General features: G+C 41.8%; 1 protein-coding gene and 1 long non-coding RNA gene across 7 annotated transcripts in view; one reads left to right on the top strand and one right to left on the bottom strand.

Annotated features, from left to right (window-relative positions):
* Positions 1-3387, bottom strand: part of PDGFD (platelet derived growth factor D) — a 221306-nt gene extending 217919 nt beyond the window's left edge. For both annotated transcript variants that reach the window (XM_023239055.2, XM_023239054.2), the window contains exon 1: positions 3179-3387. In XM_023239055.2, the coding sequence (XP_023094823.1) occupies positions 3179-3302 (124 nt within the window). In that variant the 5' untranslated portion in view covers positions 3303-3387. The remainder of the gene's footprint in view (positions 1-3178) is intronic.
* A 16724-nt stretch (positions 3388-20111) lies between these two features.
* Positions 20112-55330, top strand: LOC109492315. 5 transcript variants are annotated; one of them, XR_006585869.1, is made up of 7 exons: positions 20112-20235; positions 32759-32975; positions 33596-33778; positions 34322-34421; positions 48078-48279; positions 51362-51526; positions 54693-55330. It is a non-coding gene; the product is annotated as an uncharacterized LOC109492315 (long non-coding RNA). The 5 variants fall into 5 exon arrangements; XR_006585868.1 differs by having other exon boundaries at positions 20149-20324; positions 48078-48284; XR_006585867.1 differs by having other exon boundaries at positions 20149-20324.
* The last annotated feature ends 16759 nt before the right edge of the window (positions 55331-72089 follow it).

Here is a 72089-nt window from a genome sequence, read left to right on the forward strand (position 1 = left end):
AGGAAGTAACACCGTCGGTTAACTGCTACCTTTACGCTTCTGATCAACACTGAGCAAGCAACGCTGGTTGTGACCAGTTATCCCCAAAACACCAACTGCGCAGGCACGGAAATAAGAAGAGGTAGGAATGGGCGTCAAAGGCAAACCAGCGAAAGAAGAACAAATATGATACCAGGAGAAGAATAAATATGCAATGGAGTTTGGCAAACTGTTATACTGGAATCCTTCCTAGCCAGACGATCTACTCTCCCTCAGAGGCAGGGACCAAACTCCACCACCACTGGGTCACCTTCACCCAATTCTGCAGCTACAGCGAACGGGTCTGCCGATAAGCCTTTTACAACAAGAACACGTTGCGACGGAGAGTTCCGGAAGGCCGGGAGACCGCGGCAGACCAGCCTCCCACACTGGGTACAAGGACATCATCCCGTATCCATTCTAACACTTCCCTGTCGTTTCTAGCAATGCCGGCTATCTGGAGCTATCAGCTACACACAGAATGAAAACAAGGTCTGTGGGCGCATCAGGCTGGACAGAACCCCCACCCCCACCCCCGCGTTCGTGCCCATGACAGGATGCCCTCCCTGTTTGCTCCCATCTTGGCTGCAGCACTAGGGAGCAGCTAATCGGGTCAGTGGGAAGAAATTGATGGCACTCAAGTGTGAATGAAGATGCTTCCATCACCAGATACAGGTTTCTAAAACCCCTGGCCAGGAGTCACGGCTAATTTTTGGCTGTGATTTCCTACCACTTGTAATCCGAGAGCCAGCTCGTCCAAGGACGCCAAATTAACGTTTGAAAACTTTGACCTTCTGTGTTTCCCCCCGTCCTCCCCAAGCTTACACCCTGTCTTAATCTGACAGTGCAAAGGGCAAGACTATCTATCGTCTCCCTTCACCAAGGAACTCTGGGGGAATAAGTTAAAAAAGTCTGGAATCAGAGGTTTTAATTTAATAAGTGATTATTTTCCCTCATCACCTTAACTGTTGTGATGAAAACTTTCCAGACAACGTCTAGACTTTTTCAAAGACCCCTTATTCTCACACCCTCACCAGAACCCTGTGGCACCGTTTCTCAACTGAGTTTTGGCTTTTTTTTTTTTTCCATTATCATCATTTGCCCTTCAGAAGCTTGTTTAGACTTTTTTTTTTTTCTTTTTTTTACTAATCACATCCCTTCCTATGACATGCTCACACTGCAGATATACTGTCTACCTCTATACACATACGGGCCCTTCAGAGGACCACAAACCATCATACTAGTCAAGATTTTTTCGCCCTCCAAGATCTGATTTTGCTGCTTTGGGGGCAATTAAATATGCTGCCTTTTAAAAATTCCCCAAATTAAAAACCCATTATGAGTATGAACTTTGCTTTACTCTGTATATAACAATTTTTTTAATCTAACCTTCTCCACCTCCCCCCTCCTATATTGTTTGTAAAATGAGACCAACATTGAGGAAAAGTGCTGAGCAACCCAAATTAATCAAAGTGTGTGTGTGTGTATATATACTGTTAGTAAATTGCAAAACAGCTTGAACTAAAATATGAATAAATCGATCCAGGCTAGCTTTTGAAATTTTGATGAAACAAAGCATGTATCATATAGACTAGAGAGATGAACAGTGTTTTAACAATGAAAACTAAAAGGCAAGCATGCTTTAAAAAAAAATATTACAAGCTGCAGGACTGGGTTTTAGTTGGAATCTGGGGTTAATGGGCAATGGTTACACACTTTTCATTTTCTGTCCTTGACGTCTTGTAAGTGATACTTGGGAGGCTAAGGATTGCAAAATTATGGCTATGAAGTCATGCAAATTATACATGGCATTTTATTCGACACAGCCTAGAGGGCATATAAAGTGCAAACGTCAACAAATGTAAAATCTCAAACTAGGAGAAAAGATCGTCCCCGGTGGAAACATAAAGGAGTGAAGCAAAATTATAAAAGTTTGGTCTTGAGCCCACACCTTTTTTTTTTAAGTGCTAGTAAGAAAATTCTGTGCTTTCACTAAAATGGAGGGTATTCAAATAGGCACTGGTGGGGTGTTGTACGTAAAAACATCGCGGTAAAGTAACGCTGGGAGTAGGGGGCATCTTCTGGCCAGGAGGTGACTCTTGAGGCTTCCCTGGGCCCCCTGCACACGCCTACGTCACTTCCTGTGACTTGCACACACTGAAATCCATAGTGTATCTGTCACCAGAAAATACAGTAAAGTCTTTTCAAAGTTCAAAAGCCTTTCAGCAAAGTCCACATTCAGGGCACACCAAGAGAGAAACTGATAAGGGAACAAGATGGCCAATATAAATTCACCGAGAACACACACTGCCAAGTCAAACAGTGAAGCCAGCCCGGGGAGTTCCTTGGGGATGTGTTAGAACTTCACGCGGACGGACAGACAGAAAGATACTATTACTGAAGGAAAAAAACCCAAAAACCTAGGGGTCAGTTCGGGTGAGGTGGGAGAAACAGCTTCAGATTCCTGGGAACACGAGTTGCAGGTGAGAATAAAGGGATACATCAAGTTCAGACCTGGGGGGGTAGCCCACCGAGAAGCTGACCTAGGTGTCCCCCAGATAAGGGACACAAACAGGCCGGCCTGGGGCCCACGGGGCTTGCTGTACAAACCCTGGTGCTTGTGCCAACACAGGGAGACCTTCTGCGCCTGGAAAGTCACCCTACGTTGCGGTGAAAGCCCAGTGTCCCCCGGACCCTGAGCTTCGGAGCCAGCGCTGCGCCCCCAGAGGAGGGTCACTGTGGGGACAAACAGCACACATGCTGCACACGGGCACCTCCCCCACATAATCAGTACAGCTGTCACCCTGGTCCAGGCTGACTGCGGGACACAAGGGCATCATTCCCTGTCCTCCCGTGGCTACAAGACACATAAGTCGCCCGGACAAAGCCCCTCCCGAGCCCCCATCTACCCGAGTCTCAAGTGCACAGAGCCTGACCCGGGGCGGCGCCGGGACGTGGGGACCTGCCCCCTCGGGGGCCCTGAGCCACCTGACCCCCCCCTCCGCCACCACCCACCCCCCTCCCCCGGAACAGGGACAGCACCCGCCGCCGCGGAGCCTTACCGCGCGTCCCAGGAAAGTTTCCCTGTCCCTACAGAAGCGGACGACGGCGACACGTCGGTGACCCGGCGCACGACCCGGCAAACGCGCGAGCCCCTTACCATCTCTCCGGAGGCCGGCGGCGCGCAGGGCCCGCAGGGACGCGCTCTGCGGGGCCGCGGGGGCGTCCCGACAGCCGCACAGGTTGGCGCACACCAGGGTGTAGACGAGACCGAGCGGGCGCATTGGGCCGGCGACCCGAGACGCCGGGCCTGGGCGCTCCCTGCACCGCCCGCTGGAGCGCGTGTGGCCGCCGGCAAAGCCGAGCGGGACGCACAACAGGTTGGCGCGGGCCCGCCCCCTCCGGCGCCCCGCCCCGCCCCGGCGCTCGGGACCCGGCCGGCCCCACCTGCCCTGGCCCCGGGGTCGGGGAGAAACGGCCAGCGCCACCTACCCCTCCCCGCGGGGGTGGGGAGCCCAGCCGGCACCACCTGCCCTGGCCCCTGTAGGGGGCAGCTCCAGGCCCAGGGCCTCCCCACCAGGGGTCCGCTGCTGCTTGCACACAGGGAGGGACTCACCGCTTGGGGGGGGGGGGTGCTTGGGGATGGGGGCCTAGGCGGGGGGGGGGGGGGGGGGGGCGGGCGAGGGGGGGTGCTTGGGGATGGGGGCCTTGGCGGTGGGGGGATGGGGGGTGTTTGGGGATGGGGCATTGGCTGTGGGGGGTGGGGGGAGAGCTTGGGGATGGGGGCCTTGGCATTGGGGGTGTAGGGCTTGTGGATGGGACCTTGGGGGGGGGAAGTTCTTGGTGATAGGGCCTTGGCGATGTGGGTGGGGGCTTGGGGATGAGGCCGTGGGGGTGGGGGGTTTGGGGGGCTTGGGGATGGGGCCTTGGCGATGGGGGGAGGTATTGGGATGGGGCCTTGGCGGGGTGAGGGGAGGAATGGGGAGGGGGCCTTGGCGGGGTGAGGGGGGGCATGGGGAGGGGGCCTTGGTGGTGGGGATTGGGGGGATGCTTGGGGATGGGGCCTTGGCAGTGGGGGTGGGGATGGGGCCTCACATGGCTGGGGGTTTGGGGATGGAGCCTTGGCGGGGGGGGGGGGGGGGGGCATGTGGATGAGGCCTGCAGTTGTCAGCGTTCAGTTTGCAGTGGCTCAGATCAGATCCCGCTTAGTGAGGATGTGACCGGGTGAGGCAGCAAGAGGGTGCAAGGTTAAGGAGCTCCAGTGAGTGTGACCTTAGCAGGGTCCAGGTCATTTCTCAGGGTGGGTGGGGAGTGGGCAGGTCTTTCTTATCTTACAGGGCTCTACCCATGGGGTGTAGTGTACAAGACATGGTCAAGGGCCTTTTATATGCCCACCCACAGCCCCTGCGCATACAAGGGGTTAGAGGTCAGGGGGGCCTCAGCAGGGGCACACTGGCAAGGTGGAGTTGGGAGAGCATCACATTCTGTTCCTTCGTGGTCCTCAGCAGGAGGCAGGGACATCAGGCCTTAGGGCCTCCCTCCTCTCAGTATATGGTCAGAGGTCCAGACAACTCACTCTAGATTCTAGAAACTTCTGTGTTCACATTTGCTTCCCCGGGCTAACCAACTGTATTTGGAACAGGAATGGGTCTCACCTCTGCTGCTTCCTAGCTTTGTCGTCTTGAGTAAAACACTTGACCTCTGGAGCCTCAGTGTCTTTACTTAGAAAAGGAAGGTAGCAATTTTTAGTTTGTATGGTTTCGGTGAGAATTATATGAAATGATTTTAGTAGATAGCTCTGTAAGTGATTCAAATCCAAATTCACATAACTTCTCAGCGGTTCACTGGTGAGCCCTAGAAGAGACATTTTCTAGTCTCGTGTGGGCCCCCCAGTCCCTGGCAGTCTGGGGTGTGAGAAGTAAGTGATCTCCACAGGAAGAGAGCCAGAAGCAGCTGAGGAGGGTAGAAAGTTCCGGAGAAGAGACCCTTGGCCATGACACCATCCAACACTGACCAGGGTACCTGAGTTCTTTCCATAAGATTCATGTGGTTCGTCTCTTGGCGTTGTGTCTGAGACACTGTTTTACAAACGGCAGGTTTGTGGGTTGTGAGGTCAATTTCCAGAGCCGCATTATTGTTTTTTTCTATTAAGACTTTATTTTTCCAGATAATTTTTAAGTTCACAGCAGAACTGAGTGGAAATTACAAAGATTCCCCGTACGCGCTCTGCCCCAATGCAAGGGTAGCCTCTGCTCTCATCACAGGGCCCATGAGAGTGGTATATTTGTTAAAACTGATGAACGTGCGTTGACGCTTCATGATCGCCCTAAGCTTACATTACGATACACATAATGCTTACATATGGTACACCTGATGGCTACATTATGGCTCATTCTCGGTGTTTGGACCAAACAATATGGGTTTGGACCAATAATAATGACACATATTCATTGGTCGCTATAATACAGACTACGTTCACTGTTCTAAAAATCCTCTATTCTCCAGCATTATTTTTTCCATAAATACAATCACTCTCAGACTTAATTATCAGAGCTATTATGGCAGATAATAACGTTGTTTTATGAATATTGTGTTTCAAATACTCATAGGGATATAAAAGGTATTTCTATGGGGCATGATCAAAAAGTTTGAAAATCACTAGAAATAAGGCTGATCACATTGTCTCAAAATATAATCAATCCCTTTAAGAGGCACCCAGCGGAGGCATAAGATTTGGGTTTGCATTCAATCATTGACTCATCCAACAGGTGTTAATTAAGCAATAGATTTGCCCTTTGCCGTGCTCTAGTCTAAAAACCCTAGGGATAAAATACCGAACATGAGAGAGAAAGTCTGAAGCCCTCGGAGCTTCCTTTAATGAAAGAGAGAGCATAAACAAATATATAATAGAGATTTTATATTTTAATAAAAAAAAAACGAGTCAAAGACTAATAAGATAGGTGTAGGGCTAATTAAAATGTATTATACCATTTTTAAAAAGTAGTTGAAAATGCTTCTTACATTTCAGGCCCATCTCCTGAAATGAGACTACAGGAAAAACTGAAAAAGTGTGCAAGAGGCTTAAGTTATGACAAGCATCAAAATGCTAAAGAGGATTATTTATCTCGATATCTTTCATAAAATACTGAATTTAAAGTATCCAAAGTAGTGTTGCCTGAGATACTAATACTGTGTGCTGTGTAAAGGCATTGTAAATTCATATTGTCAAGTATTTTAGCTGGGAACAGTAAAGGACGTCACATGGAGTCTGCACTTTCTTGATCTTTAATGTCAGTAAATATCCAAAATCAATAATAAAACCAAAACAACTAGGCATAGGCACTCAATAAAGATATAGTGAGAGGCTGAGGAAGGTCAGGTATGAAAATAAAAGATAAAACAATTCAACGTACTTTTTACCTGTATCTTAAACTAACAGCAAAACATTGAATTTGACACCTCATTGTTTTAAATGCTCAGTTAGAAGAGCTTGAACCAACACGATTAAATTGGATTTATAAATATTTATTACTATTCATAATAACAGAAATCCACTAATCTATATCCATTGTTCAATGACATTCATATAACTGTAAAAGTACTCTACTGTTCAGAAACAATTTTTAAATACGAGAGTAATTTATAATAGGCGTGCAAAGTGCCATTTATCCCAAACACATGTTCTAGCGGTAACAATTTGCTAAAAGGGTAGGTCAGGATGTGACACTACTTTTTATCATATACTCTTTTCCTTAAAGTAAAACACAAGAGTGGTGTTTTCCACTACATTTTCAAATTTGCTTGGCTTTTTCACTAACTCATAAAAGCCACAGTGGAAAACAAATGAAATGGGGCTTGTGTCCTTTTCGCAGGTGGCTCATACCAGTATTTTTTTTTTAAACTTGTACAGCCTTTAAGTTACAACTGGGTGCAGGACCTTTGTCTTGACTATGGCAACCATGGAACGAAGCCTACCATCTTCAAAGAGGACATCTAGGCATCATCCTCCACTCACCCATCTCAGAGAAAGCCAGGCACTCTGACCTAAAACTCCCGATTTCTGCTCTGCCGGTGAACACCGAGCTTTGGCAGTATTGAACTTGCATGGGACATAGATCCGTTCCTCCAAAATGAGGGTGTTATACTAGATGACCTTCAAGATTTCTTTTGGAAATCTATTTTGTTTCCTTTGTTAAGCTTTTCTATCTCTCTCTCTCTCTCTCCCTCCTCTTCTCTGTCTCTTTCCTGCCCCCCCCCCCTTTTACCACGGTCTATATATGTGGCTTTATCAAGCTCAAATGCATTTTGAATAGTTGTTGGAAAAAGCACGTGCAAGAATAACAGTATTCTGCAAACTTGAACGGGCGGATACTTGAAATATCATTCACTCATGTGTGTGTCAGCCCCCCTTATCTGCGGTTTCCCTTTCCAGAGGTCAGCCGAGGTCCAGACCCCACGAAACCGCCTCCTGCCGAATCTTTGGAAAGTCAGCAGTAGCCTAGCTCTGTGTCACCGTGCCTGCGACCGTCCTCACCTCCTACCATCTCATCTGGCAGGCATTCGCTCACATCAACTCCTCATAAGAAGCATGAGTCCAGCAAGATATTTGAGAGACAGACCACATCCCCATAACTTGTAGTACCATATAATAAAATTGTTATAATTGTTCACTAGTTACTGTTGTCAATCTCTCAACGTGCCTGGTTCATAAATTAAACTTTATCATACACTCAAAGGTTCATTTATCATCCAATCCTAATAGTTACTTTTGCTTTCAAAATTCTGTTTTCTCTATGAAACCGGTGGTTCTAAGGCATAACAATACAGACAAGGAGAATATGTTTTAGTGGTGGAAGTAATGGAGGAGATGAAATATAACTGATTAAAATCACGACAGACTTAGAACAGAGACAAGATAAACTGTCTGCTTTAAGACAGTTAGCAAAACGATTTCGACCTATGGTTTGGCTCAGAAAAACAGGATTAAACTCAGTTTATTTTTGTAATTGAATAAAAGATAATGTTTAAATCGTTGGTGCCAAAAAATTAAATTGAATATTCATAAGATGACAAACCATGGTAAATTTTCTTAGTTCCGAACGATTTGAGGGACCTAGAATACCAGCATGGTTACAGAATATTTTATATCAAGTCTGTGCAAAATATGCCATTAAATTATGACTACTCATCAACAAGAAGCACATAATTTTTTGACCCATTCAATGCCTGTCTTTTAACAATTAAGTTTTCCTCTTGTTAAACTCTGTCACATCTTTAACTGACTCGTTTGCTACATGTATCGTATTTATTCTTTTATTCCCATTATTATTAATAGTAAAATAATGTGCAAAGACTTTGAAAGCACCTTTTCTTAAAAGTATCACATTATCTGTGTTTAAAGAGGGAGGAAGTGACTCTGAAAATATGTCTCTTAGGAGAACTGAAACTTAATGATTTATTTACTCTCTTCCAAAACAGCATTAATGTCTTCCTCTTCCCAATTATTAGTGAGGGAGCCCAACCTCTGAGCATTGTTCTTTCTCAATAGGCCATAGTACTGAGTTCCTTCTGGTTAAGTACTTTTAAAATTGTAACTGTGGGGTGCCTGGGGGGCTCAGTGGGTTAAATATCTGACTTCAGCTCAGGTCATGATCTCACAGTTTGTGGGTTCAAATCCCCATGTCAGGCTCTGTGCTGACAGCTCGGAGCCTGGAGCCTGCTTCCGATTCTGTGTCTCTCTGCCCCCGCCCCCACCACTTTTGCTCTTTCTCTCTCTCTCTCTCTCTCTCTCTCTCTCAAATAAATAAACAAAAAAATTTTTTTCAATGAAGAATAAAATTATAATTGCAATGGCACATACTAAATGTATAGCATAAAGTTATAAGACAACTCTTCTCTACTTGGTACCCTCAAATCGAAGCCCATTTCTATTTCCTGGGTCCTAACTTGAAGACAATTATAGTACGTGGCACTACAATCATAAGCCCAGGGGTGTTCAATGTATACAACACTCTTCTACTCTGTGTGTAATGTATACATACAATCACCGCACAGTGTCTAGATTCCCAGGTAGCGATGTCACATACAATTCATCCAGCTGACACACCCTGAGCGTTAACCTCCAGATTTGATCTTTAAGACCTGGGTTTGTTGCGACGACCAGCTTGACTTTTTGACAGCTCACAGAGCCAGTCAGCCGGTCGGGTAGTCTGTCGCGTCAAGCGTCCATTTTCTTTTATTTCATTGAATTAACCAGTGATTCCGCGTCATAGAATGAGTCGCTGAGTCATGCGTCCGCCATGGAGAAGAATCGCTACATCTGGAATTTTTCTTCAGCTTAGTTGTACGTTTTATTTCCACGTATCCGTTCTTGAGCTGCATTACCTAAATTTAAGGTTTCAAAGATGAATATGTTGCGTATACTGCAGGATTCCTTCTTAATCGATCTGGGATGTCTGCCAGTCTCCTTCAGAATGCCTTGCTTTTATCTTTATAAGACTGGCTTACATCCAGCGAACTGTCATACTTTGCGTTCTCCTCATACCTTGGCATTTCTCGAGCAAGAAATTGGTATTCGGGTCTTTAAAGTCCCTTTCCTGGAGTGAGAATTTTATTTCAATCAAGAAAATATTTTCTTAGATGTATGCCCCTTGGAATTCCATATTATACATTTATTCTTTTCAGCTGAGCCCGTTTTGAATTTATTAATTACCGTATTTAAAACTTGTGCATTTAATCCTTGTTAATGACCAGATTCCTTTTTTCTAGCCAACGAATTTAACGCTTCTGATGTGTAATTTTCCTACATTCAAGGAGTTGCTCTTGAGGGGTGGAGACCGAGGCCATCTTTTGCGTTCTGAAATCTCGATTATCTTTTCTGACTTCCCTCCCTACATTCTTTTCTACAAAAGAAAATAACATTGCACTGTGGAAGAGAAGTAAGCATCAAAAGTCTTGCACAAAATTACTAATGCAGTTTACTTTTTTAAAAAATGACTACTTACCTACTTTGAGAGAGAGAGCAGGAGCAGGGGAGAGGCCGAGAGAGAGAGGGAGAGAGAGAATCCCAAGCAGGCTCCACATGGTCAGCGCAGAGCCCGACAGGGGGCTCAAACTCACGAAGCGTGAGATCATGACCTGAGCCAAAATCAAGAGAGAGACCCTCAACCAACTGAGACACCCAGGAGCCCCAATACAGTTTACTTTTAATTAAGCTAACTTAATCACATCATTAGACACTAACCCTAATTTTTCTCTAAGATTTTTTTTTCTTTTGAGGTCTCAAGGAATTTGTTTCCTGTGTAAAGGCAAGAAGTGTCCCTCGTTTGAAATTGTTAAACATTTACCAGTGTGAGACTGTTTTGACAAAGTACGGACAATATTTGCCTGTGTCATTGACATAATCTTACAAATACATTTTCGGTATTCTATTCTGATTAACTAATTAAAGAATCCTGAAGTGACCCTAAAGTCTAATATAATGTGGCATCTTTGCAAGGTCATGACGTGTGTTTCACGATTATATTTTTTAGGTTTGAGCATAGGCTAATAGCAAAGCTATGAAAAGTCAGCACTAATCCAAGTTGTTTCTTGGCCATTTCTGTTTTAGGGTTGGCTGGAGTGACACTCCAAACCTCTCAGGAAGGTTGGAAGGAAGCAGCAACCTTGTAGAGTAGGACAATCAATGAGACGCAATTTCAGAATGGGCCGCACAGAGGGAAACACAATAAAAATTTAACAAAGAAAGGATGTGGGATACAATACCAAAGAAGTAGGTCATTTCAAGGGAACAAAGGCAAAAAAAATCCAGATCTGTCCAATTTATAGTTCCTTAAATGGCTTGGCTTTAAAATCTGCTTGGGCGCCCTATGTAAATGTCGGAAAACTAATGTGCGTGGTAATGAGGCCATAGGAGCAGTGAAGTATCTGTGTGGAGACCCTGTCCTAATGATTAGGAAGATAAAAGCATGGGAGTGAGAGACCTGTGGTAGGGGTGAAGGTGCAGAGACACCGAGAGATGATCTGTAAGCACTTGAAGACCCAATTTACGGAAGAGTAAACAAACTTTCCCTCCTCTGTAAAGCATGGAAAATTAGCACAGGGGACTGGCTAGGAGGCACATTCCAATTATTACCCTGTTTAAAAAGCACAAAAAAACCTAATGTGACCTGTTTCAGAATGGAATGAAATGTACCTGGGGTTCCTGGGTGGCTCAGTCGGTTGAGCGTCCGGCTTCAGCTCAGGTCATGATCTCGCGGTTCATGGGTTCGAGTCCCACGTCGGGCTCTGTGCTGAACGCTTGCTCAGATCCTGGAGCCTGCTCCAGATTCTGTCCTTCTTTCTCTGCCCTTTCCCCACTCGTGCTCTGTCTCACTCTGTCTCTCAAAAAAAAAAAAAAAAAAAGAATGAAATGTACCTGAAGACAGAGGTTGTTGTTCTGTTCTGTTTTGTTTTGTTTTAATTACTGAAAGCATTATCATGGGGACTTGGTAAACAGCAGGAGCATTAAAAATGAAGTGGCTTCACCAAGGACAAGTTTTGGAAACTTTTTCCCAACTTTAGGATATTGTCCTTTTGTAGTTAGCTCCCCCCCCCCAAAATTATTTAGTTTTTGGACAACAATCCTATCATATTCGGCACAGCTGGGAATTTTAATAGTTCTGTTTCAGGTCATTGTCAAATGTTTGTAGTTATTAGGAGTGTTGGCCAGACCCCCAGGAAGCACAGCAGCATTCTTAATATGGCCCTAAGGCATATGCAGGACAACTTTACATTGAGAATAAAAAATATGCAAATTAATGATCTTAATCTGACCAACACCTTGAATAGGGCGATGACCACACATATATTTTTCCCTAATGCATTAAAGTTGACGTAATTGTTTTTCTAGTGCGATATTAATTTTACCAAGCTTGGAAAGTTGTTGAATTCACTTTTGAGGCCAAACAAAACTGCAGAAAATATGAAAACATTAAGGCCAATAAAATCTGGTATAACTTACTTTGCACGTTGTTTTGAAAATACTTATGCAGCAACTTAAGGAACTATAATAAAACCAAGGGGCCATCTCTGAACAGCCAAACTAGGTGTTCCAAAGATCATTCTCGAAAGTCTGTATACTTCACTCTGTGGGAAAACTTTAGGCCCTAAGTCAGATCTGGCTTGGTCTTACTTTGTGCATCATTTTAAGCAGATCAAATATGAGGTTTCTCTATTAAGTAGCAAACTGGAGGGTGAAACACAAGAATAATAATATGGCAGAATTGAGAGTGAGAGAGGACTTTTACAAATGTATACAAGAAGAACCTAGAACTCAGTATGGGGTCTGTGTGTATTTACTACTATGCTTGCAAATATCCCGATGTATCTCTTTGGAGCTCAGAGATATCAATGGGATGCCCACTAATTGAAAAATATAACAATGGTGCTAAATTACTATAAATACATTTGAATTCCATTGGCTATATTCTATGTAGTATGGTACATTTTTACATTGTCAATATAATGGAAATTTACTTTTAAAGATCAGATATTAGGGGCGCCTGGGTGGCTCAGTGTGTTGGGCATCAGACTCGATTTTGGCTCAGGTCATGATCCCAGGGTCATGGGACCGAGCCCTGTGCACAGCATGGAGCCTGCTTGGGACTCTCTCTCCCTCTTTCTCTCTCTGTCTCAAAAAATCAGATATTAGTATTATGACATATATGTATAGGTATACAAGTTAACTCCAACTTAAACCAAAGCAATAGTTGGTTAGCATTTGTACAAACAAATTTTGTCAGAAATCAGCATCGCAGATTTTGAATACTTAGTTCTCACACACCTTTGTCTAAATAAACACATGAGGATTTTGTTAATTCGTATAAACAATACTAGAGATGAATTTTCATTGCTGAAGTGAATACAGTTCTAGATATGTGGTTGGTAGGAAATGTTGGTGAGACTCCCGTCTGGAATGAACGAAGTATAAGAATTTAGCAAGGTTAGCAGTCGAATGCCTTTGGTGCAGAGCACGGTCTTGACCAGACCCCATCGGACCTACATTCTCTCGCTTCACAGAGTTCCTTATCTCCTGAACTAGGTACAAGGCCAGCCAGTCCTACTTCCAGGATGCCACTGTGTTGACCTCAGAGTAAGTCTGTCATGCACGGCACCGGGAGCATCTAAGCAGAGTTAGAATGTGCCCAGAGCGGCTGTAAGAACTGGTTATTTGTTTTGTACCTGTTTACTAGTAACATTTATCTGAAATAAAGCAATTTGTGGGAAAGTTCCAGGGGGAAGAACATTTAGCCTTCATCTACCTTAACCCATTTTATTGGGTAAAAATGGGTCGCATTTACCCAATAAGCCTACCATTTGTTTCATGACCATATTAGGTCAGTTTGCAAAACAAACATATGTAATATAATTGTGTAAGCACACTGTATGATAGAAGGCCAATAATTTTGCGAAAAAATAAAATTCTATTACCTAAAATTTATATTATGACCACCTCAAATTTTGATAATACTGGATAAATATGCAATTATCTGTATTAAAATCAAACTCAACCTTTTATTTTTAGTAATTTAGTGTTCCAAATAGCAAAGAGAATACACTAAAAAGAAACCTCACAAAGAATATTAGATAACTATGAGAGACTTTTTTCAAAGTGTTCCTTAAAGCACACATTTTATAACATATTCTATTAATAATGTTCTATAATAAAATAATTTTCAGAAACACTACATAATTTGCCACTCTTAGATAATCACAATATACATCAATATATTACAGGCTCTGAGAAAGTTGTATTAAAGAATCCTGTTTAATTTTGCTTAATCCAGCATTTCCCCAACATATAATAGTGAATTAGAAGGAAATCTGACTTGGACGGACCTTTAAATTGAATTCTATGGTCAATATTTGGGTTGGACACTCATAAACTAAACTTCATATATTTTTTAAAAATTTTTAATGTTTATTTATTTTTGAGAGAGAGAGAGAGAGAGAGAGAGAGAGAGAGAGCATGAGCAGGTGAGGGGCAGAGAGAGAGGGAGACACAGAATCTGAAACAGGCTCCAGGCTCCGAGCTGTGAGCACAGAGCCCGACAGAGGGCTGGAACCCATGAACCATGAGTTCATGACCTGAACCAAAGTCGGACGCCCAACCAACTGAGCCATCCAGGCACCCCAAACTAAACTTGATATTTAAGAATACTACCAGAAAGGTGAAGGACATGAAAATACTGAGTCACTAAAACAGAAGACATTGGAGAATGCATGTAAAAGTAAGTTTCTGCACATAAAATTGTTGTCCTGGATAGGAAAGAGAAAATCTACTTGGCGTATTTGGCAAACAGTATGCCGCATATCATCAATTCTAAGATGCATTTCATTTTCTCATTTTGAACAGCTCTACAATCAGGATAAACCCTTGGTGTCTCTCAAATGCTCTTGGCCAGGGGCAGTCATAATATGGTCGACATCACTTGTGGCCTCTGGTAAGAGTAAGAATACACAAGCATCAGACTTTATGAGATGGTGTTTGTGGATAGAAGAACGTTTCAAAGACAATAGTGGAGCATTTTGTAAACAAATGCTATATTCTCGACATTCTTGATGACTCAGAAAATGACATTATATGGAAAAATACAGAGTTAAATCTTTCTCAACCAAAAAATTATTCAGGAGAGTTGGATTCTGAATTGGAACAAGCTTCAGGGATACTTAAACCAGTGTATTCTGCTAATAATTTCATTTTTATTTATGCACAGAAGTAATTTAAAAAATTATGTATGAATAAGTTATGTATGAAAATTATGTATGAAAGGGTTCTTTGAATAAGCATAACATTTCTAAAGATAACAAAGCATTGATTAGTTTAATTAGTAGTTTAATTGACAGCTTTTTTTTCTTTCTCAAGGGTACACAAAATAATGGCACATCTTAAGACTTTATCTTAGCTATGTTTAATTATGTTAATTCTCCAATGGATGCTAGAATTTTAAAATATCCGTCTTGCCATCAAATTTCTCAAAAGAATTCAACAATTTTTTTACTAAATAGCTTTTATTTTCAGATAGACATGTGTTCAGACTGACCATTTTTAGCAAGTCATAGAGAATTGATCAAACTGAAATATGTCTATACAATGGCTACAATGGCAATACTTGGCCTAAAGTATCAGCAGCCCAGTGGATTTTTGCCCCAGTGTGTTGGTTGACGCCTGATACGGATGATGGTGAAAACAATGAAGTTGACCAAAAAAAGTGTTAAAGATTTAGTGCCATATGAATCCACAATTATTTGATAAGCACTTGGCCAAAAATCTGATACATGCATTTCCTTTCTAAAATCTGCAATGAGATTTTTGTCTGCGCTGATGCATTAAGTGACTGAAGCTCCTTCCAGATTTTTTGTTTTGTCATTCTTCGTCATCACTGACTGCCGGTTGTGTTACACTTCAGTAGATTTGAAATTCAGTAGTAGGAAAGCTATGATCTCCAAAATACATACATTCTATTTTATCTATTGTATGTATTTTCCTCTTTTATAAATCAGCAACTTTAACATTTTCCTTTTAGCAGAGAGTTATTAAAAATGAAAACCCTATGGGAATGCAAGCTGGTGTAGCCACTCTGGAAAACAATATGGAGGTTCCTCAAAAAATTGAAAATAGATCTACCCTGCGACCCAGCAATTGTGCCACTAGGCATTTATCCACGGGATACAGGTGTGCTGTTTCAAAGGGACACACACACCCCCCCATGTTTATAGCAGCACTATTGACAATAGCCAAAGTATGGAAAGAGCCCAAATGTCCCTCGATGGATGAATGGATAAAGAAGGTGTGGTATATATATATACAACGGAGTATTACTCGGCAATCAAAAAGAATGAAATCTTGCCATTTGCGACAACATGGATGGAACTGGAGGGTATTATGCTAAGTGAAATTAGTCAGAGAAAGACAAATATCATATCACTTCATTCATGTGAGGACTTTAAGAGACAAAACAGATGAGCCTAAGAGAAGGGAAACAAAAATAATACAAAAACAGGGAGGGGGACAAAACAGAAGAGACTCATAAGCATGGAGAACAAACAGAGGGTTACTGGATGGGGTGCGGGAGGGGGGATGGGCTAAATGGGGAAGGGGCATTAAGGAATCTACTCCTGAAATCATGGTTGCACTACATGCTAACTAATTTGGATGTAAATTAAAAAAATAAAAAATAAAACAGGTTAAAAACTACAAAAAAAAAAAATAATGAAAACCCTAGCATATATTACGGGTTACGCCTCAGCGCAGTAGGACCGTAAAATCCTTCCTTGTCTCTAGGAAATGTAGTGAATTAATAAAAGCGCCACCATCGTCTAGTGTTTCTCCCTCCCCACTTTTCTAATAAAAAGGCAGAGAGAACATTGAGTGGCTCAGGCTTGCTCTAAAGAAAATAGGGATTTACAGAGCAGCTGTGGGTGGATTACGAAGGAAGAAAGGCGTCTATGCTGGGAAACACGAGCATTAAAACATTCACCTCTACGGAGGTGCCACTGTGTTCGTCTGCAACGCCTACATTAGGTTCATCTCGGCAAGAAGAACATGATGGATTTGGAAAATATTCAATTATCCTGATTTTTTCACTTTGTCGGGCAGTTTTTTCCCATAAGGTCAACTAGCCGATCTTTAGTCTTTGTGATTAAAAGTGGGATGAACGTATCATGATAGAGACGCAGGTGTCCTTGTCTTCCAAAATCGTGTTAACATTTTGTCTTGGCTATGTCATTCCGATGGATGTGGTTAGCCAACAAAAATTTAAGGGGAGATGCTTGGCTTCTTTTCACTGCTACCTTTTCACTGCTCAAGTAACTTTGCCAGACTGACGCGCCAGTAATTCCATTTTCAAACAATGAGTTATCCAAATTTTCTGCTGACGTTGGCTCACACTGCCTTGCATGACACATTTTAAAAAGCGGAGTTGGAATTTGAGGTTTAACTGTTGAGAGACCTGAGGAAGGAGGCCGATAGGCTGAGAGAAAGGGGGAGATTTCTGGAGACAAGTGACGTAAAACTGCGTAGATAAAAATCCTCCTTCCTTCAGAAAAGCTTTAGGAGAAGCGCACGTGTAGGTTAAGTTTTAAGATACAACGGCTGAATGACAAAACAAAGTCGGATCTACACAAGGACATCTTGGGAGGATAGTGCATCGTGATTAGGATCCGGGAGTGTTTCACAGACGGGACGGTTGCACATGAACCCATGTGAAATGGCACCGGTATGAAAAGGTAGAGCATCATTTACAGAAAGAAGCCCAGGTTCAAAGGGTTCAAAGGGCGATCTCCATTACATGTGATCTCAGCCTGCTCACTCAAAGAATATTTTACTCATCTGTGGAATGGGAAGATAGCATTATATCAGAGGTTGATTGTATTAGTGCTGGGCACAGGGAAGGCGCTATAAAAGTAAAGACTACCATTTTTATAGGAAAAGAAGTTCACAGTCCAAACAATATTAGGGTAGCAAGCAGAGAACTTTTTTGGGGGGTCACATAAAGGTATTTGGTGTCTGGTTACTTACGGGGAAAAGAGATGGGAAGATATAAGGGGGAGAACTGGAGAAAATGCAGGAGGTAAATTGGGTGGATTGTGGGGCCCAAGGAATTAAATATTCATTTGTTAAGTCATCCAACCAGTATTTACAAAACATCTGCTGTGGGCCTGGCATTGTTCTAGTTGCCAGGGATATGACAATAAACTACACACTCCAAGAACTAGCAGTCACCTGTAGCTGGTCCTGCTAAATACCTACCAAGTTAGAACAAGAGGTAAGAGTAGAAAAGAAAACAAGGGGTGGGAGGGGAAGAGTCAAGAGTTTAGGATGGTTGGGGGTGGGGGGTGGGACTTGACATTTTAGACAGATTAGCCAAGAAAGGTTCTTCTGAGAAAGTGACTTTTTAAGTAAAAAGCTGAAGGAAGTGAGACAGCAAGGCATGCCCATATCTGAGGGAAGCACCTTCCGCAGAGGAAATGGCAGCGGCAAACACCCTGTGGCGGGAATGTCCCGCCATGTTCCCAGAACCGGGAAAGAGGCTGGTGGGCTGGAGCCGAAGGAAGAAGTGGGCGAGTCTAGGGGCAAGGAGTGGCCTTGGGGGCAGATTGTTGGAGGGCTTGGGGGGGCATAGCACAGACCTTGGCATTTCCTCTGTGAGATGACAAGTCTGGGTTTTGAGCACCAATGTGGTCTCACTTACGTTTTAACAAGTCCATCCCGGCTGCCGAGGTCAGAATGGCTCAGAAAAGGGACGTAGGTGTGAGAGAAAGGAGGTCAACGAGGATGCTTTGAATCTCACGGGGGAGAATTGGTGGTGACTGCCGGGGTTTGGGGTGGTTGGACGTGTCCAGATTATAAACGAATTTTTAAGCAGAACCAACGAGATTTGCTAGTGGATTGAATACAGGGTATGAGAGAAAGGAAAGAGTTTAACATAATTCCAAGAATTTTGGCAACGGGAAAGATGGAGAACACTGGAGGAGACTCGGGTTTGGAGGGATTATCGGGATCCCGGGGGGTGGGGGGACATGGCAAGTTGAAAATGCTATGTTGGGGCACCTGGGTGGCGCAGTCGGTTAAGCGTCCACTTCAGCCAGGTCACGATCTCGCTGTCTGTGAGTTCGAGCCCCGCGTCGGGCTCTGGGCTGATGGCTCAGAGCCTGGAGCCTGTTTCCGATTCTGTGTTTCCCTCTCTCTCTGCCCCTCCCCCGTTCATGCTCTGTCTCTCTCTGTCCCAAAAATAAATAAACGTTGAAAAAAAAATTAAAAAAAAAAAAAAAAAGAAAATGCTGTGTAGACATCCAAGGGGAGATGTCGAACAGTTGGACATACAAGCCGTGAGATGGATAAGATTACTTAGGGAGTGGTTTGGACAGGAAACAGAAAATATCTGAGGACCGAGGCCTGTGAGTACCAACCTGGAGAGCTTGGAGAGATGAGTAGGGACCGAGAAAGACTACTGAGAAGCGGCCAAAAATGCGAGAGAAAAAGACGCTAATGTGTGTTCTGGAAGCCAAGTGAAGATGTTTCATATCAACCAGTGTATGGATTGGAAAAGCAAAGGGACAGTAAAAAGAGACAGCGAGACATCTAAGAACATTTTTTACAAATTGAAGGGAAACGTACACGTTCCCCAGGAGAAAACAGCGGTGGGAAGGCCTCATTAGAAGGAATTAACCAGAAAGAACAGCAAAGCAAGTAGCAGTTTTTCAAGGCAGAGTAGGGCTGACCACCTGCACTAGAATCACCTGAGATGCTCATTAAGACATGCAGGTCCCAGGCACCCGGGGGGCTCAGACTCTTGCTTTCTACTCAGGTCATGATCTCACGGTTTGGGAGTTCGAGCCCCACGCTGGGCTCTGTGCTGATAGCATAGAACGTGCTTGGGATTCTCTTTCTCCCTTTCTCTCTGCCCCTCCCCTGCTCTCTCTCTCTCTCTCTCTCTCTCTCTCTCTCTCTCTCTCTCTCTGTGTGTGTGTGTGTGTGTCTCTCTCTCTCAAAACAAAAACTCGCAAGTCCCTGAATGAGAATTTTTCATGGGAGAGTAGGAATTTGTATCTTCAGAAAGTTCTACAGACGATTCTTATACCTGTTACTAAGAGTAACGAAAAATTTAAATAAGGGAATAGATCCCCAGGAACAGTTTAAAGAGTCACATGTACGTTGTGTGCAAATGTAGGTTGTAAATATGGAGATGAGGTGACCAGTTTCAGGATCTACATTTTTATCCAAGAACAGGATTAGATTACAGCCACACAGGGAAGAAATGTACTGCTTTGACTTTCAAACTTAATATCCTTTCTCCCCCAATGTATTACAAAACTCAAATTGGCAACATTTGTTTTTCCATTTCGCTTCATGCTCTGTGGGGGAGGAATTGAAAATTGAACTTTGCAAGGCCTCCTGTGGGCTCGCTGCTGCCTCCAGAGCACATGTAGACGACAAGTACAGTAGAACCCATCATTACATCGTTATTCCACGGATGCAGCGACGTTGCAGGTCAGAAAGGATCTCCTCTTCCTTCACGCACGCACAGTGCACGCACACCCACGCACACAACGTGCGCGCTCACTCACGCACACAACGTGCGCGCTCACTCGCGTGCACCTGATACGCAAGCAGCGTCTGCAAACCCCTACGGTAGATTTTCATGTTGGGCTTATGGAAATCCATTTTACTGCCTCGTGAGTAATTTCAGCTGCTTACGCGTCCAAGCAAGTTTCTACCAGTCATTTCTTCCTTCTTCTGACACATCCCTGTTACCCTGACATCGGTAATGCTGCTGTTAGGCCTAAGGAGGGGTTCTGGGATATAGGAAAATGAGAATTCAGATATGGAGGCTTTAACTGGGTGTTAGGTGTAAGTGATGAATCCCTAAATTCCATTCCTGCAACCAAGGCTATACTACAGGTTAACTAACCAGAATTTAAATACAATTCTTGGAAGAAACAAAGAAAAGAGGCGGAGGCTTCAGTCTCACTGCCGCCCTTAACTCATCGTGGGGTTCTTGGAAGGTTTCGTATCTTTCCTGAGTCGCAGTCTCATCATCTTTAAAACAAAGTCGTTTGACTATCTTTCTGTCCTTTCCCTGTCTAATATCCCATCTTTCTGCGATGATTCTTTTCAAAAATACATCCAGAGAACTATGCATTTCCCTTGCCTTAGTTCTGTCTCTAGCCAAAGAAGGTGTACATGCAATTCCCTACGGGGATAACCCATCAGAGGCCATTTTATAAAAAGCAAGACATTTTTGAATGCAAACTTAATTTTCTTAATGACCCTTGACTGTTTATCTGAGTATAACAGTGACACATTGCCCCTGGGCAAAATGGAAAACACAGGCCGATAAAGAGGAAGTCCGAAATCACCTATAATTTTTCAACACCGCCTTAATCACTTCTTACCTCTCCATGTTCCTGTTTGCTTGCTTCTTTGTTTTCTCACTAACATTAGGGCCATTTTTCCTTTTGCATACTGCTTTTTTTTCCTTTCAATGCATTGTCCTTAGTATTTACTTTCATGAAGTCGTGTGAAAATATCATTTTATTTCTGCATAAATTCCCAAGTTAGTGTTCTAGCCACACTAATGCCATCACCTCTGTGGTGGGACCCTGGTTTGTTTTCGATATGGCATTATTTTGAATTATAATGTACGAATGTGTGTCCATATATATATATATATATATGCAATGGTTTCATCAACAACATAAATTCCTAGAATTGGAATCACTGGTCAAACATCGTAAATATCTGTCCACATGAGCTGGACCCTCTTTCCTTCTTCCAGCCACCTTTCCTGTCTTCCTCTGTTCCAGCCACATGCACTTTGCTGCTGTTACATCGTGCGAAGGTCGTTTCTCCCTCAGAGACCTTGACCTCACTGTTGGTTTTCTCCACCCTCAGGGCATCTCTGTCTCTAGATCTCAAGGCTCACTCTATTCCTCCATCTGTTCTGCTCCAGTGTCACCTTCTCGGAGGAACTTTCCATGCGTCTGCGGTCCCAAATAGCCTGTCCCCCGCCATTCTCTCTCTGCTCCCCCTGCTTTTGTCTAACATACGTTTGCCACCGAAAATCATGTTGTTTAATTGTGTAACTGCCTCCCTGTACTTTTTACTGTCCCCCTTCTCCTTAGATTAGAAGCTTCCCGAGCGGAAGAAGTATGGCTGTCTCTTTCCTTCTGGTATGAATTCCTACCACCTAGAACCCTGTCTGACATATACTAGTCGCTTACTTAATATTCTTCCAGTGAATCATCTGAATTTGTCATTTACCCATTTGTCTTAGTCTGGGATGCTATACTAGAAATAACGCAGACTGGGTGGCTTGTAAGCAACAGAAACTTGTTTCCCACAGTCCTGGAGTGTGGCGAATCCCAGATCCAGGCACCTGCAGATTCAGCGTCTGGTGAAGGTCCTTTCCCGGTCCATGCATACTGGTCTTCTCACACTGTCCAAACAGGACAGGAGGGGTGAGGGGGCACTCTGGCATCTGGGCATTACTGCCCTGATGAGGGCTCCCTGAGCACGTCCCAAAGACCCCACCTCCTAATACCGTCACCCTGGACTTGAGGGTCTCGGCAGAGGAACTTTTAGGAGACAAAGATATTCAGCTCATAGCATCAGCTCTCTTCGTGGATGTTTCTCGTTTTGTTGTAGAGAACATTTCAACACAATAAGACCACTAACCTTATTAATCTCATTTTAGTGTCATTATGCTATTAATCTCAATGTAATTATCTTATTGTAATAATAATCCATCTATATATCCCATAGTTTTCCTAGTTCGTTGTTTGTCTTTTTAGAGTGAAGAGTGGAAGAACGTTTTTAAAAATGTTTAATGTTTATTTTTGAGAGAGAGACAAGCATGAGTGGGGGAGGGGCAGAGAGAGGGAGATGCAGAATCCGAAGCAGGCTCCAGGCTCCCGGCTGTCAGATCGCACAGAGCCGATGCAGAGCTCAAACCCACAAACGGCGAGCTCGTGACCTGAGCCAAAGTCGGACGCTTAACCAACTGAGCCACCCAGGCACCCCTGGAAGTCATGTTTCTATAGCTGTTATTTTATGGTTCCCTTCTGTAATACTACACTCAAAAAGTCCGCAGCCCAGTAACTGACAAATATTCACATATTATTTCTTCCAGTTTCTTTATTCCTTTTTCTTGCTTCATTCTCAAATTCTGGGATTTATTTTGATGCATGTCATTTGTCTTATCTCCCTTCTTTAAATTGAATACAATGAAACCCAGAAAGAATTTTAATAAACTATTTACCGACCCAGAGTTCCTCCTGTGAATATGTCCCTGGCTAAATGAGAGGAAAGAAATGCAGTTTGGAAATTTCTTTTTCTTCAGCTTAGTGTGTCTGCTACTGATTACAGACGTATTCCTTTCTCACACAGCAGCCCCTGGAACCATTCTGATATGAATGCAGGGACAGCAGTCAGCTACGAGATATAACCAGAAAAGCGGTGAAAGCACATGTTTCTTAAAATGTGGCTGCTGTTCCTGGGGAAGCGTTTGAATGTCGTTCTGTCTGCTTGAATGTGACGCCGTGCGTGTTACTAATCACGCATACGTGATCTCACTTAGTGACTTCAGATATTTACCCCGCGTTGCAGGTTTTACAGATGAAGAAACTGATGCTCTAAGAGGTTAAATAACATTCCCAAGGTCGTATGGAGAGTAAGTGGCAGAATTGCGGGGGGCCTGATAACAAAGCCAATGATGAAAATTGCACCTCAAATGTTTGCACGACCGTAGGAGAGTGTACTGAGCTAAGTCTATCCCACAGGTCTTTCTGTCAGGTACTCACAGCAATGATAACACCTATTTGATGGGCAAGGTGATTACGATTTAGGCACTTGCTCAAGACCCCACGACGCTATGTACACTGTTTCTTCTTCTTTGTTTTTCTTTGAAGATGTTATTTAAATTCAAGTTAGTTGATATATAGTGTATATCGGTTTCAGGAGTAGAATTCAGTGGTTCATCAGTTAGAGACAAAACCCAGGGCTCATCCCAACAGGTGATGCCTTCCTGCCCGTCACCCATCTAGCCCATCCCCCCCCCTCCACCGCCCTCCATCAACCCTGTTTGTTCTCCATCATTAAGAGTCTCTTGTGGCTTGTTTCCCTCTCTGTTCCCCCCTTCCCATATGTTCATCTGATTTGTTCCTTAAATTCCACATATGAGTAAAATCATATGATATATGTCTTTCTCTGGCTGACTTATTTTGCTTATGATAAAACCCTCTAGTTCCATCCATGTTGCTGCAAATGGCAAGATTTCATTCTTTTTGATTGCTGAACAATATCCCATCGTATATACATATCACATCTTCTTTATCCATTCATCAGTTGAGGGACATTTGAACTCTTTCCGTTTACCAACACTTGGCTATTGTTGATAGTGCCAGTATAAACATTGGGGTGCATGTACCCCTTCAAATCACTATTCTTGTATGCTTTGGGTAAATACCTAGTAGTGCAGTTGCTGGGTCATAGGGTAGTTCTATGTTTAACTTTTTGAGGAACCTCCATACTGTTCTCCAGAGTGGCTGCACCAGTTTGCTTTCCCACCAGCAGTGCAAAAGGGTTCTCCTTTCTCTGCATCCATGCCAACATCTGTTGTTTCCTGAGTTGTTAATTTTAGTCATTCTGACAGGTGTGAGGTGGTATCTCATTGTGTTTTGATCTGCGTATCCCTGATGATGAGTGATGTTGAGCATCTTTTCATGTGTCTGTTTAGCCATCTGGATGTCTTCTTTGGAGAAGTGCCTATTCATGTCTTCTCGCCATTTCTTAACTGTATTATTTATTTTGAGGGTATTGAGTTTGGTAAGTTATTTATAGATTCTGGATGGTAGCCCTTTATCCAATATGTCATTTTCAAATATCTTCTCCCATTCCATAGGTTGCCTTTTAGTTTGCAGATTGTTTCCTTCGCTGTACAGGGCATTAATCTTGATAAAGTACCAATAGTTGATTTTTGCTTTTATTTCCCTTGTCTCTGGAGACGTGTTGAGTAAGAAGTTGCTGCAGCCAAGATCAAAGAGGTTTTTGCCTGCTTTCTGCTCAAGGCTTTTGATGGCTTCCTGTCTTACGTTTAGGTCTTTCATGCATTTTGAGTTTATTTTTGTGTATGGTGTAAGAAAGTGGTCCAGGTGCATTCTTCTGCACGTCGCTGTCCTGTTTTCCCAGCACCACTTGCTGAAGACACTGTCTTTATTCCATTGGATATTCTTTTCTGCTTTGTCAAAGATGAGTTGGCCATACGTTTGTGGGTCCATTTCTGGGTTCTCTATTCTGTTCCATTGATCTCAGTGTCTGTTTTACTGCCAGTACCATTACTGTCTTGATGGTTACAGCTTTGTAATACAGCTTCAAGTCCAGAATTGTGATGCCTCTAGCTTTGGTTTTCTTTTTTAACATGGCTTTGGCAATTGAGGTCTTTTCTGGTAACATATAAATTTTAGAATTGTTTGCTCTAGCTCTGTTAAAAATACTGATGTTATTTGGATAGGGATTGCATTCAATGTGTAGATTTCTTTGAGTAGTATAGATATTTTAACAATAAATGTTCTTCCAATCCACGAACATAGAACGTTTTTCCATTTCTTTGTGTCTTCTTCAATTCCTTTGGTGAGTGTTCCATCATTTTCAGAATACAGATCTTTTACCTCTTTGGTCAGGTGTATTTGTAGATATCTCATTGGTTTTGTTGCAATTATAAATGAAATGGATTCCTTGATTTCTCTTTCTGCTGCTTTGTTATTGCTGTATAGAAATGCAACAGATTTCTGTACATTGATTTTATATTCTGCAAATTTGCTAAATACATGTATCAGATCCAGCAAGTTTTGGTGGATTCTTTCAGGTTTTCTACATAGACTATCACGTCATCTGCAAAGAGTAAAAATTTGACTTCTTCTTGCTGGTTCAGATACCTTTTAATTCCTCTCTGTTGTCTGATTGCTCAGGCTAGGACTTCTGGTCCTATGCTGAACAACAGTGGTGAGAGTGGACATCCTTGTCGTGTTCCTGATCTTAGGGGTAAAGCTCTCAGTTTTTCCTCATTGGGGATGATATTAGTTGTGGATCTTTTGTATATGGCCAGAATGAATCACATACTGGGCAATAAATCTGGCTGCAACAAGTACAAAAAGGTTGAGATCATAAGCCTGCATATTTTCAGACCACAGCACTATGAAACTTGAAGTTAGTGACAAGAAAAAATTTGGAAAGACCACAAATACATGGAGGTTAAAGAACATCCTACTAAAGAATGAATGGGTTAACCAGAAGATTAAAGAAGAAGTAAACAATACATGGAAGCAGATGAAAATGAAAACACAACAGGACAAAACCTATGGGATGCAGCAAAGGCAGTCCTAAGAGGGAAGCATATAGCAATACAGGTCTTACTCAAGAAGCAAGAAAAGTCCCAAACACAGAATATAAGCTTGCACCTAAAGGAGCTGGAAAAAGAAGAACAAGTAAAGCCCAAAACCATCAGAAGAAAGGAAATAATAAAGATTAGACCACAAATAAATAATATCAAAATTTAAAAAAAAGAACAGATCAATGAAATTAGGTGCTGGTTCTTTGAAAGAATTAACAAAATTGATAAATCCCTAACCAGACTTATCAAAAAGAAAAGAGAAAGGACCCAAGTAAATAAAATCATGAATGAAAGAGGACAGATCACAACCAGTACCACAGAATACAAATGATAATCAGAGAATATTATGAGCAATTATATGCCAACAAACTGGGCAATCTGGAAGAAATGGATGAATTCCTAGAAACACAAACTATCAAAACTTAAACAGGAAGAAATAGAAAATTTGACCCATGACAAGTAAAGAAATTGAACCAGTAATCAAAAATCTCCCAAAAAACAAGAGCCCAGGGCCAGATGGCTTTCCAGGGGAATTCTACCAAACATTTAAAGAAGAGTTAACATCTATTCTCTTGAAGCTGTTCCAAAAAATAGAAATGGAAGGAAAACTTCTAAACTCATTCTATGAGTCCAGCATTACCTTGATTCCAAAACCACACAAAGACCCCCCTAAAAAGGAGAATTACAGACCAATATCCCTAATGAACACAGATGTAAAAATTCTCAAGAAGATACTAATAAATCAAATCCAACAGTACATTAAAAGAATTACTCACCACGATCATGTGGGATTTATTCCTGGGCTATAGGGGTGGTTCAATATCTGCAAATCAATCAACGTGACACTTCACATTAATAAAAGAAAGGATAAGATCCCTACGATCCTCTCGGTAGATGCAGAAAAAGCACCAGGCAGGGGTGCCTGGTAGGCTCAGTTGGTTAAGTGTCCCTCCAACTCTTGGTTTTGGCTCAGGTCATGATCTCTAGGTCATAGGATCAAGCCCTGTCAGGCTCTGTGCTGAGGGTGGAACTTTCTTCGAATGTCTCTCTCAGCCCCTCCTTTGCTTGCTCTCTCTGAAAATAAATAAGCATTAAAAAAAAGAAAAAGCATTTGACAAAATACAGCATCCTTTCTTGATTAAAAACCTTTAAGAAAGTATGGATAGAGGAACATATGCTCATTGTTGCTCATTGCTGCTCATATCCTCATATGCTGCATTGGTCCTAATAGGGCTGTTTCAAAATACCTTCACCCTTTGGGTAAAAGTGATTTTAGTGGAGGATCTATGTAAACTAGAGTAGGCTAGTTTATACTACTAGCCCCAATACTTGTAACATTGAGACCCCCAAATTTATAACAGTTCAAATGCAATTAGGGTGCTATAAAAACTCAATATGTCCATTTTTAAATGATCACTCATTTTACAAAGTTGCACATTAAAAGGAACAGCATGTCTTGGAAAAATCGAGATGGGAAAGACCCTTTGAAGCCTATGGAGTTTTGTAACTCGAATGCTCTAAACAGAACACTAAAAACAAGAAGAAAAAATATTAGTACGTACAAAACACATGTTTGTAACTACATGACATCCTGAAAAGGGAAAACTGTAGAAACAGTAGAAGTATCAGCGTTTCCCAGAGGTACAGAGGACGGTGACATGAATAGGTTGGAATACACGGATATTTTTCAGCTCTTCTCGATGACACTACAGTGATGGATACATGTCACCTACTTTTGTTAAAAAGCGCAGAATGTCAAGAGTGAGTCTTTATGGACTTTGGATGTAAAGTATCGACTTTGGATGATAATGATGTGCCATCGTACATTCATCAATGGTGACAAGAGTACCAATCTGATGTTGGTGTTGATAGTAGGTGGAGTCTGTGTACGTAGTGGGGGTGGTCAGGGGTAGGTAGGTACTTTGTACGTTGTACTCAGTTTTGCTGTGAATCTAAAACTTTCATAACAAAATACACTCAGGGTTTTGAAAAGAACATGTGAAACTTCTAGTAAGTAAGAAAATACTTGGAAGGTAGTTTTGAAAAAGTGGAAGAGTAAAGGTAGAAGGGTATGAGGAATAACTGAGCTTCAGTGTCACAGAGACAAAGACCAAGGAGACCATGCAACGTTTGTGATGCAGAGCAGGTGACCAAATTTAGGGCAAACGTGGAGTGGATGGAAGTCACAGTTCCATCCTGTTCTGTCGCTCTGTCCAGCCATGTAGCAGAGTTAGTGCTCTGGAGCTGTTGTTTCATGACACGAACCACGAACACACGGGAGAAAAATCACACGCAAAGACATCACCCGGGCCGGATTCTCATCATTTCCCCATGTGGCAACCTTACATGAGCTAGTCCATCATAGAAACTGTGGTAGGACAGACCTGCGTGTTCTGTTCCTCCCCCAACCAACAGTATCATTCCAGTGAACTGGCAGGGTGTCTGGCTCCATCCAGTTTTTCAGGATAAGAGACTTAGGGATACCTCCAGGGGGCCCTTGGACTGATCTCCATTTCAAGCACCCTGGAGGAAAAAGGGGTCAGAGAAGCCTTTGTAAAAGATTTTCCTGGGCCAATCTTTTCTCTCACTAAATCAGATGACTGGATTTGCTCTACACGTACGGGCTTTCCCTAAAAGGTCTATTACAGTATCACTTGCTTTGTAAAGAGATGGTGATCACATCAAAATTCATATTCCTAGAAGGGTCAGTCATGAATATTTACACTGTATACTGATGGCAAGAATTTAATGCCTGATGTAAAAAAAAAAAAAAAAAAGATGTATTTTTTAAACGATCTTTTGTTCTTAGAACCTTCTATTGTGATACCTTAACATTGGGACCAAGATTTGAGAGGTGAGGTCTCACACGGGGATTCGAAATCTGACTGCACCACATTTCACCTGTGTGATTTGGGGCAAAAGGATTGGTTACGCTGAGCCTGAAGTTCCTGGTCTATAAAAACGGAGATGGTCACACTTACCCCCATAGGAGTTACCCTGTAACTCACCTCTGTAAGTTACACGCTCGACGAAAAGGCCAAAGGCTTTGGAGTCTGAATAAATGACTCCAAACGAAGTGGTGTTAGTTCTGGCTCTGCCATTTATTATTCATGCAATCCCGGGCAGATCATCTAATCCCTCTACGCTTTGGTTTCCTCACCTACAAAAGATGAATAATGAGAATACGGCACATCTGCTCTTAGGACGGATGGGCGTCACCTAATAACGTGCCTGGCGTTTGCATCCATTTAGTAAGTATTCATCGTTTGTCCCCATCAGTGGGACTCCTGCTCTGGGTGTTGGAAGACAGCCCTGAGGACAACATCCGCGTCCTTCACGGAGTTTACCTTCTATTTGGAGTTAAGGAAAGGAGGGGAAGGAGATACAAAATAAACAAATAAACACATAAGAAAAACTTCAATAGTAATTAGCAGGAAAAAGAAAAACCAAGAGATAAAATACAGACTGACAGCGAGGGGAGGGCTACTTTCCAGAGGAAATCATCCTTCACCAGACGGTATCTGGTCTGAAAACTGAAGGACGGGGAGGAGTGGAAGGAGTGAAACTGAGAGGAAGCGCTGACGGGGCAGAGGACAGAGTCAATGCCCAGGTGGAGGCTGGAGGGCAAAGGCCAGTGAGGCGGGTGTGCAGGTGGAGAGACGGTAATGGGCGCGCTGCTCCCGTCCGGGTGAGACGCGTCGGTGTTTCAGACCAGGAGGGCGCAGGTGGCGGCCGGGGAAGACGAGGCAGGCCCAGAAATGTTTTGGAGGCCTGGTCCCTGGAAGGTGTGCGGTGACTGAAAGAAACAGATCGATCAGGGTTGACCCCTGGAGTCTTCCCCTGAATCACGCGCCGTGACAGCGGATTGCGCGCGGTGGGTACGTTTTAAGTGGCACTTATGTTCAGATCGGCCACCGAAGCTGTTTTGCGTGAATGAACATCGGCTGAACGCAATAACTGTTTTTCCTTTCTGAATAATTCCCCTCCCTCGCTCTGCCTTCAGTGTCCCTCTCACCTTTTGAGGGGGCTTGGAAGCTTCCGGGCTCCAATGCTTCATTTTTTTCTTCTCCCTGTTACTTCCTGTGGGGATCTGGGGCCACGGTGAAGCAGATACAGAGAATACAGGGGGTATTTAAAAACATAAACACTAAAAGAAGAGACTTCTGAAGACGATGACATCCGTGCCATGACCTGTGGAGTGCTAATTCATCAAGCCTTGAAGTGAAACATAAAGAAGGTAAAAATGAAGTCGTTCTTGGCTTTGCTCCCGGTGTCTTAAAATGACGCCTCCACCGAGCCGCCTGACATTGTCCAGAACCTGTAAGACTATGGCGTTTCAACAAGATTTCCCCCCACCTCCTTTTTGGTAATTGCATGCTGGGGGAGGGGAGAAAAGAATTCCTCACGGTATGTAAGCAAGAAATGCCAAAGTTGGGGGTGGGGAAGAACTGCCGGTTTTCATGATCTCCCTTTCTTCCAATTTTCCATACTCTTCCCCTCTTGGTAAAAGAAGGGAAATAGTTCTCGATGAGGAACCATTCAGGTCCCACCAAACTGCAACGTGAAAAGTACAGTCCTCGCCTTTGCCTGTGCGTCTACAGGCGTGCTGTTTTCTTCAAAACAACTTCGCTAATGCTAAGATTGCTCCTTCTCCCAAGAAATGTGTTAGTGGTGAGATAAATACAATGAGAGTTGAAGATGAGAGGGACAGTGGGAACAGAAGGTACTTAATCATGCAAAGGAGACTTTCCTTAAGGCTTGAAATCCCCTCCCTGCGGTCCGCTAGGGATAAACCAATCATAAAACACACCAGCGTAATTCATTATGACCCTTCAGGATTAATAGAAATTTCAATATAGCAAAATATTAAACCAACGTCTTTTAGCAAGTTTAAATGGGAGAATGAACGAGCCCATTGTAAGTAATCATGCAGAAACATCCACCGATATAGTCGACCATAAAAATATCACCCCAGAAAATGAAAATGAAATACTTGTCTGGTCCAGATAATTGGAGCAGTTAACATGCCAGAGACTCAGGCATTCAACCTAGATGAATATAAATTATTTATGCCTAACTCAGGGTCTCCAAACTGGAAGCTTCATCTTTAAAACTGTAGTTTCTTGGTGGGGGAAGAATGTGCTGGCTTCAAGCTTTGTACCTCACAATGCTTTCTAACAGGCTCCCCAGTGTTTGTTTTACGTAGGCAGTACAACTGTTTTGCCCCAAGGTAATCCTGTGCTCCTCCGGAAATTACTATTGTTGAGGCTGGCAACAGCTATTTATTTCAGAGAAGTTTATTCTTCAATATCAAATTATAAAAACAAATGCCTCTTGCGTGGGTAATGACACTCTTAAGTATCCTACTTTTGATAAGTTCAAAATTCATCATACATATAAACAAGTTAAGTCCATAAAATGCCATTTTGATCATCAAAAGTGCATTATAGAAGCATCTTAGGCATTGTTTTCCTGCAATTTTATTCTATGCTTAACATTTCTTTAAAACCAGAGAAATTGGCACGAATAGATCATGAGTTACACGTAGAGATCCCTGGGAAGTGTATGAAATGTTTCTTGCCATTAAGGTCCCAGTATAAATGATTACAAGTAGTGATGGTCAGCATTTCTTAACGCCGTGAGTTTCTTAGCAAATGGATGTCTTGTCAGAAATTTTCTCATCTCCTCTCTTGAAAGAGAGAAAGAAAGAAAGATAGAGAAAAGAAAGAGGAAGGAAGGAGGGAAGGAAGGAAGAGAGGAAGGAAGGAAGGGAGGAAGGAAGGAAGGGAGAAAGGAAGAGAGGAAGGAAGGAAGGAAGAGAGAGAGAGAAAGGAAGGAAGGAGAGAAGGAAGGAAGAGAGGAAGGAAAGAAGGAAGGAAGGAAGAGAGGAAGGAAAGAAGGAAAGGAGAGAAAGGAAGAGAGGAAGGAAGGAAGGGAGGGAGGAAGGAAGGAAGGAAGGAAGGAAGGAAGGAAGGAAGGAAAGAAATGAAGTTTCCTCACCTCAGTACGCGCTGATGTAACTAAGATAGCTTCCGTATGGCCAGTCTTGGGCCACATTGCAAGCCGGAAGAGTGGAACTGATACCCAGTGGTGTCAAATGAAGAGGCCAGTAGTTAATGCAATGACGCCAGGTTCAAGCTCCCACGCGCATTCTCCCACAAGCGCTTTGTAAAGAGAAAAGCCTCCAGGTTTTCTGATCTGAAATGCAGATCTCAATTCTTTTGCTCATGTTGATACTATCCTCTGGTTACCAATAACGTACTTTTTCAGTTTTGCTGCTGCCCCCTGCATATTCTTAGACTCGGCGTGAACACCAACAGCGGGCAAAATTTGCCATCGGGAATGGCAGGTGTGGTCCTGACTTGTCCCAATGTGAGTGGACTGTGTGCGTGGGACTGGCCTGCAGCAGCCCCATTAACGTTTCAGGGACCTGTGTTTCTCCATGATTGGCACGGACACGATTTATTGGTAGCAAATGTATTACTGATCCTTATGTTTTATTTATTTTTTTTTATATTTAATATTTATTTCCTTTTGAAAGAGAGGGACAGACAGACTGTGAGCAGGGGACGCGCAGAGAGAGAGGGGGACACTGAATCTGAAGCAGGCTCCAGCGTCTGAGCCATCAGCACAGAGCCTGACACGGGGCTTGAACTCACGAACCGCGAGATCATGCCCTGAGCCGAAGTCACATGCTTAACTGCCTGAGCCACCCAGGCGCCCCTCTAACTTAATGACTTTAAAATTATGCACTTAAAATTTCATCTCATGGCAACTCTGCTATTTCTTTGTATTTCATTTCATATTAGAAATCACATTTAAATTGATGACCCATTTGCTGTACTCGCGGATGGTGTAAGGCTCGTCAATGATCCATAGACACACTTTTGCAGGGGATTATAAACTACCATTTTCCCAAAGTTTTGATTGGGAATGATGCTGAGCTGGGCCCATGACGTCATAGCATTTGCCAATATGTAAACAAACAGCGCAAGGATCAGCTGGTGTCCGCCTAAAAAAAATAAGGTAAAATCTCTTCCTAAGCTTGTTAGCTTTGAAAAAAAGTGATTATATATTTTGTATGTGTTGGTGGGTAGGTCGATCATGTGAGGGCAGTCCATGCAACATGAGAGCAAATATTTATTTGGTAATATGTATCAACGCTGCTTTCCGAAAATGTCAGGGGACTGTACTAACTGCAATCCTGGCACTCTGCCTGGAGGCAGCAGCTCACAGAATGCCATCCATTCCTGTGTGTCTTATGCATGCCACTGGGGACTCACATTTGAGATTGTGGAAGAACCCCTGGGTTTGAGTTTTGTTCTTTTAACTTGCTAGCAGGATAGTGTTGGACAAGTCAGTTAGCCTTTCTGGGTATCCGTTTCTGTGTTTCCAAAATGCTGTGTCAAATAATTTGGAGTATGTGTGAGCACTTTGCAAGCTCTAAAAGCATTATCCAAATGCTAAACGCTTTACTCCCTTTCAAGGTGTAGATAAAGGGACGGAGGGAAAAGAGACTGTCAAGTTGAATCCCATGCCCTTGTGTACACATCATTTAAAAACGGATAACCTGTTGTGTTAAAATCATTAAAAGGATTGAATATTATAATTATACCTCTGACTTGCTGTGAACCCATTTATTGCAGCATTTAATCTTGTGTGGTGCGACAGAAGGGGTTTAAAATATGTATCTTCGGTGGATTTTTCAAAGCTGATGCAGTTGTTCCCGCAATGTTCTGTGAGAAAAAGAGCATCTAAAGGAAAAACGGATGTCGAGCGCTCTGTGCTTTCAAAGGCAAGAGTGTTTCTTGCTAGGTCAGTGGGATCAGGTAAGTGCGAAATAATCAGTGCTTTGCTTCGTTAGCACAGATTTAGTCTTGTCTCCACAGAAACCTGGAGTCTTCAAATACACGGCCTCCTCTCTGAAATTTACTTACATACATGTCAAACATTATTTGTAAGGGGATTGGGAGAACGCTCTCCAGCTAAAATTCTAGAGACCATAACGTCTCTATCCTGATGCTGTTTCTTTCCCCACATTCTACGTTTTATGGTGAAGACTTAAGGAGAGATGGCCCCGGACCGCGCAGAGCAAAAATTTTAAGACCCAAGACTTGAACCCTCTGCCTGTGGAGGCAAGGCTTTTGCTGAGTTGTAAATTCAAGGTCTTACACATTAAGAAGAAAATGTGTGTGGCACTAATGTGACTCGTGGGGGTGCAGGGCAGAAAGTGCACGACTCCTTGGGCCTTGGCCCTGGAGGCTCTGCTCGCGGCCAGGCTGCTGTGATCACAGAGCTGGGGGGGCTCGTCCGGAGGGCACCGGGGACCACACTCTTCAACTGTCACCAGGTCCCTTTGCTTTCCTTTGCAGGACGTTTTAGCCTCCTGGGGAGTAAACCTTGAACTGAGTCCGGTTTCTGGTTTTTATCCTCCTTGATCCGGGACCCAGACGCTGGTCTGCTCTCCTGCAGGTACATGAAGCTCATTCTTTAAAGGGGGCGTGGAAGGAATTCCTGGAAATATGTCCCTTCCCTTCCGCCGTCTCCTGCTTGCAGCAGATGTGTGTTGGAGGCAAGTCTATTTCTGCTTTTGCTCTGATATACATTGTCCAGTTCAGATGGATCGCTGAAGCCACACATAGTTTTTCAAGGGCGTATTTCTTTTAACAGCAGAAGTAATTCATTTTCGTAAAACATGAGCAGGGGACCTGAGGGCTGAGGAAAAAAATTCTAGCTGGATGCTTTCCTTCATTTAGGCTGGGGATTTCTAGAAATACGGACCTATGGCTGACCTTCTCATTTTACATGGCGTCATTGTTACTTACTTATTCAAATATGCGGACGGTGGTGTGGATGGCAGGGTAATATTTTTATTGGCGTGAAAACGGAAAGCTCTGAGATATATTTAGCTCTATTTTACTGCTTATTATTTCTACATGGCCTGTGTCCCCTCTTAACCATAAAGAAGCAATCAAGTGGGAAAGAAAAACAAAAGGCTTCTCTCTCCGTAGTTTTAAGGACAGTCAATTCAACTCTAACCTTTATTCACGATCCAACAGGTATAGTGCACGAGGTTGAGAAAGACTGAAGGGAAAATGTGAAAAGCCCAGAAACCGTGGTCTCAGGTTAAAAAGCTTCGGCGACTTCCCTTTGTACAAATAATGAAGTTGGACTCTCTCAACGTGGCCCAAGCCGTTCGCCATCTGGACTCTGCCTTTTTTGTCTCCAGCAACGGCTGTTCTCACTCTTGTCCTTGCTCTCCACACGCTAGACCCACTGGCCCCCTTCCCTTTGCACGAACGCACCAGGCCCTTACGCAGCTGGGTTTGCTCACATGCTTGATCTCAGTGTGCAAATTCCTCCACTCTTTCTGCAGGCGGCTTCCTGTCTTTTCGAGGTCGGTGTTAACGCAACGCGGGGATTTCCCAGCTAGCATCTGAATGCACTCCTACCCTTGTCTTCACTGTTACGTTTTGAGTTTTCTCCACTGTCCTTACAGCTCTGTCGATCTCTGTGTTAGTGTTGTGGTCCGTCAACTCTGTTGTGTTCCTTCTCTCTGAGAGGTTGTACCCTGTAGTGGTTCAGAGCGCAGGGTAGGTTCAAATTCTCGCATGACTGCCTACCAGTTCTACGATTTAATTCTTCTGGCCTCGGTTTCTTCATCCGTAAAGTGGGGCTAATAAACCCCCCCAATCTTTTTTAACAGCCCATAGTAATTTTGCTATTTTTTTAAGCATTGCAATGAAGACATTAAATTATACATTCATGTGGCGTGTGTGGTCATGGAATTATGAAATAATACTTCTAGAGTGATGTGCCGACAAAGTTGAAATTTTTCTCATTGAGTAAGATGCAGATTTCCGGTTAGGTAACTGGTTTGAAAATGGTTTGAGGGGCGCCTGGGTGGCGCAGTCGGTTAAGCGTCCGACTTCAGCCAGGTCACGATCTCGCGGTCCGTGAGTTTGAGCCCCGCGTCGGGCTCTGGGCTGATGGCTCAGAGCCTGGAGCCTGTTTCCGATTCTGTGTCTCCCTCTCTCTCTGCCCCTCCCCCGTTCATGCTCTGTATCTCTCTGTCCCAAAAGTGAATAAATGTTGAAAAAAAAAATTAAAAAAAAAAATGGTTTGAAATGAGCAAAGGGTCCGTAAAGAGGTTATTTCACAAAAATCAAAAAAGGCAATTACGTTTTCACATGGATAAGTTAATGTCCAAACCTGTGGACCTGGAGTACAGAAAATACTTTTCGATGACAGAACTGGGTTTTTGTAAGCAACAGCAACTTTACATAAACACTTCCTGATACGTGTATTGAAGTAACATTGCGTGAAGGTGAGCAGTTTCGTGTTAAAGAGTTACAGAATGGATGTGGTGTTCGCTACTCATTTCACATTACAATTTGCACTCACCTACCTCCCCTGGTTTATTAAGAACTCAGACAAGCACATTATTTGGATATTAGTTTCTCAAAATTTAAACTAAGTGAATTTCTTTTGACTAATTTTTTTCCAAATCCTGGAAGCACATAAAAATCCTAACGCAAAGTATTCTGCAAAGAGGTGAAGATTACTGAGTTAATATATACAAATTATTTACAATAATATTTCGTGTGCAAAAAGACCTCAACAAATCAAGCTGTTCTTATCACGTGATTGGCTACATGACTCTCCAGTGTCATGAACAAGGTGTGGCACATCTTGGCTACTCACTGAAATCTGTAAAATGAATGAACAAACAAACGAATGAATGAATGAATGAATGAACGAATACATGAGTCACAAACAAGGGATCAATCCATAGAACTCAGGCTTGACGATCCATGCTCCTCGGTGCTAGGTACTTTCTACCATGTTTTTTTGTGAGTTGGGGTAAATGAATTAACCTTCTTTCATATCAGTTTCCCAACTAACAAACAATATGTTCAGACTAGATGACTCCAATTTCCCAACTAACAAACAATATGTTCAGACTAGATGACTCCAAATCCCTTCCAACCTAAATATTTTATGATTTGGGCACCTAAGTGCCTCAGTCGGTTAAGCATCCGACTTCAGCTCAGGTCATGATAATTACGGTTCATGAGTTCAAGCCCCGCGTTGGGCTCTGTGCTGACAGTTCAGAGCCTGGAACCTGCTTCGGATTCTGTGTCTCCCTCTCTCTCTGCCCCTCCCCTGCTCATGCTCTGTCTCTGTCTCTGTCTCTTTCTCAAAAGTAAACATTAGAAAATTTAAATATGTTATGATTCTGCATTAGTCACGTGAGCCATGAATTGAACGTTTTGCTTTCCTTAGAATTCAAGAATTCTCTAAAAAGATAAAGCATCCCTCCTGCCCCAATCTTCCTGGATCTCTAAAGGATTTCTGATTATCTGGAGTCTACCCTAGGCACAGACAGAACTCCACCTGATTCAGTCCACTTGAAGAGTAGTCTTCTGGAATTTTCTAAGGATTGTATAAGACCACAGCACACAAAAAATGAAAGAAATTAATATTTTTCAAGTGACTATTACATTACAGTTCCCATCGAGGGTCCCTTGCATATAGTTTATAATTTAATGCAACAACCCTACAGTGTAAGTACATTTATGCCCATTTTACAGATGATGAAACAGACATGGATTAAGCAATTTGCTGGTGCTGGAACGTGAGTCAAACCCCCTTTGGAATCTGTGTTTTGTTCTGTTATTTTTTTTAATGTTTATTTATTTTGGAGAGAAAGAGAGAGACACATACACACAGAATCCCAAGCAGACTCCAGGCTCTGAGCTGTCAGCACAGAGCCTGACATGAGGCCCGAACCCACAAACCGCAAGGTCGTGACCTGAGCCAAAGGTGGTCGCTCAACCGACTGAGCCACCCAGGTGCCCCCCTGTTATTGTATTTTAAAATTGAAGTATAATTGACATACAGCATTCTATTAGTTTCAGGTGTGCAACATCATGATTGCATATATGTGTATGTTGCAAAATGAACACCACAATAACTCTGGGTTATTGTTATACTTACGAAATTCTTTTCCTTGTGATAAGAACTTTTAGGTCTACCCTTTAGAAACTTTTAAATATACAAGACTGTATTATTGACCATAGTCACCATACTGTATATTACATTATTATTATTTTAGATTCCACATGTAAGTGAGGTTATATAGTATGTGTCTTTCTCTGTCTGACTTATTTCACTGTGCACAGTACCTTCAAGGTCTTTCCATGTAACTAGTGGCAAGATTTTCTTTTTTCTATGGAAGAAGAATATGTCAGTGTGTGTATACGGCACATTTTCTTCATTCATCCATCCGTCCACTGATGGCTACTTAGATGGTTACCATGTCTTGGCTATTGCACATCTGCGATGAACTTGGGGGTGCAGATATCTCCTCAATATAGTGATTTTGTGTCCTTTGAATGCATTTCCAGAAGTGGAATTGCTGGATGATATGGTTGTTCTATTTGCAATTTTCTTGAGGAAGCTCCATACTGTTTTCCACAGTGGCTGCACCAATTTACATTCCCACCAGCAGTGCACGAGGATTCACTTCTGTCCACATCCTTGCTGACCCCAGTTTTCTTCCTTTTTGATAATAGATAGCCATCCCCACAGGTAAAGTCATATCTCATTGTGGTTTTGATCTCTTTTTCCCTGATGATGAGTGAGGTTGAGCATGTTTTCATGCGTCTGTTGGCCATCTGGATGCCTCCTTGGGAAACATATCTATTCATATCCTCTGCCCATAATGTAATTGGATTGTTTGTTTTTTGCTCTTGAGTTGGATGAGTTCTTTATATATTTTGGATATTATTCCTCTATGAGATGTGTCAGGTGGAAAAATCTTCTCCCACTCTGTAGGTTGCCTTTTCATTTCTTTTTTTCTGGTGTCCTTTCCTTAGCAAAAATTGGAAGTTTGATGTCATTTCATTGGTTTACTTTTGCTTTTGTTGCCTTTGCTTTTGGTGTTAAATCCAAAAAAATCATCGCCAAGACAGATGTCCTGGAGCTCCCTGTCTATGTTTTCTTCCAGGAGTTCTATGGTTTCAGGTCTTAAATTCCAGTCTTTGATTCATTTTGAGCTGATTTTTGTGTGTCCTGTAAGCTAGTGACCGAGTTTCATTCATTCTTTGGCACGTGGCTGTCCAGCCTCCCCAGCGCGATTTACCAAAGAAGCTGTCCTTTTTCCCTTGTGCATTTTTGATTTCTTTGTCATAAATTAATTGACCATGTATGTACGGGTTTATTTCTGGACTCTCTATTCTGTTCCACTGATCTCTGTGTCTGATTTGTGCCAATACCTACTGTTTTCATGACCACAGCTTCGTAGAACTTTTCGAAATGAGGAAGTGTGATGCCACCAGCTTTGGTCTTTTTTCTCAAGATTGCTTTGGCTGTTCGTGGTCTTTTGTGGTTCCATTCAAATATTAGGCTGTTTGTTCTATTCCTGCAAAAAAAATGCCATTGGGATTTTGATAGCGTTGGCATTAAATCTATAGATCGCTTTGGGGCGGTGTGGTAGAAATATGAATTCTTCTAATTACCGAACCCTGACTATATTTCCATTTATTTGTGTCATCTTTCATTTCTTTCATCACTGTTGTATTGTTTTTGATACACAGGTCTTTCACCTCCTCGTTTAAATGGAGTCTGTTTTAGAATGAACAACTGAACAAGAAATGATAGCAATGAAGGAGTGGGCTAAATAATGTGTTTCCTTAAAGAGAACAGTTTATGTAAGTGTGTTTTCAAAGAGAAGCAGAGCATCCCTTTGCATGGAGTTCGGTAATTCTCTGTTCAGGTCTTCACCTTAGCTTCAACCACACTCCTCCCTTTCAGAAGATTTTTGAGACTCTTACCAGATTTTCTCTATCTAGGAGTTCCATCTGTAAAGCACCAGAGAATGTAATTTGAGCAAACACTTAGATATTCTTACATACACTATAATTTGAGATCCATTAATCTAGTCTTTTAGGTTCTTCCATTATTTTTTCCTACATTCCCCATCGTCCAGTCTGGCTGTACTTCCCAATTTCCTCAGCTCTGTGTTTGTCCTTTGTCCTTTTGTTTTGTCTTCTCAAAAAATGTTGGATCCAAATGTTGTCTTGTTTTTACACCTGAGCTCATGGATGTTGTTAGAGGAATTGCCAGGTGGGCAGATGGAACCCTCCCATGAACTGTGCTCATCAACCCAGATGGATTCTCAGGAATCATTGAACTCATCCCTCATCTCTTCTGTTCCATTGTCCACACATTTTTCATACAAATACATTTTCATCCTCTTAAAGCCTCCTCCTTTCTGTCTCCCTCTTCTTTTCTGAACACGCTGTGCTCACTTGTGACCTTGGATCTTGGCCCACAACTCTCGCTCCGTCTGAAGGTCCAGCCCTCTTCCTCCTTTCCTGGCCTGTAGCTACTTACATGAGATGTTCCCTTTAAATGTTCCCTCTGTAGGGAATCGTTCTGGAGTTCCTCAGGCGGACCCAACCGCCCTGTCCTTTGAGACACTGTGAAGATTTCTATTATAGCACCACATGTATCGCCCTATGTGGGACCTTTAGAAAGTGAAAAGGTGCTACAAAAATGACATTATCTAGCATGTATAAATTAGGACTGTCCTGAGAACATTGGAATGTGTGGTCTCTCTGTGTATAATTCATATATATGTTTACCTGACTGTCTTCTCCCATTCGTGTCTTCATCAACAGTGCTGTTTTTACCTTTTTACCCCCAACTCCAAGCATCGTCCCCGGCCCCTCATCTCTGGTTGGCTGAGTGAAGGTTGGGTCTGTAAAAAGCTCCAAAGAACAAAAGGCATCAGGGCCCGGGCACCCCTTGAGGCTGGCAGGGAGGTTTTCTCAGTTTCTGTTCCTCTGTCTTCCTGCTCCTCACTTCTTCCCTGGAACATTATTCATTCTGTTTATTCTTCATCTTCTGCTTTTGTTCTTTGCTCTTAAGCTGGAGACCAGGAGTTGGAAAAGATACGACCAGCAATAGCTCTTAAATGTCAAATAAAAACATTCCTCTCCTGAGAGCTTTCATAACATCGAATATTTTTGTTACTTTTGTTCTCCTTCAGCAAATATTTTAGAAGAAGATCAAAGATATTTTCCCCCCATAATTGCCGTACCTAAACATACTTTTTTTTTTTCTGTGCTCGCTTTGAAGGAAAACTGGCCAAAAATGCGCTGTTAATCTTGGTCTCCTAATGCAAGCTCAGTGAATAGTTATAAAATAACTTGAAGTGTTGACCATGTTCTTCTCTCTTCTCATGTCACTGTACTCTCAGCCATCCACCAGTGTAGCATGTGCTGAGTCCTGAGGATAGGATGCTGTCTGTGGTACATGCCAGGGATTCAGAGATGAGTGAGACATAGACTCTGTCCACAATGATGCAAGTAGTTGCCTCTGAGGGTTTAAACCACTCACTTCAACTGCTTCCTTCATCTCACCCTTCCCGCCCGCACGTTAGAACATATCCATCAGCTGGAACATTTGCCAAACATTTCTTTGGGAACTGACATAAAACTCATGGCAATAACTAATAAGGTCAGCATTAGTTTAGATAGAGGTTGAGGTGCCCTGACAAAAAGGCTACAAAAGATAATGGTTGACTGGCGATGGGTGGGGGTCTACGAGGGGGGAGCAGGGAAGGATTCCAAAGGCGCACCTGGAACCTTGGAGGGATGATGGATTTCTTCATGAGTGTCACTGTGGCGATGGCTTCACAGGTGAATGTATAGATTAAAACATACCAAATTGCATCGTCTAAGTATGTGCGGATTATTGTATGTCAAATATACGTCAATAAATCTGTTAAAAATATTGTAGCTCAGATAAGATGGGGGTTTATTTCCCTCATATACATGTTTGCTCTACGTAGTCTGTCATAGACACACAGAGACCTGAGGTCACTCAGGAACCCAGATTCCCTCCATCTTTTTGTTTCTTCGTCTTCCTGGAACGTTGTCCTCACCTGCATAGTCTGTGTTGGTTTTCTGCTGTGCCTTCTGACCTCCTTCATGAAGAGAAAAAGGCACACATCAGGGGAAGTGCGTGGTCTTCAATCAGAGATAATGTGGAAGATGCACGTATCCCTTCTACTCATCTTTCTTCTCCCGAACTTAATCATAAAGCCACAGACACCTGTCTGTGAGGGAAATTAGGAAATATGGATCCTAACCAGATGACTTTGTGCCCAAGGAGAACTCCACTAGAAAGGAGGAGAGTGAGAAGGAGGTTTGACGAAGCAACTAGCCCTGTGCGCAGTGACCTTATTTATTGAGCGTGTACTCTGTATGAGGCCCTGTGTTCACTGCCCTAATATATTAGCTAATTTGTTCTTCTCAGTTCTTCTGAGAGAAAGATGGGACCATTCGACCTACGTAAAAGGTGGAGTTCAAAAAAAAAAAAGGTGGAGTTCATCTGATTCTGCTTGCATTTGCTCCATTTTTTTTTTAAATTTTGGGGGCACTTGGGTGGCTCAGTCGGTTAAGCTTCCGACTCTTGTTTTCAGCTCAGGTTGTGATCTCACAGTCGTGATATCGAGCCCCACGTCAGGCTGTGCACTGACAGCATGGAGCCCGGTGGTATTCTCTCTCTCCAGCTCTATACCCCTCCCCCCCCTCAAAATAAATAAAAAAAATTTTTTTAAGTTTTATTAAAAGTGTTTAAAGAAAATAGTTTACTCATGTCTCCTACTTCCCACGCCTCCTCTTGCAACAATCAATCTGTTCCCTGTATCTATGAATTTGGTTTGGTGTATTTTTTTTAGATTCTGCATATAAGATCATACGGTATTTGTCTTGTTCAGTCTGACTTATTTCACTTAGCATAATGTCCTCAAGGTCCATCCATGTTGTCACAAATGGAGAGATTTTATTATTTTGTATATATGCCACAATGTCTTTATCCATTCACTCATTGATGGACACCTAGGTCGTTTCCATGTCTTGGTTATTGTAAATAATGCTGCAGTGAACATGGGGGTGCATGCATACTTTCAAATTATCATTTTTGTTTTCTTTGGATAAAATCACAGAAGTAGAATTGCTTGATCATACAGTAGTTCTAGTTTTAAGTTTTTGAAGAAACTCCATAATGCTTTCCATAGTGACTGCACCGATATACATTACCACTAATGGTCCATAAATGTTCCCTTTTATCCACATCTTCAGCACTACTTGGTTTTCTTGTCTTTTTGATAACAGTCATTCTAACAGGTGAGGTGATATCTCCGTGGTCTTGATTAGTACTTTCCTGATGATTAATGATGTTGAACATCTTTTCTTATACCTGCTGGTCATCACTATGTCATTATTGGAAATATGGCTATTCAGACCTTCTGCCCATTTTTTAACCAGTTTTTTTTGTTTGTTTTCACCTCTTTGCTATTGAGTCACATGCATTCTTTACATATTTTGGATTTTAGCCATTTATCAGCTATATAATTTGCAATTATTTTCTCCCATTCAGTAGGTGGCCTTTTCATTTTTTTTGGTAGTTTCCTTTGCTGAGCAGAAGCTGAAAGTTTGATGTAGTCCCACTTGTTTATTTTTGCTTTTGTTGCTTTGGATTGAAAAAGTATCACCAAGACGTATGTTATGGGCCTTACTGCCTATGTTTTCTTCTAGGAGTTTTATGGTTTCAGGTCTTACATTTGAATCAATTCATTTTAAGTTGACTTTTGCATATGGTGTAAGACAGTGGTCCAGTTTCATTCTTCTGCACGTGGCTGTCCAGTTTTCCCAACCCCACTGTATATTCTTGGCTTCTTTGTCATAAATATTGACCGTATATGTGTGGGTTTATTTCTGGGCTCTCTGTTCTGTTGGTCTATTTATCTGTTTAATGCCAATACCATACTGCTTTAAGTATTGTAGTTTTGTAGCATTGTTTGAAATGAGTGTGATGCAACCAGCTTTGTTTCTCTTCCATAAGTTTGCTTTGGCTATTTGGTTAATTTTCACTTTAATTGGGATTTTATAGAGGAAGATTCTTACCTGTTAGATCAGTGGTTGGTGATTTTTTTTCTATAAAGGATAAATAGTAAATCTTTTACCTTCGCAGCATGTAAGGTCTCTGTCACAAGTACTCAAATCTACCATTAGAGTGTAAAAGTTTCCATAGGCAATATGTAAGTGAATGAGGATAGCTGTGTTTCAGTAAAAAATTATTTTCAAAAACAAGGGCTGGGCCAAATTTGGCTCCCAAGAAGTAGTTCCCAATGCCTAGATAAATAGGAATTTTGGTGCAGTGCAGGATATGCTAGGGCACATTGGTATTTTGGCCACACCTCGTGCACAATGAGAATGATTTTTTTTTTCAAAAATTTTTTTAACGTTTTTATTTATTTTTGAGACAGAGAGAGACAGAGCATGAGCAGGGGAGGGGCAGAGAGAGAGGGAGACACAGAATCTGAAGCAGGCTCCAGGCTCTGAGCTGTCAGCGTAGAACCCGATGTGGAGCTTGAACTCATGGAGTATGAGATCATGACCTGAGCTGAAGGCAGACACTCAACCAACTGAGCCACCCAGGTGCCCCAAGAATGACTTTTATCTACATGTGTTGCCACCTTGATTTACTGCTGACCCAGGGACACAGAGCTATAACCTGCATCACAGCCATTGCCCTGAGCCAAAGACCTTAACTCTCAAATTTTATTATTTATTTATTTATTTATTTATTTATTTATTTAATGTTTATTTCTTTTTGAGAGAGAGACAAAGGCAGAGCACAAGCAGGGAAGGGGCAGAGAGAGAGAGAGAGGGAGACACAGAATCTGAAGGAGGTCCCAGGTTCCGAGCTGTCAGCACAGAGCCTGACACGAGACTTGAACTCACGAACTATGAGATCATGACCTGGGCAGAAGTCGGACCCTTAACCAACTGAGCCACCCAAGTGTGCCAACTCTCACATTGTAAACTCAATTTCTAGCTTGGAAACATTCCCAAGCAAAACCTATTAAGTCTTTTTCTCTACATATCAAGAAATGATTGTGAAAAACTGAACCTCCCAAGAGGTTGAGATCATGTGACTTACTTTTCTATTTTCATCCGACACCATCCCTTCCAGCACATTCTAGGCTCAATGCCTTGTTTCTTCATTAGGTCTTCAACAGTCTGTGTCTTCTGATACTTCCCCCAGCCCATCACTATTCCCATTGCTTCAAATTTGAAGACTCTTTCTCTCCTCTCTGCTTGGTCAATCCCCATCCATCTTTTAAGGCCATGGGGCAAATGGTACCTCTGTTCTGAAGCTTCTCTGACTGACCCTCCTCCCACCTGCAACAACATATTATTCTTGTCTTATCTTTACTCCTAAAGAATGTCTTACGCCATCATGGAGTTATCTGTGCGCGTGTCTGTCCTCTGGTGAAGAACAAATACCCCGACGAGCAGAACTGTGGGTGTTCATTTTCCTGTGTTGTGCATCCGGGATGGTGTGGGGGGGGTCACAGCAAACACAAAGGGCGTGCTGCTGAACAGGTGAACGAATGATCTGTTCTAGTGGCATGGGTGCAAAAACGTCATTAACCTTATGAATTCTAGACGAATTGCTATGCTTTATTAAGGTATGTTAAAATGACTCAAGGATTAATAAAAGAGATGATGAACTGGCCACTTCCCCTTTCGGTTCGCAAACGAAAATGATAAGTGGTAAATTTAGAAATTTTTTTCATATTCTAATTCTAATTCTTTTGCCTGGCCATTTAAAAACCACCAATGGTTGGGGCACCTGGGTGGCGCAGTCAGTTAAGCGTCCGACTTCAGCCAGGTCATGATCTCGCGGTCCGTGAGTTCGAGCCCCGCGTCAGGCTCTGGGCTGATGGCTCGGAGCCTGGAGTCTGTTTCCAATTCTGTGTCTCCCTCTCTCTCTGCCCCTCCCCCGTTCATACTCTGTCTCTCTCTGTCCCAAAAATAAATAAACGTTGAAAAAAAAAATTAAAAAAAATAAAAATAAAAAAAATAAAAACCACCAATGGTTGCTCATTCTCCCTCAAAATGAGAACCAAAGTGTTTCGCACATTGGCTGCACATTATTGTTAGCTGGGAAACTCTAAAAAGATGTTCGCGCTTGGGGGGCACCTGGGTGGCTCAGGTGGTTAAGCGTCCCACTCTTGGTTTCGGTTCAGGTCATGATCTCACAGTTTGTAGGATCGAGCCCTGTGTCAGGCTCTGCATTGACAGTGTGGAGCCTGATTGGGATTCCCTCTCTCTCTCTCTCTCTCTCTCTGCCCCTCCCCCACTTATGATGTCTCTCTGAAAATAAATAAACTTAAAAGAAAAAAAAAAGATGCTCATGCTTGGAGTCCAACCCAGACCAATGAAATCAAGATCTCTGTGATGGAGAGACAAGAATCGGAATGCTTTGACTCTCATTGGTGATCACAATATACGCAGTCCACACTGTGACCCACAGTGAGAGTTCTCTCCCTTAGTTATTTTGCACGGTAAAAGGTTTCATGTTAACTCAAATGCAGTGGGAAGTATCATGACCTACCTTACATATTCTAAGGATCAATGCAGATGGTAGGGAAGAGTGGAAGATAAGTGGACCAGTTAGGAGGCCATTGATATAGGAAGTTATCATAACACTCCTTGATTCTAGACGGGAAAAAAAATGTTTCCTGCCTAATTTTTAGTTACTCACATATTTCGTCGGATGACAATAACACATTTTGAGAGCATTCTAGTAAATTGCTGTTATATTGTGCACATATGTCACATTTGCCATGCCATAGATCCCCTTTTAATTATTGAAGGAGTTCATGCACGCTAAGCATCAGAAGCGTTATATAATTATGTCTGATGTGCACACACCTCACACGTGTAATCTGAGAGAGCCACTGCCTTATAAACTTTTATGGTGCATTTTAAGGCATGTAAAATTTAATATGATTTTGAATAATCACTTTCACTTAAATTTCAGCAGTTAACACGCACACAAATTAAAGTTTATTAAGAAGGTAAATGCCTAATGAGCAGAAGGGCAAAAAACAATGCTGCTGAATTAAGAAAGAAGAATTTTTATTACACATTTCATTATGTTCGGTGCACTGTGTGATTTCTGCACAGCGATGCTTACGACTGGTTCTCCCAATTCTTAAAAGCCTGCCAAGATGTGTCATGGAGCTGCGTCTTGTGTTTCTCTCCCGATCTAAATGATCCTAATTGGAACATTCCTCTAATTGGAACGTCAACATGGGCCATATGGATGTCCCACCCATTGTTCACCAACCAGATGTCTCCTGAGCACCTACTATCATTAACAAAATTAGCCCAGTCTCTTCCATAATAGACAATAGAATCTGAAAGATCCACTGTCTGGTAAATTCATGCATTCATTAAATATTCATTGAACTTATGCAATATTCAAGGTATGTCCCTCAGAGTTTGGAAACTTAAAATGGAATCTAGCATGAACACACATACAGAAAACCAGTTCTGAAGTCACGTGTGATAGGGAGTTAGAGCAAGTATCTGAATCAGCAGCCCCTAGACAAAATTGGTATCTATCAGAAGGCATGAACATATCAAGTGCTTTAAGAGTATAGAGGAGAGGGCGATTATATCAGCTGGAGGTGTGTGGGGGTTAGGGGTGGGGTTGGGAAGCACTTTGAGAAGGTGAAGTGATCAGTTGTGGACCCGGAAGGATGAGCAGGATTGTGTTTCCGGAAATAAGAGGGGTACCTTCCTTCTAACGCTGCCATGAGCAAAGGCAGGACGCAGCAAAGCCCAGAATTAAAGTAGAATTGTGTATGACTCTCACAAACATTGTGTGACTCAAAAAGCAGTCCTATTTCCTCAAAGGCTCAGTGCTTTCACTTGAGAAATACATCTACTAGGAGTGACAGTTTTCTTGGAAGGTTTGGCACTGTAGGAAAAGGGACTCTGATATCAAAACAGCCATTCCCCACCCACAAGATATGTTTAAAATCAACAAAAGCCAGCTCGTTTGCCCGTAAATTATTACTTGACAAGTACAGACTTGCTTCATGTTAGTTGTTAACCAGACCTCATAATTTTGACACAGGGAGGGTTATTTTCTTGTGTGTGTGTGTGTGTGTGTGTGTGTGTGTGTGTGTGCGTGTGCGGTTCTTGTCCTTTTTTATATCTGAGTACTCTTCAATATTGCATTTATCCCAAGGTAGTCTTCTGTTTGTCCCTGTGCTGTGTGGCCAGCCCGGGCAGCGTCAGTGAAGCAGAGGAGTGCGGAGTTGATGGGAGGACCACGTGAGGACCTCACGGAAACAGACAATCGTAAGGCCACCCTTCCGCAGTGTGTTCTGTGGGAGGCGCTCTCCAGAGAACCTGTCACCCACGCGCACAGTTACTGCCGCCCTAGCCAGGTGAGGTAAATACTGTCCTCTGTCTCTTCTGCAAAGAAGAATATCGAAACTCAGGCCACTCTGATGTCTTTCTGAAGGTCACATAGTTAGGGTATGACTAAGCTGCTGCTCAAATCCAGGTCCACCAAAAGCAAATACTCGTCTCCACAACAGCCTGCTGTTTCTCCTCAGAGTTCAGACCCTGTGCAAGGCTCCACTCATTTGCCTCAATGCGTCTTCAGGCCTCAGTAGGAACAGTGCCCAGCTTCTCTAATGGGCACAAGACTTTTTAAACAGCCATTGTCGTTCTGTCTGAATTTAGTTCTCTCTCAAGAACCAGGCCTACGCAGGCAGTCTTGAGGGCCAAGGAGGCATTGGGAAGAAGCCAAAACTCATCCAACAAAGGAGGCCATGAGTAAATCAACATACTGATGGCCTGGGTGTGTGTGCCGTGCAGTATTCCAGCAGAATTCCACAGGAGCAACCGAATGGAACTCCGGAACAGAGCAGTCCCTGCAAGGCGAGATCTGAGGTCTGAGGGGAGGGTGCAGGGTGCATCCCTGGAAGCGTGACAGCAGTGGAATGCTGGACAAACGGTGGTTGCCAGAAGTCATCGATCCTTGTGGAAAGAGCTTTTACACTTCTGGCACTCCCTTTCTCTGGGCCCGAAACAGCAGTCTTCCAAGTGGCAAGACTGGTTCGTAAGAGAACATTAATAAGGAGACATGAGAGGACAAGACACGAAGTCATCATGGCCACAGTGAAAGGAGAGCTGGGGTTGGAGTTGGAACAAGTTCTGGAAGGGCAGGGTCACAGGGGACTGTGCTGAGGTCGTGGCCAGCGGCCTCTCCATCCAAATGCCCAGCCTTACTGAGTCATGGCGTCTTGGCCCGGTGCGCCTAGGACGGGCATCTGGTGAGCATTTCTGCTGTGCCGTTTCTTCAGCTTCTGCTTGCCTGGTTATCATGCAGTGTGGTCACTCTTTATGTCAAGAACCAATGTAAACCAGTCCAGTCAGGGCCTCACCACTCACGATCAATTTCTAAAGAAGCTTAAAAGGCTTTAGAGACAACACAATTAAGGGAAGAACATTTGCTGTTAAAAAAAAAAAAGAGTGAAATTTGTCATTAGGAAAATATTTTAGACTCTGAGGTCAGTTTGGCAGAAGAATAATCACCAAGACATCAGCATTTCCACGTCAAAGAGACTCCAGTTCATGAAGGAAGGACTGGCCCAATTCTGCACTGCCGTTTTAGTTAATGGAGCTCACAACTGTCTATGACTGTAGGGAGGTCAATTCTAAACTCGTGTGACACTAAAAAAAATTAATAAATAATGATAAAAATGTTTTTCAGGGGTGCCTGGGTGGCTCAGTCGGTTGGGTGTCTGACTTCAGCTCCGGTCATGATCTCACAGTCTGTGAGTTCAAGCCCTGCGTCGGGCTCTGTGCTGATGCCTCGGAGCCTGGAGCCTGCTTCGGATTCTGTGTCTCCCTCTCTCTCTGCCCCTCCCCAGCTCATGCTCTGTCTCTCTCTCTCTGTCAAAAATAAATAAATATTAAAAAAAATTTTTTAATGTTTTTCAAATTCCTAGAAAATAATATTCTACACCCCAAAATTGTTTTTAGTAAAATATTAGTGAACATACAACACTAACATATTCGTATGCAATAACTAAATGAAGGAAATGTTTTTACGTGTGTATGCAATACCAGCATTTTCGTATGCAATACCTAAATAAAAGAAGTGTTTTATGTGTTTGAGATTGTAAGTGGGCTACCACAAAAGGCTGTTCCTGTCTTTTATTTTTAGAATGAGAGCAATTTTTTTTAATAAAGTTTATTTGTGCATTGAGAGAGAGCATGAGCAGGGGAGGGGCAGAGAGAGAGACAGAGATAGAATCTGAAGCAGGCTCCAGTCTCTGAGCCATCAGCACAGAGCCCTATGTGGGGCTCAAACCCACAAGCCATGAGATCATGACCTGAGCTGAAGTCAGACGCTCAACCGACTGAGCCACCCAGGTGCCCCAGAACAAGAGCAATTTTTTTTAATTTTTTTTTAATGTTTATTTATTTTTGAGACAGAGAGAGACAGAGCATGAATGGGGGAGAGTCAGAGAGAGGGAGACACAGAATCTGAAACAGGCTTCAGGCTCTGAGCTGTCAGCACAGAGCCCGATGCGGGACTCAAACTCACGGACCGCGAGATCATGACCTGAGCCGAAGTCAGCCGGTTAACTGACTGAGCCACCCAGGCGCCCCAAGAGCAATTTTTTTAAATAGAGTCTATTTATGGATTGAGAAAAAGCATGAGCAGGGGAGGGGCAGAGAGAGAGAGAGAGAGAGAGAGAGAGAGAATCCCAAGCAGGCTCCATGCTGTCAGCATGGAGCCTGCCACAAGGCTTGATCCCATGACCATGAGATCAAGACCTGACAGGAAATGAAGAGCCAGATGGTTAATGGAATGAGCCACCCAGGTGCCCAAGGCTCTCCTTTCTAAGAAGATACAAGGAGAATGATTTAAATTTGAAGTTCATTTAACTGGACAAACTTGGAGGCAATGACTTGCACTACGCTTAACACATGCTGATTATGTTTCTATGACTGCAGTTTTTGCCATACTACATTTCATGCCAAATAATTATTTCTTGATAGCATCTTAATAACTTTTAGTATGACTCCAGGAGTTATTGGATCTCTTTGTAGGAAAAACTCTGTCATTATTTTTTCTTTGTAAGAACACATAAGTTATCTTAAATGCATTCACTTCATTCTAGAAGTTTAATAGTTTCGAAGTGTAGTGATCTTAGAGACGGAGTGATACAATAGGAAACAAGGCACAGACTTTGGTCTCAGGGTTTACGGCATAGAGGCAAGGAAAGAAAACAAAAAAGTCACTGTATGTGCTGCACATCTAGCATAACGGACTCATCTAAATCTGAGTGGAAGCAGTGGGCCTGGCTATCAGGGATACTTTAAGATCAATGTGCTAAGAAGTAGAATGGTTTGGGGAGGAAAAATGTGCTACCATTTTGGGCACCTGGGTGCTACATAGGACAAATCTACTTATTCATCAGTTAACAATGGCTTTATATTTCTGACCAGCATCTCCCAGTTTGATGATGGAGGCACACTACCTCCTGCCTTTGCCAGCCCTTAGGAGAGGCTTACGTCCTGCTCCGGGGAGCTCTGGACTGGAGCGGTGGTGAGCTGCAGGTGCACAGAAAGGTGCTACCCACGCCTGCTCCTTCTTCTCTGCTCTTCTTCTAGGTTGGTATTTAGTTGGAATTTTTGTAAGAAATGATATGGGGTGTGGCAGGGGCATGGTAGCTCTCAGGGGCTGTCACATAAACACTGGTGAGCCACTGTTTTTACACCAAATTGGTCTATGTTTTCTTTGCGTACATTGCCCATGAAACAGTATCTATGCATTTGAAATTACAACAGATGAGAATTCTCTACATTTGATTATTATCAGATGTAGTAATCAATCCATATGGCAGGGAAATACACTCTACTCTCTGCTTAAGAATTATTTCTAGAAAGTTATATTATAGAGAGGGGAAAGCCAAAATAGAAAATACGTAGATAAAAATAAATAGCATGGAAGCAATATTAGTGTTTGTTCCAGTCAAAGTGCTTGTAATAATAATGAGAAATACCAGTGACAAATAATGCATGCGAAGCTATTTCGTGTTTGTGTCTAATTGTTGTCAGGGCCGTGTAACTCGTTGATAATGGGAAACTGATATCAAACACTCAGATGATTCTGCCACTGTTTCTATTTGATCCTTAAGGTCAAACAATCTCTGTCTTATGATTAAACAAGAGAGTATTTATTTCTAAATGACATTCCTTAAAAAATGGTCAAAAGGCCTATATGCAAAATGGGCCCATCTGAAGTATGAGACTGTCAAAACAAATTCTTCCAGGAGGGATAAGAATACATGCATGATTTAGCTTGATAAAAATCTAAAAGTTGTTCAAAGTTATTATCCTTCAAGTGAAAGAATTTATGAAAAATGCAAAACCAGAGGACAGTAATTAGAATAAATTAATTTGATTTGATTCAAATTATATATGCATTACGTGCTCAGTGCTGAGCTCATCATGTCAACATTTCTCTCTGTCCTTTATGTAGATGGTTTCGTTTAAAAAGGTCCTACTTCTTTACAGATTTACAAAAGCAGGAGGCTTTGAAAGGCTGAATTTAATATTTAAAGTCATGAAGACACTTGATTTAATTGTGGGCAAATATACTGAATAAGAGGACAATATTATAATAGTAATAATCAGAATCATCACCACGACCACCATCATCATCATCACCATCATCACCATCATCATCACCATCATCACCATCATCATCACCATCATCATCACCATCATCATCACCATCACCATCATCATCACCATCATCATCACCATCATCATCACCATCATCACCATCATGATCACCACCACCATCACCATCATCACCATCATCACCACCACCACCACCATCATCATCCCCACCATCACTGTCACCATCATCAGCATCAGCATCATCATATAACAAATTGGAACTTTTCCTAGTAATGCAGTTTCCCATTACTGTTATGGACACAGGTAAACCCAAACGAATGTGTCTGCATTCAGGAAACACAAAAACATCAGGACTCAAGGGTCTACCACTGAGGCAAAAATGCCCTGGCAGAGATCATTTTTTCCTCTTTACTAAATTATGCACCACATACTTCGTTACCACGTTCTGTTTCCTTTTTTTGTTACCAAAGGAGAGTTGACACACAATGTTACATTGCTGATAGATGTACAGCGTAGTGATTCCTCCAGTTCCATTTAAATGTTGTGCTGTGCTCACCACAAGTGTAGCCAACATCTGTCACCGTGCAACACTATCTGCGACACCGTGACCGTTTTGCCTATGCTGTGCCTTTTATTCTCATGATTGATTCATTCCATCCCTGGGAGTTTATACCTCCACCTTTTCATTACTACATTATTAATGCAGTCTCTTTAACTGGAACATCATACTTTTTGGTTTAGGATGTGTTTTGTTGCATTAGTGGCTATTGAAAATCCCAGGTGAACCTATTCCGTGGGCTGCTAGACAGTTCAAGAAGGTTAAAATCCAGGTAGAGATGGGGGTAGGCAACAAAGAGCAAGAACAGGGCAAAGAAAATGGTTCAAGCCAATCGGTATGGGGTCCAAGTTTAATTTTATTGCCCCCTTTCTTTTAGTGCTCAGGAAGCTGGGCCTTATTTGAAGGTGGTTGTAGATTTGGCCATTGGATGAGTAATTGCTACTTTTCCCTATGAAAATCTGTTTCTGAAATTAATGGTATCACTTGCCACGAGAGGTAGATAGTTCTTAAAACCTTTGCAGAAATAAAACTTAGGTAATTTGACATTAACTGTAGTGAGTTTCCTGCCTGAGTCTCTAGTTTAACATGGAGGCCTTACGAATGGGCCAATGTTTTCCAAGAAAATATGCATTGTTATACTTCATCAATTAGTTTGACAAATCATTTAGCACCTCCTCTGGGCCGGGCACCAAGCCAGGCCCTGAAATTGGGTGGTGGGTGGAGCAGATATGCTGCTCTCTTGGAATTAAAGTCAGCCCTTAGATCCTGATTAAATGTTCTTGTGCCACGTTATTCAGAGGCCCATAGTTTGCATCTATTTCCTCCCATTCGTGTTACAATTCCTTTCTACAGAATTCTGGACTTTACACACAGTCTATTTTACCATTGGTTTTCTGTCAACCAAGTTGCCTCAAAAAAGTTTATTTGGGAAAATACACAGGCTACTCACGAAATGAAACTAAGAGGGCATGGTTGAATTTTCCAAACCTCAGTGGAAAATTAAACTGAGTGTACCCTGAATTCTACTTCTGAGTTTATTTCCCAGACTGATCTATAAGCTCTGCTGAAAGGCAGACTAAGTTACTTATGGATCAATAATAAAGTTCAGGAAAGATGGATGTTAATGAAATGGCTGAATATGAAACACTCTAGAAACTTCAGTAATGCTTGCTGTAAAGTTGAATAAAAATATCATATTTGGTGGCAAAATATATAAGCAAAAGGAATTGACACAGAATACATTTTTAGGTATTCGTTATAAGCTGCAGATTTTGACCTAGCATTTGAAGTCAGTCACTTCTTAGAAATAATCTTCCAACAGATTTTATGACTGTTACAAAATAGAATATATACATAAAACCACCAAGAGCACCCACATCTTTGCCTTTTGCAGGATATTAGTATGGTATCTTGACATAGATAAGTCTTGAAAATGCCTAATGCATCCAAAAGCCCTCCCGCTTAGTGGGGATATTCACAGAGAGACCGATGAAGAAATTGGCATATCCAGATGAAGCATAGTTGGGTGGTGTTCACCCGTGAACCCTAGATCATTTCTCTGCTCTTTTGCAGGCTATTCCTGTGAGCAACAGGGCTCAAGCCCGTAGGAGACACCACAGAAAATGCTTTAAAGTTATCGAACCAAAGGGTGAAACAGTTGAGATTTTTTTTCCAGCTTTCCATCTGTCATTGATTTGATGGCTGCTTGCGAGGACATTAATTTTCTGGCGCTCTGGCTTGCTCTGCGTGTCGGCCACGTGTGCTCCCTCAGCCAGAAAAATAAAAATAGCCCTTATGTGATTGCAGTAAGAAAACTTGATCTTTTAGAGGTGAATTCTGAGGGGATACGAACACTGAAACCACAACATCTACTACGGAGGCACATACCTGAAATACGTCTGTCATAAGACGGATTCAAGCTGGCGGGCCCGGGTTTGAATGCTGATTTGCTACGTAATCTTGATTAAAGCTCGTAAATTTTTATAGCCTCGGTGTCTTCATCTATAAACAAAAACAAAGCCTCCATTAAAGGACACTTGTACAGATTAGATGGGGCTATGAATGTATAGATTAACACAGAACTAAGCACTTATGACAGCCTACTGACTAGAAACTTGTTGTTCAGTGAAGTATTTACTAAGTATGTACTATGTGCCAAGCCCGTGGTAGATGTTAGAGACGGAGATGAATAAAACAAATGCAAAACCTCATGTAGCTGTGTTCCACTGGGAGAGATACATAATATTATATGGATAAAGAAGGTGGAGTTTAGAGACGCATTGACTTGACCAAGGTCGCGCCCAATGAACCCCGAAAACGGGGATGCAGAATCAGCTCTAACTCTGATGCATGTGCATTTTTGTAAAGCGTAGTACCACCTGCCCAACACGCTTGTTAAGAGTAAGATGGTTATAAGGCATGTGTCAAAGTGGGGTCCATGCAGAAAATGAGGTCCCTGGAACGAGTCATTAGAGGGCTTGCTTGCCTGGCGACTGGAGGGAGGGGGAGGTGGGGACTTCATACAAATCCTTGCAGCTAATGACTGCTGTGTGGTTGGCTTAGAATTTGGAGGAGTAAGACTATTTGGCAGAAGATACACAAAGTTAAAGGAGAGATGCCATTTTCTGTTAAGCAGAAGAGACGCCAGCTGGGTATTTTCTCCAGATGCTATTCCTTGAAAACACAGTACATACAAGTAGCTGGAAACATCAGTCACCCTTTCCAGGGCACCCTGCTGGATGGGCTGAGCTGGCACAGAAATGGGACATTTTCAAAGAAACGTAGTTTTATTATCTTCAAATATATCTGTTACTGCTAGGAACAGGTGAATAGGTGAGGGAAAGAATGTGACATAGGGAAAGATAAAATTCAGCCGAAAACCAGGCTTTTATTTTCTATTGCTTTGCGATCTTGGGCGTGTTTCTTTCACCACTTTGACCCTTAGTGTTCTGTAGCATTGAGATTATATTTGAAATCACATGTATTTCATAAAGCCGTTATAGAGGCTAACCTTGATAATATGTATGTTACCTAGATCTCCACCAGCTTGGTTAAAAATGAAGTCAAATAAACATTAATAGAACTTTTGCTAATTCCGTATTTTCCTGCCAATTTTCTGAATTCTTTAAGTGGTGTCTTTCTATCAGTTTTTGCATCATTCGAAGTTGCCACGTGCTCCAGGCTTCTGTCCCCTAAAACTGCACAGATGTCTCTGGCCTCAACCACTCGGAGAATTCTCTGGATCTCATAATATCCTTGGAGTGCTTAGAAGATGACAGTCATGTTAGGAATGAGAAGAAGACCACTCCCTTCTCCAAGCTGGCTCAGTTGAGAGAGGTCCAACGTCAGGTGTCTGGGCGCCTAAATGTTGAATAATTAATATATCCTGTCCATCACCCCCGCTCCCACCCATGTCTCCAAAATCATACTGGTGAACTTCTTTTACATCACATGGTCAAAAGAGGGCAGAGCCAGGAGGATTCAGAGTCCAGTGTGGTTGCCGAGCCAGCACCCTCAAACACTCAACTGCATTTGCCTGACCGTGGAAACGGCCTTTCAGGTGAGATACAGCAGGTAACACTCCAGAGAATCCAAAGAAGACCCTGTGCCTTCCCCCCGCTGGCCTGTGATTGCAGAAGCTCCTGGTTCATGTTTGGCATCCAGCTCAGTGAGGTGGACGCTCACCTCGGTGGGTCTGTCATCCCCCATAAGCTTTCTGTTCACCAGGTTGGGACTCCAGCTCCCACACCAAATCTTTTTTTCTGCCATGTTCCTATTCTTTCCAGCAAACATATCTTCCTGCCACTATTCAAGTCAGAGTGACAATTCTCTATGAATTTTCATTGTCTTTCCCTCCTTCCCCCTCCCCCAAAGCTGTAATTTGTGCCTTTCTGATTTCACAGTTCCCTAACTTGGGGACCCCACTTCCCGAGGTTATGTATTAAATCCGCGAAAGAACATGACCTAGGACCCTGTCTACTGGGGAATCTTGCTTGATTGGAGGGAGTTAATCTTAGATATTCAGGTCAATTCCTAGACATGCCCCAGGCAACAGTCACAAGAATCCGGATAATTGTCTAGGCTCTGCTTCTCGAGCTCAACTTTGAAATTGTGGTCTTTGTTCTTACCTGGTTTCCTCTCTTGCACCTTTTTATTGCCCTCCCCAAATGCCTTCATATTAACTCCTGCTTGGACTGAATGCTTGCATTTTTGATTAACATCTTCCCAAATACACTGTCTGTTCAGCCTCCTGGATCTTAACCACTGTCCCAACCCAGACAACCAGGAAAATGATTACTACTCTTTTGGTTGTTGTATGTCACTGCTTACTGTCAACTGTTCTAACTGTTCAGCCCACAAAGCTTTTTTATGCTTACATCAATACCTCTCACTCAATAACCCCTCTGGCTCTTGGCTCATTTTTGCCTTATTTCCTTGCCTCTTATTTCTCCATATAAGCCACGGGATTTGGTGACCAGATGTTACATTCCCTGCCCTCCTTGTATCTTTAAATTTTTTTTAATGTTTATTTATTTTGGAGAGAGACAGAGCATGAGCAGGGGAGAGACAGGGAGAGAGGGAGACACAGAATCCGAAGCAGGCTCCAGGCTCTGAGCTGTCAGCACAGAGCCCCACATGGGGCTAGAACTCATGAACCGTGAGATGGTGACCCGAGCCGAAGTTGGAGGCTTACCTGACATAGCCACCCAGGTGCCCCTTTTTTGACTTTTGATTAACCTCTCAGATCAATTGGATTTTAGAATCTCCTCACACACGGACTCATCGAGTAAGAGGTACTCTCTCCCCACTTCAAGGTGGGTATATACTTAGCTTCGTCGAATCAACCCATCACAGTATGCACTTGGAGACTGATTTCGATTTTCTGAATCTTTGCTCCAAATCAAGGCTCACACTTGTTTTCTATTTCTCTCTAGAACTTGAGGAAACAGTATCAATCCTAGCCCTGATCTTGCCCCCAGCTTCCATTCCCCTAGCTAATATCCAGCTGAGCCTAGTAGAGCCCCTCCCAGGAAGACTAGGCGATTGCTCAATAGATTGCAAAAGACCGTCTTCAAGGAGGAAGGAGAGGCAGGAGAAGACCAGGATTTGTGGGACACAGTCCGGATCTTGTAGGAACTTCCAATCTAATGAGGACATAAGATGACAAAAGCCCCTGTAATGCTGAGTGGGGTGAAGAGAGAAGTGCTCCTTTGTCTCCCGGTGATTATAACGAAGGAAGACATTTCAAATGATTCTCGGAAAGTAGGTAGGTAAGAACAATAGTTGATACAGATGGTATAATATAGTCAAGTTCGAATTTAGGTGATCTAACATCTGTGCTTAGCTCTCACTGTTTTCTAATGCCTCTGCATAATGTTTAATAGGCGGTGGGAGGGGGGGGTGGAAGGAGAGATTTCTTCCAGGAACAAACCAGCAAAGACACACAGAGCTCAGAGCCTGCTCAATTTGGTGGAAACAGATGATACATCATCTGAAAAAGCAAGAGATGAGACTAGAAATATATTTGGGACTGGTTATTGAGGTCTTTGAATGCTTTGCTAAGAGTTTTGAGAATAATTTGATCCTTAATTGATGCGGCAAAGTTACGCCGAACGTCTACGAAGTATGAGGCTTTAGGAGTGTGCTAGTGAATAAAACCGTGTTGAGCCAATGAGCAGGAGAGACTCTGTTAAAGTAATTTCATTTCAGTTGTCAAGAACAAAAACAAATTTGAGTCAATCGCAGAGATGGTGTGGAGTCAATGACATAGTCTCTGAAAGAATGGATAGTGATGGAAACCATAGAGATGGGACAGTATCTGTGGAGGCTAGAGTGAAGGATTGAGGGTGGGGTGGAGATTTTGAGTGTATCTGTCCACTTAGAAGTAAGAGAAACTGGGGAGGGATAAATTGAATGAGAGTAGGGATGATTCAAGGGACGGTTGGATAGAACCTAGTGGGAAATAGGCACAAGATTGAACAGGTAGAGGTCTTGACCTTCCAACAGAGTAAGGCAGTTCCTTTACCAACATGGGAATGAAGGTGGTAAAGGTAGATAAAACTATAGCCACGCTTTGAGCTACGAGAGGGAAATTGAAGACCTTTACACGTGCTCATTACTGTTTTTTAAACGAAGCAGGCACTGTCATTTCCTGGAACTACCAAGGGATAGAGTTAAGGCCTCAGGAGACTTTATGATGATTGTTCTGGAGGCTAAAAGAGGGGCTTGGCTCGAGGTGGGTGACTGAACCACAAGGGCACGTGACGAGCTCATGAAGAGTTTCACGAATATTGCCTTGACCACAAAGACAATCGAACGAAAATAACCTCTCAATAACCTCTGAGCATGTAGAGCAGCACCCGGCGGTAAGGCGAGTTCAATATTTTTATCTTTCAAAAGCACTGCTGGCAAGAAGAAGTAGCCTAAAAGCAAAAAAGAATGCAAGGCGTCATTATCCTGGAAAGTCAATGGCGTGTAATGAGAGGTGGTTTTGATTTTTCTGCTTTTGAATGCAGGGTGTAGGTTTTACAGGTTTGGGGCATGGAGTTTTGCATCAATATGATATGGTTCTGAAATCCAGGAGGCTTTTCTGCAAATGATCCCGGGGGTTTTCGCTCCTCAGCGCTATTGACCATCGGAAAACCACCAGAGATCGACATTTCAGAGCAATTTCCCTTGCATTAAATACCGCGTCTTCCTCCCTTCCCATTTTTCCTTCATCTCTCCTTCCTTCTGTCTTTTTGCTTCTGTTAATGTAAAGATTCTTCACATATTTTAGTGAGATTTTGATCACTATTGTGGAGATTACAATCTCTTCATTGGCTGATGCCTATAGGATTATCCTAAGACATTTCTATAGCTTCACTTTTTGATAATGTTTAGTATTATCAGGCAGTGATATTCAGAAACCATCAAATATCATAAAGCAAAAATTGAATGAAGGGCAATGCATACCTTAAAGGATAGGGGCCTCCGTAACCGTATCAAGACCAATTCCATTATGACTCCCGTCTTAGTACATGGCTTTGTTTTCCTTCAAGGATGGTTGAAAATCAATGCTCAGCCTGTGATTGGCCCACTTTAGAATTTCTCAAGGATTAACATCATGTAGCTTTTTTCTAGCTTGGGCATGGATTAGTAAATCTTCTGGTTGACATGGAGAGAAAGAATGCAGAAAGAAAATTTATTAGAAAGTGAAGTGGACCTTGACTAATTAAAAAGCAATAAAGAAAGAGTTTGGAGGACAGTAGCTGGGGCTGTGGTGTCAAAGACTGTAGGGAATCGATATCTTACAAGGTGTAGGGTTATAGTGTTCATGTTAAGCGGAACCATAATTGCCTCCCAGGAGTCCCTGAGGTATAGACAGCTGGATTTTCCCCACGTTTAGCCCTGAGGTGCTGAGGTGATTTTTTATTTCCTACCAAGTTGATTCAACATTCTAACTGCATTTAAGGTTTTCTCTAGACCCGTGCTCAGCCCTATTAGATGTAATGTCCTCTTTTTATAATAATTCTCTACACCAGTGCTCAGCCTTATTAGAGTTAATGTCCTCTTTTTATAATAATTACTTTTTTATGCCTGCTTTGCAATTCTGAAGTGAAATTAATAGATAATAACCAATCTACAGGCAAAATTTTCAAAATTCAATATAATGCCGTGACTATATTTCAGGGGCATAACTTCTCTGTATTTCAAGGAAGTTGGTGTTCTGCCTTGTTATATACCGAGAGTTGTTTGTTGTTTTGGAAAATCATATCACCAGTGGAAATACTGGTTATAGAATTTGAGGAGGCCACACAACGGTAGGCATCTGCTTTTAAAGTCACAGATTCAAGGGTTTGACTATTTCAATATTTGAGTGCAAGAGTGTTTATAGAATTAAACGCACATTGTACTATATTATTCTCTTTTATTTCTCCTTTGTATTATATGTAGAGCACATTTTTGCATTTTTGAAATTTTGCCTGTAGATGGTTACCTCTTAGCTTCATTTTAGACTAATTAATCAGGCCGGACACTTATTATCTCCAAATTCAATTGGGGATGAAAGGTCCCTCATGCACTTATTCACAGATTTTAGGTTCCTGTCCACTGGGGGACTGATGGCCTGTTTCTTCTACATTGGCCTCTCCATAAGGCTGCTTGCAACATGGCAACTCAATTCTGCCAGAGCAGGTGATATGTCAGAGGGAGAGAGAGGGAGAGAGGAAGGGAGAGATATCAAATATCTTATGTGATCTGTTTTAAGTTAGTTGCTGCCATTCCAGTATTACTTACCATCTTTCAAGGAAGATGTTTAATACTTGCTGAAAGAACGTTGAACATCCCAGGTGACTTCATCAACATTTATGGAATAATACATTGTGGTGGAAATATTTCTCTAGGAGCCCCGAACCCTGAGTTCTAATTCCAGGCCTGCCGATTACTGGTCCATTCACTGGTCACATAACCTTGGGCCAGTCACACCATTTATGACAAAACAAGAAATAGTCTCTGACTGTGTTTCCTGATTCAGAGCTCCTAAAATGCTTGTAATTTCCTGAGTAATAGGGGTGCTAAGAGCATCTTTTGTTCTAATATTTGGTCTTTGACCCTGGTTCCTGAAGCAAGAGCTCCTCAGACCCTTGGAATCTCCAGAGTGATGAGTGTCTTTTTGTATGCTAATGAGATGAGTAGTGTCTGAGAGTCCCTGGATAGCTTCAGGGTGGCAGCTGGTCAGCAGAAAGTTGACCAAGTTTACAGCTTGGAACTTTCAGGCCCATCCTGCATTCTCTGTAGAGAAGAGAAGGGGCTAGAAATTGAGTACATAGTTGCTCAAGCCTGTGTGATGAAATCTTCATAAAATCCCTAAACTATGCAGAAACCTAAGCTGCTGGGTTGGTGAATCTATCCATGTACCAGGATGATGGTGCACTCCAATCCCATGGGCACAGAAGCTAATTTGTTCAGGACCCTCCTGGACTTGACCTCATATTAGTCTTCATCTATATCCTTCTAATAAACCAGTGAACATAAGTGGGTTAGACTTCTGGGTCTGAGCTCTTCAACTGTGCAGTCTTAGCTAATTCCAGATAGTTAGCATCATAACTGATTTGTAGGACATACACTTGGTGTTGAGAGAGTTGGAAAATTGGTCTCTGTGTGAAAACACCCCTCCTTTTGGTGTCAGGAATGTCCTGTGGGTAGAAGAAAACAGGAGCTTCTGTAATCGAACTAACGTGAATTCGCTGTTTAGTGAGTCACAGGTAGAAACACACCAGGAGGTGTTACACAAAGGAAATTTTATTTGCAGCAGATAAGGAGATCATGGGGAATAGCTTCCAAAGCTGTGACTGCCCAAGTGGGGGTGAGTGGATTTCTTTTATTTAGGGTTAGGATGAGTAGTCAGCATGAGTTTTGTCATCCTACGTAGAGGCGGGCGTAAGGTGCACGGGTACTTAGGAAACATGCCCATAAGTGCATGGTATGTTAATAAAATTTCCTTGGGTGGAGACTTTAACATTATGAGGTACATGTAACTGTCAGACACTCCATGGTCCATCCCTGCCAGTGTGAGTCGGTGGTTGAGGTCAGATATCGGTCTAGGTCACCGGATCTCTTCTTGTTGTTTGCCTCCAAAAGATAATGTTAACATTCCTGGGAAGAAAGGGGGTCCTCAGGGTCCTCTGGTGACAGTTTTAACCTCCTTTACCCTATGGGGTGTGGTTTCACTTCCTCCTAATCTTTAAGCCTGTTTTTGATCATTTATATAAAGGAAACCACAATGGCCATATAAATTCCTAAGGGGTTCCTTCCAAGATGGGTAAAAAAAAAATTGGTTGTGAAGATACTTTGACAACTGACATGTCAGACAACCTCAAGGAGTTATTATTACAAGTACCATTGTTTCTGTGGGGAAGGGCCTTCCAAGTTCAAAATAGCACACACATAAATAAACTTGGGAAACACAATGCTCTTGTATATTGGGAATTTCCCATATTTAAAACCCAAGTTTAAGGGGGAAAAAAAAAGAGGTTAGAGTGGGAGAGAGCCAAAGCATAAGAGACTCTTAAAACTGAGAACAAACTGAGGGTTGATGGGGGGTGGGAGGGAGGGGAGGGTGGGTGATGGGTATTGAGGAAGGTACCTGTTGGGATGAGCACTGGGTGTTGTATGGAAACCAATTTGACAATAAATTTCATATATTTAAAAAAAAACCACCCAAGTTAATACAGATAAAAGTGTCTGTGTAGTTCACACATACGTCCTGATAAGGAGGTTGGTGTGGAAATATTTTTACTGTGGTTAAATTTTAAGATTTTTGCCCGAATGATTTTTCAAATGAGATTCTCATGCCATTGAAACAGACAAGAGAAAAGAAAGAGGAGTGAAGCTACAATATCTATGAGATTTGACTTCACTATTACAAGGAACCCACAGAATACTGAGTATATGATAGGCAATTAATGAATATCTTTCCCGTAAGGCAGAATAAACTTAAAGTCACAACCATGGGGGTGCCTGGGTGGCTCAGTCAGTTCAGTGTCCGACTTTGGCTCAGCTCATGATCTGAGTTCAGGGGTTCAAGCCGTGCATCAGGCTCTGTGCTAACAGCCTGGAGCTGGCTTCGGATTCTGTGTCTCCTTCTCTCTCTGCGCCTCCTGTGCTAGTGCTCTGTTTCTCTCTGTCTCTCAAAAATAAGTAAATATTTAAAAAAAAATTTTAAGTCACAACTATATAGCCATAGGAAATCTCATACAAAGTATAGGAGAAGCTATTGATTTTTTTAGTTTGCTGCGTAGCAACAACACAATAAAGCAACCAGACACAGTGACCTCTCAAGATAGCCTTCAGTGTAGATCAATGCAAATACTTGTACTCCTCGCTGTCCTCATATTCTGAATCAAAATCATTTTTGAGTACCCATGCATATGGCACACCGTGTCTGTCATGGAGACCTTTTAGACATGATTCAGGAACGAGCTCCTCAAATCATAACTTCACCAATCAAATTAGCAGGAGAGGCTTTGTTGTTTCTGCAAGAGCTGTGTGAGTCATTTATGAAAACCAACTTTTAACAATCTGAACTAAAGCTTTAAATATTTTTGGTGTTGAATATAGAATCCAAGCCTGATTAACTACTCACTCCTAAAAATTCAAACTCCAGATGTAAGATACAGGCAGAGAACAACAAATTAACGATACTGGTCAAAATACATGCTCCGAATTTTCTGGTGTTATGACCACGGCCATCATTATCATTATCATCACTACTGACCATATATAATCAGTGAAGCAGTATGTTGTTTTCTGGGTTCTGCAAATTGCCCTATTGCCTGAAAATATAAAATCCAAAATTACTTTTTCCGACAGATGACGCATGTGGGAATTTTGAAGATAAATGGATTTTCTTATAATAGGTGCCTATTAAGTGGGGCTGGAAGTTGAACAGGATAATAAAATTCTTTCATTTAGCTTGTGTGAACCTAATTTTTCCCAGGGCTGCTCTTTCCTTAGACTTTTCCTTTTGATTCTTTAATCTCTTCTCTCCCTTCATCCACACATGAAATAATAATATTCAGGGTCAGTATCTCATATTCTCCTTCCTCTATATAACCTCTCTAATGTCTTCCCATTGTTTTGCTTCCATTTACACTCAGGTGATACCAAAGTCTCTAGATCTATCCCAGGCATCTTTCCAGACCAGTACCTTTAGTCCATTTCATTGGTTCTAATGACTCTTTATACAGCTTTAACCCATCGCTCATTTATGTGGGCTGAGCACACTTGAATCTTCTACCTCACCTTCTTAGAAGGTGTAGAAGAGGTATTTCAATGCGGAAGTAATCCTCACTAGTGTGAGAAAATAAGAAACAGAGTTATCCATAGTATTTGAGAAATTCCTGAAAGGCCCCAAGCAAAAATCAGCCTGAAATCGACTGAGCAATAACTACTACAGTGAATTGTTGAAAAAAGGCCAGAATGAGTTCTGAGGGTGAACCACACACACAAAAAAAGAATTCCAAGGAGAGGAGAAGGGCCCAAGGGGGATCTATGTGATGATTTGAAAACTTCTATTCAGAGCAGAAAGTAGTATTGGGCCTTTTAATGTCCTTATTTTTTATTAAAAAAATTTGTTTTTTATCATCAGCCCCACCTGCTTCCCAACTATGCTTGACTCAAATGGTGAGCTTCACAGGGATTTCCCATCCAACAGCAATGATGGGCATAGTTCTTGGCTCTGAGAGGAAGAGGAAGCCTCACCTGTAGAAGATGAGCTGGCCGCCTCCGTGTGGTTGCCAGTTCCAAATCCCATCCCTTCTGCACAGCAACTAAAGGCAGGCTCAAGTAAAAAGACACTTCCCCTTGAAAGAAGAGGGCTCTTAAGATTGTTGAGGAAAACCATTGTCATGAAACAGAGGCCGTCAACAACAGAAAAACTACCAACCAGAGAAAGAGTTGCTAATAGAAGCAGGAAAACCCTAAGAATAATTGCCATCCTCAGATATGTAAAGGAAGACACATATGTTGCGTCCATTAGACACCTTTAGTATCAGGCCTCAGAAACACACTGTGGTAAATTTTAACAACTAATGTATCAGAAGTATATGAGGAAGCTCCTAGAATGGTTATGAGGCCATAGACATCCAGGATTAAAAATAGAACAAGAACTACAACAAGGGCAAGGGCAGGGACCAAGCCCTGAGAGTTCTTGCTCTGCAGATATGCACTTTCCAGTGAAGAGGCCTCATGCATTTCTGTTTCCTCGATTTTTTGGATTAATATTCATATCACAGGAGAGAGAGAGTATGATTGCCTAGCTTAGACTGCACATCCACCCCTTGGTTAGGAGAGGGCAGGGACCTTGATTTATAGTTCCATAAAGCCCAAGTAAAATGGGGGGAGAAGTGATAACTCAAAATAAAATTTGTGAACTAGAAAAAAAAATTAATTAATTGTTAAAAGTGAAAAAAAAAGCCGGCGGGGGCGGGGTGGGGGGATGGAGGGTGCACCTGGGTGGCTCAGTTGGTTAAGCATCCAACTTCGGCTCAGGTCATGATCTCACAGTTCATGAGTTTGAGCCCCACGTTGGGCTCTGTGCTGACAGCTCAGCTTCGGATTCTGTGTCTCCCTCTTTCTATGTCCCTCCCCTGATCATGCTTTCTCTGTCTCTGTCTGTCTCTCTCTCTCTCTCTCTCTCTCTCTCTCTCTCTCTCTGAAATAAATAAACATTAAAAAAAATGCAACATTGGTGTGCTAGTAAGGCAAACACATTCAGATATCAGAAATACAACAAATACCTATAAACATCCATGAAATGAGAATAGCAAGTTATGAAAAAAGGAGTCAGTAAGAATTGGGGAAGACAAGATCACCACTATTTTAAGAAATTGGTGGATTTATGCTAACACAGAATGGACAGAGTTTAAAAGTGAATTTTTGAGCTACGTGATTGGGCCAAGGGAATTCTCCTGGAATGAAGTTCTAAAGTACAAAGGGAAACAAAGGAGTATGTTCTAGATACTACCTAACGGAAGTTATAGAAACACAAGATAGAAAGATTGGTGGAGAAGAAGTAATAAAATTTGTTGTATAATATCTTCATTATAGTTTAAATATATTTTCTGATTTCTATCATCATTACTTCTTTGGCCCACAGATTATTAGTGTGTTTCTGAGGTTAGATTTCTGTTACTCAATTTCTAGCTCAGTTGTACTAGGGCAAGAGAATATCCTCAGAATGGGTTTCAATTCATTTAAATGTGTTGACTCCTGTTTTATTGACTAGTATATGGACTACTATGTTTTTAAATATTCTGGGTATACTTGTAGAGTATCCTGCCCTTGCTGGTTATAGTGTTCTATAGATGACCCTATGTTGCCAAATTTATTAACTGTGTCATTTAAATCTACATCATTATTTATTATTTCACGTCAACTTTTATTTGTTACTAATATAAGTATGTTAAACTTTTGTCACTGTTATTTGTGACTTGTGCTGTTCAGTGTACAGGTCTTATGTCAGATTTATCCCCATAATATTTCATATTTTGGAGGCTATTGTGAAAGTCACTTTTAATTTCCATTTTGGATTATTCATTGCTTGTATGTAGAAATACAACTGATTTTTGGACACTGATCTTGTATCATGTAAACTTGTTCACCTCATTTATTAGTTCTAGTGGCATTTTTGTTGATTCCATAAGATTTTCAAGTGGACAATTGTATCATCTATGAATAACAAATTTCATTTTTTTCCTTTCCAATCTACACTCATATTATCTCTTGCTGTTGCCTTTTATTGTACTGGAAAGAACAAATACTGAAGTTCTTTCCAGTACAATATTGAACAGAAATGATGAGAGTAAATGTCCCTGTCTTGTTCCTGACCTTTGGAGGAAAACATCTGTTTTTTCACTATGAATCCACTAGCTGTAGATTTTTGTAGATACCCTTTGTCAGAATGAGGAAGTTCCCATGTGGTCATAGTTTTCTGAGAGTTTGTTGTTGTTGTTGTTGTTTTTAAATCATGAATGGATGTTGAATTTCTTTCAAATGATTTTCTGCATCTGTAAAGATGATCCTATGTTTGTTTTATATCTATTAATGTACTGACTTACTTCGATTGCATTTCAAATGTTAGACCATTTTTGGATTTCTGGCATAAAATCTACTTGGAAATGATGCATATTATCATTGAAAATGCTGTTATCATTGAAAATCCTACTTGTTATATTTTTCTTCAAACCTCTCTGTCTGGTTTTTGTGTCAGAGAAATATTGGCCTCATAGAATGAGTTGGCAAACATTCCCTATTCTTTGTTTTTCTGAACATTTGTTATAATTGGTATAATTTGTGACTTAAATGTTTGCTAGAATTCTCAGTAAACCTCTCTGAGTCAGGAGGCTTTTTTCCTAGGAAGATTACCAGTTACCAATTCAATTTCTTTAAGAGAGCTATTCAGGTGGTCTCTTTCTTCTCAAGTAAGCTTTGTCCAAGCAATGTGTCGATTTGATCTAATTGATCAAATTTACTGGAATTCAGTTGTTCATAACAGTCCCTGAATTGTTTTAAAATCATGTGGCATATGTGATGATGTCACCTGTATACCTACTGATTTTCTGTCTGCTGGTTCAATCAGTTGCTGGGAATGTGAGATCAAAATACCAAATTATAATTGCGGGTATGTTTATATCCCCTTGCATTTCCATCAGTTTTTACTTCATCCTTGACACTGGTATTTTGTATCATTTCTCTTTTCTTTCCTTCCTAGAAGTTCATCAATATTAATTGTCTTCTCAAAAAAACCCATATTTTACATCATTGACTTTTCTATTGTTTTTCTGTTTTCCACTCCTTGATTTCTAGTCTGCGCTATTATTTTATTTATTTGTTTATTTGTTTATTTGTTGTATGTTCCTTTTGTAGTTTAATTACATGAAAGTTGTGGTCATTTATTTGAAAAATTTCCTTTTTTATGGTATAAATGTTTATTGCTATAAATATGTATTTCAAGACTGCATTAGCTGCATCCCACAAATTTTAGTATGTTGCATTTTCATGTTCTTGAAGTAAAAAAATACTTTGTAATGCCTCCTTTGATTTCTTTGGTATCAGAAGGGTGTTCTCAACCATACCTCTACAGATATTTGGGCATTTTCAAAAGATGCTTCTGTTATCACATGAGACCGTTATGGTTTGTACAACATAGGTCCTTACAGATTTACTGAGGGTTGTGTTGTGGCTCACAATATGCTCAGTGAGCACATGAAAATAACATATATTCTGCTGTTGCTCTGCGGAGTGTTCTTTTTTTTTTTTGCGGAGTGTTCTATAAATATTAATGAGGTTGACTTGCATTGGGTCTTTCATATATGGCTTTTATGATCTCGAGGTATGATCTTTCTATCCCTCCTTTCTTGAGGGTGTTTATCAAGAAACGATGCTGTATTTTGTCAAATTCTTTCCATGCATCTATTGAGAGGATCATGTGTTTCTTGTCCTTTCTTTTATTGATGTGATGAATCACATTGATTGTTTTGCGGATATTGAACCAGCCCTGCATCCCAGGCATAAATCCCACTTGGTCATAGTGAATATTTTTTTAAATGTATTGTTGAATCTGGTTGGCTGATATCTTGTTGAGGATTTTTGCATCCATGTTCATCAGGGAAATTGGTCTGTAGTTCTCCTTTTTAGTGGGGTCTTTAATGGTTTTGGAATCAAGGTTATGCTGGCCTCATAGAAAGAGTTTGGAAGTTTCCTTCCATTTCTATTTTTTGGAACAGCTTCAAGAGAACAGGTGTTAACTCTTCCTTAAATGCTTGGTAGAATTTCCCTGGGAAGCCATCTGGCCCTGGACTCTTTTTTGGGGGAGGGGGGTGGATTTTGATTACTAATTTGATTTCTTTACTGGTTATGGGTCTGTTCAAATTTTCTGTTTCTTCATGTTTCAGATTTGGTAGTGTATATGTTCCTAGGAATTTGTCCATTTCTTCCAGATTGGCCCATTTTATTGGCATATAATTGTTCGTAATATTCTCTTATTATTGTTTTTATTCCTGCTGTGTTGGGTGTGATCTCTCCTCTTTCATTCTTGATTTTATTTATTTGGGTCCTTTCCTTTTTCTTCTTGATCAAACTGGCTAGTGGTTTATCAGTTTTGTTAATTCTTTCAAAGAACCAGCTTCTGGTTTTATTGATCTGTTCTATGGTTTTTTTGGTTTCAATAGCATTGATTCCTGCTCTACTCTTTATTATTTCCTGTCTTCTGCTGGTTTGGGGTTTTACTTGCTGTTCTTTCTCCAGCTTTTTAAGGTGCAGGGTTAGGTTGTGTATCTGAGACCTTTCTTCCTTCTTTAGGAAGGCCTGGATTGCTGTCTATATACTCCCCACTTATGACTGCCTTTGTTGCATCCCAGAGGTTTTGGGCTGTGGTGTTATCATTTTCATTGGATTCCATGTACTTTTTAATTTCTTCTTTAACTTCTTGGTTATCCCATTCATTCTTTAGTAGGATGTTGTTTAGTCTCTAAGGGTTTGTTACCTTTCCAAATTTTTTCTTGTGGTTGATTTCGAGTTTCATAGCATTGTGGTCTGAAAATATGAATGGTATGATCTTTATCTTTTTGGACTTGTTGAGGGCTGATTTGTGTCCCAGTATGTGATCTATTTTGGAGAACATTCCATGTGCACTGGAGAATAACGTATATTTTGCTGCTTTAGGATGAAATGTTCTGAATATATCTGTAAAGTCCATCTGGTCCAGTGTGTCATCAAAGGCATTGTTTCCTTGCTGATTTTTTGATTAGATGATCTGTCCATTGCTATAAGTGGGAGTTTTGAAGTCCCCTACTATTAAGGTATTATTATCAATGAGTTTCTTTATGTTTGTGATTAATTGATGTATATATTTGGGTGCTTTCACATTTGGAGCATAAATGTTTACAAATGTTTACAATTGTTAGGTCTTCTTGGTAGATTGATTCCTTAATTGTGATATAATGCCCTTCATCTCTTGTTACAGTCTTTGCAAACCATAAGAGACTCTTGGATACCAAGAACAAACTGAGGGTTGATGGGGGTGGGGGAGAGGGGAAAGTGGGTGATGTGCATTGAGTAGAGCACTTGGGATAAGCACTGGGTGTTGTATGGAAACCAGTTTGACAATGAATTATATATAAATAAATAAATAACAATAAATAAATAAATGACAATAAATAAATAAAGTGTAGATTGTCTGATAGAAGTATGGCTACTCCAGCTTTCTTTTGTCAACCATTAGCATGATAGATGGTTCTCCATCTTCTTACTTTCAATCTGAAGGTGTCTTTAGGTCTAAAGTGGGTCTCTTGTAAACAGCATATAGATGGATCTTGTTTTCTTATCCATTATGTTACCCTACGTCTTTTGGTTGGAGCGTTTAGTCCATTGACATTTAGAGTGAGTACTGAAAGATACAAGTTTATCGCCTTTGTGTTTCTTATAGAGTTGGAGTTTCTGGTGGTATTCTCTGGTGCTTTCTAGTCTTTGTTTGCTTTGGGTCTTTTTTTTCTTTTTTCCCTCTTTTCTTCCCTCAGATAGTCCCCCTTAAAATTTCTTGTAGGGCTGGTTTAGTGATCACAAACTCCTTTTTGTTTGTCTGGGAAACTTTTACTCTCTCCTTCTATTGTGAATGATAGCCTTGCTGGATAAAGAATTCTTGGCTGCATATTTTTCTGATTCAGCACACTGAATATATCCCTCCACTCCCTTCTGGCCTGCCAAGTTTCTGTGGATAGGTCTGCTGCAAACCTGATCCGTCTTCCCTTGTAGGTTAGGGACTTTTTACCCTTGCTGCATTCATGATTCTTTCCTTGCATGGGTATTTTGTGAATTTGACTATGATATGCCTTCTTGATGGTCAGTTTTTATTGAATCTAATGAGGGTTCTCTGTGCTTCCTGGATTTTGATGTCTGTGTCTTTCCCCAGGTGAGGAAAGTTTTCCCTATGATTTGCTCACATAACCCTTCTACCCCTATTTCTCTCTCTTCCTCTTCTGGGACCTCTATGATTCTGATGTTGTTCCTTTTTAATGAGTTACTGATTTCTCTAATTCTTATATCATGCTCTTTTGCCTTAGTCTCCCTCTTTTTTTCTGCTTTAGTATTCTCCTTAAGTTTGTCCTCTATATTGCTTATTTCCTGCTCTGCCTTATCCATCCTTGCTGCCCTGGCATCCACTCAAGACTGCAGCTCAGTTATAGCATTTTGTATTTCATCCTGACTAGATTTTACTTCTTTTGTCTCCGCAGAAAGGGATTTGAATCTATTTCTGAACCCAGCTAGTGTTCTTATTGTCATGATTCTAAATTCTGACTCAGACATCTTGCTTGTATCTGTGTTAAGTCCCTGGCTGTCGTTTCTTCCTGCTCTTTCTTTTAGGGTGAATTCCTTTGTTTCATCATTTTGAAGGAAGAAAAGGAATTGATAAGGTTAAAAAAATAAAAA

Source organism: Felis catus, chromosome D1 (assembly GCF_018350175.1).
Source record: "Felis catus isolate Fca126 chromosome D1, F.catus_Fca126_mat1.0, whole genome shotgun sequence".
Classification (NCBI taxonomy): domain Eukaryota; kingdom Metazoa; phylum Chordata; class Mammalia; order Carnivora; family Felidae; genus Felis; species Felis catus.